Here is a 69,755-nt window from a genome sequence, read left to right as displayed (position 1 = left end):
CAAAAAAAAAAAAAAAAAAAAAAAAAAAAAAAAAAAAAAAAAATACGGGGTGCAGTTAGCCTCTTGGAGAAAATCGAGTAGATACATTTTCAGAAGAAGAAATATATCTCAAGGTAGAAACACACTACACACTACCATCACGTCACGGAGTTCACGTGAACTCATGGGGAGTCAGAAAGATGTAGTTCAAAGTTTTCCCATAATAGTGTAGGTAATTTCGTATAATAGCCACATTGCCCCCACGTCACGTGTGCTCACTTGACGTGATGGTAGAGTGTTTTTACCTTCAGTTTCATGGAAAATATTTTCTTCGGTTTCCTTCCTTTTTTTTCACTGAAAGATTTTAGTCAATTCTTTTATTTTGTTCCAATCATTTCAACTCTAGGTTCTGCTCAAAACTCCAATAGACAACTACGAACTGGTCTTCCTTAAATTCAACATTAAATGGACCTCCATGAACAACTACAGCCTGATATTTCGCCTTCAGAAGAACACTGTAGTCACCCATTTGAATTCGAGTATTCAGATTAATCATGAACACTCGCATTATACTGGATTTATCTATTTGACTTCACCTCATCATTTAAACCATTGTTTTTCTTCTACAGCTCCAACTGAAGTTTGCCGGAAATGAGATTCACTCTGAACTGGAACTAGGAGAGAATTCACTGAACTATGAAGGAAAGTGGAACAACTATACTCTAAGTGGAAGTTCTGAGTATTCCATCACTTATAAGGTAAGTACGTACGTATGTTTAAATTTATTTATTTATTTACGGGACTAACCCTTTATACAAAAATAACAATAGGAAAAAAAAAATACACTAAAACTAAACAAACACGCAAAAAAAAAAAAAAAAAAAAAAAGGCAGGTCGCATAGGTTCTACAGAACTCTGTCTTGTGCATCTCTTTTTCAGGTTCTTCCAGAGATATTATTATTATTATTATATTACACTTTATTAGGATTTTACAATATTTACAAACATGTACACAAAACAAAATAACAAAATAATAACAAGAAATTAACAAAAGAAAACGAAAATTGAAAAAAGAAAGAAAAATATTGAAAAATCCTAACTCAGGGGCGGGATTAATGCCTAGGGCATTCTCTTCCATCCAACCCCCTAAGTTTAGATTTCGGCAAAATCCTCTCTTATTGCGCAACTAGAAAAACATGCATATGTATTCCAACCAAATTTCAGCTTTCTAGGTGGGTTCTAGAGAATGAGGGATCAGTGTGTGAATGAGTCAGTGAATGGATCTCGCTATTAGTAAAGTTTTCCCTACAAGGTTGTACGGATTTACCAGTTGTACGATATTTTGATTTCAGTCTGTTTGTTTGTCTGTTTTTTTTTTTTATTTTTATTTCTTGTTTGTTTGGTCGTTTGTTTGTTTGTTTTTTTTTCAGTTATTTATTTATACAATTGAAAGAGTTTTAACTAACAGTTGTATGATATTATTTTTACAGTACGCGTACGGATTTACCAGTTGTACGATATTTTCATTTCAGGAGCTCTGGTTCGATTGTCTCATCAAAGCGAATGTCCGTAGCAACGCTTTTCGCACAGCGTACGACCTTTATATCGCCCATGATACAGACAGTGATGTTATCAATCATAATATATTTCGTACGGAATTGAGAGTGAATGATGTGCAGGCCACGCACCGATTGGAAATACAGATGGACAGCGCTCTGCATAACAAATGGGTGAACATCATAACAGGTGGATCTTAAATAGGAAGCCCCTGATTGTGACACACCATGTTAAAACAGCATTTTTTTTTTTTTTTATTATTATTATTATTCTTTGGTACATGTTTGAGCTCGCTCCCACAAACAGGGCCGGAGTTGTGGCTTAATAAAACACAAGGACTAATAAAATGAAGTTTGATCAAGGATGGGGGTTAACGCCTATGACATTCTCTACCCAATTTGGATAAGTTTCTCTTTTTTTAAGAGGTTTGACAGAGGGAACTGTAGTAACTGCTATGGTCTTATCGTCCCGAAATCGAAGAGAGAAGGAAGACAGGATATTATTATTATTATTATTATTATTATTATTATTATTATTATATTACACTTTATTAGGATTTTACAATATTTTTACAATACAATATTTACAAACAGGTACACAAAACAAAATAACAAAATAATAAGAAATTAACAAAAGAAAACGAAAATTGAATAATGAAAGAAAAAAATTGAAAAATCCTAACTCAGGGGCGAGATTAATGCCTAGGGCATTCTCTTCCATCCAACCCCTAGGAGAAAGCCAGCCGTTCCGAGAACGAACATTATCCCCATCAGGATAAAATCCGCCCCGGGCGGGAATCGAACCCGCGGCCTAGCGCTTACAAGGCAGACGCGCTACCAACTAAGCTAACTAGGCTGGCAATTTGGATAAGTATAAGTACTGATAGAAGCCAACGCTGTCAGTCTAAACAAAGGAAAAGTATTTAAAGTAATTTACTACTATGTCTTTCCCACCTCAGGTGTTCAACAACGTGCACACCGATTTCGCGTTGTCCTTCCACAACGGTTTCAACTTCAACGTGTCCCTCCAGAACACCAACCGCACCATCCAGTTCATCTGTACGAACGTTTCCAACTCAACGGTCCTCACCATATTCACCCCGTACACCGGTTTCGAAAACATCACACTCAGTTCCTTAATTACAACTCAACGGAGTCACCTACTAATCTTCAAAAACACAGCCCAATGGGTTAAACTCTCCTTCGAGAAGCGAACGGTTAAGGATATCCTATTTGTGATGGAACTGCCGAGCTACGTGTTCATAAATAAGATAGATTTGAACATCGACCTGGCCGGGAATATTAGCGTTAATATGAACGTTGTCAAGTTTGACTCGAGCCGGGAATATTTCGCCATGGAATTCACTGGTAAGTCTTGGAATATGAATAGGAATATAGTGTGAACGTTAACCGTTTCCGGGAATACTAGCGTCAATATGAACGTTGTCAAGTTTGACGGGAGCCGGGAATATTTCGCCATGGAATTCACGGGTGAGTAATAATATTCTTAGCTTGGCCGGGAATATTAAATGTCTCTTTTGTAACCAATCCCTTTTTTCATCAATCTTTTTCACTAGTAATGCCGCTACTGGTCGCTACTCGGTTCTAGTAGCTACTCAATTGTCCTCATGAGACTGAGAGCAATCTGTATTCCAAACACAGCCGAAAAAACTTTGACCATGCCGGGAATCGAACCCGGGACCTCCGGTGTGCAAGTGTGATAATAGATCAGTTGCGCTTACTTGGGTGGTATTTCAAAGTCATAGGGCAGGAAAAATGAGGACCAACGGAATTTTTCTTTTTCTTCTACGACTTCTAGATACCGAAATAAATCGATTTAAAAAATACCGGTAAATCGTGAAGTTTAACGTCACGGCATACGCTCCCGTAGGCCATGACGTCACAATTTTTTTTTTTTTTTTTTTTTATCTAAATGGTCACTAATGGCCGATCTTACCACTCAGAAGTAACACAGTGTCAAGGGCTTTCCTTGACGTCAACCATGTGATTTACACAGGCCAGTATTTCTCAAACTCTGGATTAACTGAAACCTCTGTGGTAAGATCGGACATAAAAGTAGTTCAAGATTTATAAGGGTTAACTGTGCTTTTGAACCATTTGCGGACACCTTTAGCTCATTTAAATCTCCGCCCAAGTCATGGGTGAAACCCAACCTATTTGTAGACCTTCTTAGATTTCTACTTACCTCAAAGAGATTGACTGGGACTTCATTTTTGAGAAGGTATTTCTGTACATGGGCCACGGCGTGCTTTGGATAGTCCTGCAAACATAGACAGATAAGAACATGGTATTGGGAATATTAGAATAGAATAATTAAAGCGTTTATGCTATAATTATTCTATTCTAACAATGGAGTTTTTCTTTTTCTTCTACGACTTCTAGATCCCGAGATAAATCGATTTCAAAAATACCGGTAAATCGTGAAGTTTGATGTCACGGCATACACTCCCGTAGGCGATGACGTCATAATTCAAGACTCCCGCTTCGTTTGTTTGTGCGCAAGCGTTTCTGCGCATTTTGACGTGAAATCTGACGTCACAACTCTTTGAACTTTTTCATTAGAACGGCAATTAAAAATTGAATTTTCGACCTTTTAAAGTTACTTTTTCGAAGTTTTGACCTCAGATTTGGATTTTTCACAACTTTTTACGTAGGAATCGACCTTTTATTAATAATATTTTCCCAATTGCAACTGCTCCATTGTATTCGAGAAATTAATGCATGGAAATTTTTTCAAAACTTGTGTTATTTTCTAAGATTTCTAGCCGAAGCTTTTTTACGTCAACAGAACTCACAGCATATGATTACCTCCTCTAGTGATCCCACCTTCCCATTATCTTCAAATCAAGGGAATGGAATCACTAATAGAAAGCCTCATATCTCACATCTTTGTTCTCGTCTTTTACCATTCTATACGTCTCCTACCTACATTTTACACCTCTCACCTCGTCTTCTACCTCATATTTCTATCTCTCACTTCGTCTCCTACCTCACATTTCCTACCTACCACTTCGTCTCCTACCTCATATTCCACACCTCACACTTCGTCTCCTACATCACATTTCCTACCTCTCACTTCATCTCCCACCTCACACTTCGCCTCCTACCTCTCACTTCATCTCCTGCCTCTCACTTCGCCTCCTACCTCTCACTTCACCTCCTGCCTCTCACTTCGCCTCCTACCTCACACTTCGCCTCCTACCTCACACTTCACCTCTCTCTAACTCCGTCTCACACTACCTACTCTACTTACCTGCACATCATATAGCATATATTTATTATGGCAGACACGGTGGGCTTATTACAGATTGTATTATTATAGATTATTATATTAGGTACCTATTATTATAGATTTAGTTTTAGTTTAGATTAGTACCTACGTAGCCTTAACATTGTACCACATACAATTGTATATTTGTACAAATAAATATTGATTGATTGATTGATTGAACCCATTCGGGTACGGAGTTTGCTAAATTTTCCTGTCGTTCTCATTCGCAGGTGGTGAATTCAAATGTACCATCCACCTTCCCTCACTCAACATACATCATTTCAATGCTCATGTTAAATTTAGTGTCAACAGCGCCAGGACAAACGTTAGGTAAATATTACTACATAGTACGTAATCTACATAATTACTTGGCATCATAATCTACAAATTTCTTGAGAAGGCCGCATGCCCAAATGTGGCGTTTTTTCATCCCAACGAAAAAAAAACGGGGGTGAAAAACTCTTCTTTAAAAAAAAAAAAAAAAAAAAAAAAAATCGATATAGCTGTATTGTATTGTATTGTATAGTACATAAGAGTTATGTTTTCTGGAGTAATTGTAAGAAAAATAGATGCCAGCTATGTTACGGTTGGAAGGTTGCTTGTCTGCGTTGTAAGCGCTAGGTTGTGGGTTCGATTCCCGCCCGGAGCGGACTTTATCCTGAACAGGTGAGATTTTTTTTTTTTTTTTTTTTTTTAGAACTATCTCCTTTCCTGGCTTTCTCCTATCCTGTCTTCCTTCTATTCTCGATTTCGGGACGATAAGACCTTAGCAGTTACAGTTCCCTCTGTCAAACCTATCAAACCTATTTGAAAAAAGTCTTTAGACTTTTTTTTCCTTGAAATCTTCGAATTTCATATTTTCTTTTTCTTCTTACAGGATCTTCGTGAGGATTATCAACGATGCTACGCCCATATTGTATTTGAAAATTAACTATGATGAGTCCAAGAACTTTTACCTGAACCTGTATAAACCTATGACAAATACTAGCTATGTCAGTATAGCGGGCAGTTATAGGAACAGTGAAGCCAATACGTAAGTAGTATTCAAAATTCAAATTGATTCTTAACAGAGGTAAAAGTCAGCTGGCCAGCCTAGTTAGCTTAGTTGGTAGTGCGTCTGCCTCGTAAGCGCTAGTTTTGCCCTGTTTTCCCCCCTTTCTTTCCACCCTTTGATTTTGTATATTATTTAAAATTTCATGATAACACTATTCTGTACATCAAGGGTGGGGTGGTAGAGAATGCCATAGGCATTAACCCCACCCTTGATCAAACTTTATTTTGTACTTACATATATGTACATTATGTTACCATTTGTAAATATTTATTCTGTAAATAAAGTTTGATCTAATCGTTTAATAATAATAATAATAGGCCGCGGGTTCGATTCCCGCCCGGGGCGGATTTTATCCTGATGGGATAATGTTCGTTCTCGGAACGGCTGGCTTTCTCCTATCCTGTCTTCATTCTCTCTTCGATTTCGGGACGATAAGACCATAGCAGTTACAGTTGTCTCTGTCAAACCTCATAAAAAAAAAGTCAGCTGTTCGGACAGAAAAGCCAGTACGCGATTTACCAGATGGTCACCCATCCAAACACCAACCTCGCGGAACGTTGCTGAACGAACCTACCTCGGTGATGTAGTGGTTTTCAGTTTCCTCTCTACCAATCTACTTTCTGCTCTCCCAAAATTTCTCTCTCCCAAAATTTACTTAATTCTCTTCTTTTCCTGGTAAACAGGAGGGCGTGGGTTCAATCCCAGCTGAGGTATGGAATTTTATCCTCAATATAATTTGAGAATTTGACCACAATAATAGTAGTAGCCTACTGCTGGAGTAAAGGGACTTTTCAGTCCTATGCGAGCAGTATAAATAAGCGCTATTATTATTATTATTATTATTATTTATCAAGTGGTGCTATTATTCATGACTTTAGACTCAGTCTAAAGTTTAGAGGTATCTGAAGCATGCTTTATAACCATCTCAATCGACAGTCATGTTGACCGTCAACATGCTTCAAAGATTTTGCATTGAATTGATATGATCTTGAAGCATGGTTCATGTTGCCCAAGTATAATTGCACCCTAATAAAAGACATTTTTCCCAACTTGTTTTCTCAGAGGCATTGAAGATCCTTCAGTCAGCCGAACCAAGGCATACCCTGGAAATGAGTATCAACTAGCTATCGACCTAACTCAAATAGACAGCAGATTCAAATACAACATAGTCCTGGGTAACAATACAGTCCAGATACATGATAGGAATCGTCTCCTCTATGTGATCAGCTATGCGTATAACCCGAGTGGAGTTAATTTAGAGGTAAGACATTGTAAATATTCATAGAAGGTGTAGAAACACCCAATTCAATTCAATTCAATATATTCAATATTTATTTTATTGTACAAAATTACCCGAGGGTGTTTACAATTTGACTTAAATCTACATCTAAACTACATAGAGGAGGGATATATATTTATATAAAAAATAGAGGAACATTGGGTACATGTAAATAAACATAAATGAAAGATAAGACATGTGAACAATAATCACTCACAAGGTAGGGAGCTATAAAGGACTATCTAGAGGTATATTGGAAGAATGAACATTAAAACAGGAAATGCAGGAGAGAAAAAGAAAGAGGGAATTTTCAAAGAATTTTTCCATAAAAAACGAGCAAAAACTACTCTTTGTACTGTTTTGTTAAAATATACAGCCGAAAATTCCCGGCAGGATTGAAGTTTTTTCGGCTCTGTGCTTGGAGTTCTGTATGCACTCAGCCTCATGAAGACAAGTTCAACTGATGAAGATTGAGTAGCTACTTTCAATGACTAGCGACCATTCTTCTTCTTCTTCTTATTCTTCGCCTTTTCCCGCTTATGCAAAATTTTTGTCGATGGTGGGATTCGAACCCGGGACCTTCTGCATGGCAAGCAAGCGCGTTACCACTGGACCAACCGTGCCCCCCAATTGATTATTTTTAGTATGATTTTCCCCTTCAGGTCGGAACTGAGTCTATCCTACAAGCTAAACAACAAAGAATACTCCTTCAAACTTGGCAACTCTTCCTTGGTCATTGAATCCGACATACTGAACTTAGACATATTCCTAACGCGAACCATCTCTTCGATCAATTTCGATTTTGAATCTTTCTCGATCAATTTCGACCACAATGTGGAATCATCGGAGCGGTTCGTACGGTTCAATTTGACCAATGTGAACTCACGCAACGTGTACGTTGCGGTTGAAGCGGATGGCGGATCGGCGGACGGTGGTTTGGCGGATGGTCGTGTGACGCTTGAGGTGGCGTATGCGAAACATTGGGTTCGCGTTGGGCTGAGCGATTTGATTCCAGAGGAGGTAAGACTGGGACATTTATAAAATAAAATAAATGCCGTTTCTTTGTGTTATTATATCACAACTTTGGTGCTCACTGCAGCGTTTTAGGATTTTTTTCAGCGTTTCGCGTGACCTTGGTTCGTTTTCAATAAAAAAAAAAAAAAAAAATGTTTCGGTTGAGCGTTTCACCGTTTCGGTTCTCCGGTCGCTATAAAAAAAAAAAGCCCAAGGATGTAACACAAAACGTTTAATTAAGATAGGTGCTGCGGTTGGCGGTATTTTGACCGTTTTTTGGCGGTTTTCAGCTATACCGACTATACGGTTAGAAATATTGTAAAAGTTAGGGTAGAAGAACACCCGAATGAGCATCATTCAATAGGATAAGGAAAGTCGTGTGATGTTCACACCAGATTTTTTTGTTTCTTCCCCAGGTGCAATACGAAAACGCCGACAATCATCTCTCCCTCAACCTCACGCTTCGCCCCGACACCCTAGTCGTGTTCTACAACCTCACCGAATCCCCCGAAGTCAAAGACTGGCTAACGCTGAACACACCGGTTTTACGTTTACTACCGGACGATTTTCTGATTGAATTTCACCCACGCGAAAATCTCTTCGGTGGGCGAAGCCAATCTCATAATCAAAAAGAAAGTGATGCTAGAAGACAGAACCAAGGCTACCAGAACGAATTTGGAAAAGGCCCGAATCAGGAATCGGTCAAAAGCGGTGCCGCGAAAAACTCAAACTCTGGAATCAAAAACACAAACGCTGGAACCCAAAACTCGAACGATGGAATCAAAAACACAAACGCTGGAAACCAAAACTCAAACGATGGAATCAAAAACACAAACGCTGGAACCCAAAACTCAAACGATGGAATCAAAAACACAAACGTTAGAGACCACAACGCAAGAAACGCGATTATTATCGATCTCAAAAACGCCTTCTTCAAAGCCAGCCTCAACGGATCATCGCTACAATACGCATCGCATCACCTAACGCTGGACGGTCCGTTGCTCTCCGGTCACGCCAACGTTGCCACCGCTTATCCCGTTCATCTAATCGGAAACGCGATTGGCCACACCGCGTCTTTCCATCGCGACGTTGACCTTATCACCGCTGACCTCTCAAACGCAAAGGGAACCATCTTTCGTTTACATCGCACGGCGAATGCGTTTGACTTCGCGCACACACTCGGTGACGGTACAGTCCGTTTAACTTCCCGCCCGGGAAGTGTACGGTTTGGCGTTGACGATCTCACCGGTGTGCGAGTCAACGCTTCGATTGTTTACGAGTCGAACGCTTTCGTGAATGCTACGCTTCTTGTGCCTAAGTTGGATTTGGATGCTACGGTTTGCCACCGGTTTGCCATAGTTAACGAACGAATAGACTGGACATTGGCCTTGATTCTCAATAAGGGAGCCTTGAATAAGGACTCTTTGTCTAAGGACTCCTTGAGTAAAGACTATTTGTCCAAGGCATCCCTGAACAAAGACTTTTTTAATAATAAAGCCCTAAATAATTACTTTTCGTCCAAGGACTCCTTGAATAAGGCATGCCATTAATATTTATGGGCATTAGAGTGAACTTTTGAGTTGTATGGCCGCCATACACGCCATACACACACGCTACGCCACTGCTGGTTAGGGTTAGCTGTTCTTCTCCCTGTTTAGCATAGTCGGATGCTGGTCTACTCTCTGTTTAACTTCCCCTGGCTTTGTTTTTATGCCTCTCATCAGATGGGCGAGAAGAGACACAATACTTCCCATTTAGGTGCTGGGTCAACACGAGAACACCAGAAAGTAACCCGAAAGTTTAATATGTACGTTTGTTTGAATATTAGTAAAATAAAACTATAGTGTGTCCAGATCAATGTGACAGCAAAAAAATAGACATTGTCGCCAAACAGTCTCATCTCTGCCACCTCTAATCTGTGTTCATGTGCTTTCTTCATGGGCCAAGTCTCTGATCCATACATCATCGCTGGTCTGACTACCATTGGTGGCGAAAAATGGCAATTGAGGGCAAAAGAGTCACTTAGTAATGCTGCGATAACCACAAAAACTCTGGAAAGGCTCTGCTTTACCACAAATATTTATTTCTTTTTTTTTTTTAAGATGAGTGTTTCACTGCTGTTTTTATTTCGTAGCAATGAAACAACTGCTACATTGGACGCATGTGGTCTGTGTCGTAGCATGCCCATCCCGTAGTATGCCTCTCATCAGATGGGCGAGAAGAGGCACAATACTCCCCATTTTAGGTGCTGGGGTCAACACGAGAACACCAGAAAGTAACCCGTTGAAATATTTGCAATCGAAAAACGAGTACAAATTTTTGTCGATGGTGAGATTCGAACCCGGGACCTTCTGCATGGCAAGCAAGCGCGTTACCACTGGGCTAACCGTGCCCCCGCTAATTCATTGTTTAATCTGATTTTTTTTACCATACCTCTAGGAAGAAAATCGTAATTAATGCAAGCTCGAGTACCTCCATCTACCAGACTAAAATAATAGTAACAAAAGCACATTATGGTTTTCCAGATCGTCAAGGATTCCGTGCCAGACCCGTTTTTGACGTTCGCACTACGCTTTGACCCTACCTCTTTATATGCGGTAGACATCAATGTCAATAACACGGACAACTTCTTCAAATATGCAAAACTAAGGGTGCATTACGATAATAGCACAAGTCGGGGACAGTTCCAACTTGAGTATTTAAATAAGGTGATTTTTGGCTACTTTTTTTTCAATCATTGTTGAATAAGGACTTTTTGAATAAGGATTCCCTAAATAAGGACTTTTTGTCTAAAGACTCCCTAAATAAGGACTTTTTATCGAAGGACTCCCTAAATAAGAACTCTTTGTCTAAGGACTCCTTGAAGGAAGAAGTCTACTCCATCGAATACTCCGGTAACTTATCCAACAACAAACTAATCATTACCCTCCCAGATTTCCACTTGGGCGCTACAAACGCGCTCCTAAGCGAATTCGACGCACGCGTCAATTTTAGCGCGAACGCGTTCGGACTGAAATTGAACAACGCGCGTAGCGCGACGCAAAGAATGGAGTTGTTCGCGTTCGCCAACGCGGATAGCGTTGATTTCGCGTATGAGAATAAGGAGGACGCGTTGACTGTTCGAACGGTGTTGAGCATGAATAACAGTTCTAGTGAGGTAAGAACAATATTTTGATTATTATTATTTATTTTTCTATATTAATGAAACAACTGTTACATTACCCACCTTGGTGATGTAACGCCTGGTAATCCGGAGAGCGTGGGTTCAAGCCCAACCTATGTATGGAATTTTGTCCTCAACATTATTTGAGCATTTGACACATATAATGATAGTACTTAGCCTACTGGGTTAAAGTCAGTCTAGTAATACGCAAAAATTAAAAAGAAAAAGTAGATATGAAACATCTACTGTTTTGCAGTTTATTTACAGGTCTGTGTCGTAGCATACTCGCTTAGGTCTATTCATTCCCGCCCGGGGCACATTTTATCCTAAACAGATGAGGTTCGCTCTCGGAATGGCTGGCATTTACAGTTTCCTCTTTAAAAACATAATAATGAACTGCTGTGAAAGTGGTCCTGCTTTAGCAGTTTAAATAAAGTATTTGTAATCTTATATTATAAAAACAAGATCCATTCACTCATTCATTTTAAATAATTCCATTCTATATTCTGTTCTAGGTGATCCTGAGCAGTGCAAAGTCAAAGAACATCAACTTCAAGGTCACCGGACGGAATTTGACCTTCCTCAAGGACATATCCTCGTTTGATATGACCTTGGACTGTGTCTGCTCGAACCAAGTCAACGCCAACGTTTCCATCGATTACGTTACAAAAGGCACCGCTGGAAACATCCAAATCCGTTTGATTGGCGGCGAAAACAAGATTGATTTTAACTTGAATTCAAACGCGAAAAATAACGCGGTGAAAAATATAACACTCGGATTTGAATTTGACGAAAACTCTCTCAAAGGCGAAGCTCGGTATGACGAAAGGTTCATCCTTCTAGAAGGCAAATTAAACAGTGGGCAAGCCGTTCTTAGTTTGAAATCCAGCGAATTCAACCCTCTTCAAGCGGTTGGAACCGTTGAGAAAGTCGCTGAAACGGATAAAGTCCGTACGGCCGGTTTCAAAGTTAACCTCATCGGGAATAGGTTCGTTGATTCAATCGTTGTGAAGTACAACGCGCCAACGCAGGAACGTTTGATGACGCTAAACGCAATTGGTTTTTTGCGCAAAGACCAAGTGGTTAGCGCGGACTTTACTTATGATCTGCGCGCGCACGTCAAACACAAAATTGTCTATCTCAACGTGAAATATAAGAACAAACAAGTGGTTCTTCTCGAGAACAAATTCAGTACAAACGAGTACATTCTCAACTACAAAATCGCGTCCAATGTACTTTTAAACCGGCTTCATTTGGATTACAAGTTCCTGGTGCACGCCAATATCAATGAGTTAAGAAGCGGGAGTAAGATGAAGATTGTGATTGAGCTTCCGGAGTTAGTACATTTGAACAAGACGCTATATGTCAAGTACAATCCGCAGGGCAGACAGTATGTACTTCATGGCGTAGTGGTCACTGCGCTCGCCTTGCACGCGGGAGACCCGGGTTCGATTTCCGGCGGGGTCAAGAAATTTGTATGATGCAAATGATCGATTCCGTGACTGGCTGTTGCGGGGCCCACTCAGCCTCGTGAGGAAAATGAGTAGCTATGACATATAAATGCGCATAGCGACCGGTGCCAGCGTGGTAGGTAAACATTGGATTTTAGGATTATTGAGATGATTTTGAAACTCCTACAATGCTGCAGTGAGCACCAAAGTTGTGACATAATAACACAAATAAACTGCATTTGCATTTATATTTATTGTATTCTATTTTAAGACTTCGACTATGTAAGACACCATTGTTGGTGAAATTTACAATAAATACGTTCACAATTTACAGCTGAACCGAAACATCTTCGTCATGGGAAATCTCGAGCTGGACCTGGACGAAAGAGCAGTCACGCTAAACAGCTCCTACAGTCAAGATACGCTCATACTTCTTGGTTTTAACACTACCAACAGAATCAGTGATGCCGATTTGAGCAGCTACTTGAGTGTTATTACGCCGTACGCGCCATATGATAGAGTGGTTGTTAAGCTGAATGTACCCCTTACGAAGAATATCCATACGATTTTCTATTCTCTCAACCTAGGTAAGCATAGAATAGTAAGCATAAAATAGAATAGAATTAGAGCGGTAAGCATAGAATCAGTGATGCCGATTTGAGCAGCTACTTGAGTGTTATTACGCCGTATGGGCAGACAGTATGTACTTCAGCTAGGTGATGAGATTGATATAACTGCTAATGCCAGCGAAGCTAAAGTGAAGCTCAACGTTTTCCGTTTGAACTCGATCGCTGTGTCTAGATATGGGCCGGATCACGTACATTTCGATTTAAAGAACCTCGAAAATCCCTCAATTCCAGGGTACAATGTGTCGGACTTCCAAGCGTTTTTGAACTACGCGAAAAACGCCACCGGAGTAACCGCTGAACTGAAAATCGCAGGACACTACAACGCTCCTTTCACCGTATCCGCGAGCGTTCATTTAAACGGTTCCGATTTGATCGTGTCCGGTCGCATCAACGAAGCACCGTTCGATTTAACGTTGACCAACTCACCGGGGGAGCTGGTGGTTCATCTGAACACAGAACTGTTCACGATTAATCTCGAAAACGGTTTCAATGGTGAGATTCGAGCCAACTATTCCCTGACGTTCCTCAACGAAAGACACAAGTTTGCGCTCCGTTTGACTGCCACCGAATTTGCGTACGAGTTCAACGATTTTACCATTCACACTACGCTGGTGGGCGGTTACCAACTGACGCATGCGTACAAGGAGAACAGAATCTACGCATTTGCAAACGCATCGAAGAAGGCGCTTCAGATTGTCTATTTCCGCAGTAAGGCGGAAATGTCTTTCGACGGTGATTTTAAGCTACTTCTCGCGGATAACGACGGTGGACGTCTCGACGTCGAGTACATAAGGTCGTCGGAAAACAATTTTGACGCTTATCTACTCTTAAACATCCCTCCGGAACGGCACAACTCGATAAATATCCAAATAAACAAAACGTTCACAGACTTAAAACTAGCGTTTGACCTTGTCGACGCCCATGTCGCGTCGTTTTCCCTGACCAACGGCGTCGAACGCGGGTCGCGCGAGGTGAATTTCGAGTACGCGCGTCGCCACTCGTCCGACGACTTCACGTGCGTAGCGCATTTCACGACCAACCGGACCGGCGTCGCGCTGGGAACCTTCATTCGAGCGAAAAACGTGTCGACTCGGATTCTTAACGTGAACGTAGACCGGGATATTAAGCGAGTCGATTTAAACGTGTACGATACTCTTCTTGTGAATTACGATTTCGTGTCGAACTTTACGTTTAATGGGATCGTTGCGAGTAAGGATTTGAATGCGTCGTTCAATGTGGACTTTACGAAGAATAATATTTACCTCAATGTGAATCTACTGTCATACAGCTATGAGTTTGAGTACGAGATTGTACAACATAAGGTAAGTTGTATTTGTCTTCTTTAATGCCTTCTTTAAAACCATTTCCCATTTTGGGGGAAGGTGTAGGGCTTTAACGTTCACTTTTTAAAACTTAGGTCTTCTCGGGACGGGGGTTTTACCGACCAAGTCGGCGACAAGCTACCCGCCTCCTCGATTCAACATCACCCAGCCTGAGTGGAGCCGGGAACCCAGCAGCAAGCGATTGTCCACATGGTCACCCATCCAGGTACTAATCACGCACAACGTTGCTTAACTTCAGTGATCCACGGGGAAGTGGTACATTCAACGTGCTGTCGCCGCTGGTAAAGTTCTTTTTCCACCTTTCTATTCTGCGTTTGTTGTCCCAGGTACTCCTCAAGTATCGCCGTTTCTACCAGAGTACTCTCATGCAACACATTCATCTGGACTACCATTACGTCCGGGATTTCTACAAGCTCAAACTCCTCATATACTCCCTCTTTGGCGTCAACCTAGAAATGGACGCCAATCTTTCCCTGAACGCCAAAAACGTCAACGGGGCCGTGCGATATCAGTTTAACAAGATCGATAACAGTCTGGTGTTTAAGGTGGATAAGACCGAGTTGACGAAGAACGTGGAGATTATTGCTCAGCTACCGATTTTGAAGTTGAGGAATTATAAGATCAATTTCGGTGAGTAATATTCACAGTCTGGTGTTTAAGGTGGATAAGACCGAGTTGACGAAGAACGTGGAGATTATTGCTCAGCTACCGATTTTGAAGTTGAGGAATTACAAGATCAATTTCGGTGAGTAATATTGGAAAAAGCAGTTTTCACGTTTTCGAGCTTTCAGGGTGTGATAGAGAGGGAGGAAGAAAGTGAGAAAAAAAGTTAATTTGTACCAGTTTTGTAATGTTTCTTGTTGTTGTTTTTGTTGTAGTAGCGGCTTTAGCTAAAGCCGAAAGGTGATGACAAAATAGATAAAATATCTCTTCTATCAGCCATACACCAAGGTGATGGTCTCTAGCCATGTTTAATTGGCTCGTCCTGAACCACAGTCAACCATTGTGAGGACTTGTGCTTGTTCTTTTCAAACAGAGAGAACCCTTTGAAACTGCCAGCTAGCTAGGCTGGTTAGGGTTAGCTGTTCTTCTCCCTGTTTAGCACAGTCGGATGCAGAATTAGAGCGGTAAGCATAGAATCAGTGATGCCGATTTGAGCAGCTACTTGAGCGTCATTACACCGTACGCGCCATATGATAGAGTTGTTGTTAAGCTGAATGTACCCCTTACGAAGAATATTCACACGATTTTCTATTCTCTCAACCTAGGTAAGCATAGAACAGAATGTGAATAGAATAGAAAAAATTGAGCCTCTCTGGCTGGGGGCTTTAAACAGGGAGGATACCAGGTTAAAATTTCCCTTGCTAAAGAAATAGCAAAAGTTGAGTGCGAAGGGCATCCACTCGTAAAATGTTTGTAGCCAAAACCAAATGTCAGCCCAAACCAAAACGATCACCCTAGTTGGTCCTGATAGAGAGGCTGACGCAAAATACGCCCACCCCATCTGTACACGAGGAAAGGTGAGAAAGAAGAAGAAAATAAACATATGCTCCTATATGAAATTTCAGGTTTCTAAATTCATCCCTTCAAAAATTAAGGGGGGGGACTTTATGAATGCACTGTATTCAAATAAATTTTTCCACATCTTTCCCCCCAGGGCGTGACACATACGAAATCTCCTACAACAAACTCACGCCTGACAAACGCCACTCGTACGCGATCTACGCCAACACCCTCGTATGGGATTTCCATCTGCATGACAACAACGTCGCGCTCCACCTGAACATGCTCAACAACTCCATCAACATCACCAGCGCGCACCTGCAGAACTTCAACATGAGCCTGACAAACGCGCACAAGAACCTGACCATCCTGAGTAACCTGACGATCGCGATGACCGACCTGTCAAACGACCCCTCAAATGGGCAGGCCTTCTCCAATGCCTTCTCTTTTAACGTACACTACGAAAAGGAGGCTTCCCAGCTGGATTACAACTTCAAGTTCCTCCTAGAAAACGAGCTGAACCAGAACAAAAGACTCCTCCTGAACATAATCTACCCTAACAACACGATCCTGTTCAATTTTGACTTCCAGTATTCCAGCATATACAAGAACGCGTTTACCATATATACGAATATATTCAAACCGATCAGCTTGCATATAAGGAATAACTTCACCAGTAGGAAAGATCTCAGTACGCATTGCGAAGCGAAGTATAGCAATCACCATTTGTTCGTGAATTTTGAGCATAAGCTGAACCAGAATGGATTTGATGTGAATTCGAATGTGAATATTACGATTAATAATCGAACGCTGTGTTTGGACGTGCTCAATAAGTTTGTGTCAAGGAATAATTTAGATATCAAGGTAATTTAGATATACGAATAACTTTCTGAATTGATTGAGTGCTGGAAAAACTAAAGTAAATCCGCCCCGGGCGGGAATCGAACCCGCGGCCTAGCGCTTACAAGGCAGACGCACTACCAACTAAGCTAACTAGGCTGGCATTGTTTTATTATTCTAATTATTTTCTATTCTATTTCATCCAGGTAAAAAGCTGGCTGGAGTTAACCAAACAGCCAGACGGCCTCATTCATCTCGATACCAAACTCATTCTCAACTTTGACTCCCTCATTAACGTAAAAACAAGAATCACGCTAAACAAAACGGAGATTATACCTCACGTCCTGGACTTCGATTATAACTATGTGATCCGTGACAACTATGTAGAGTTCAGTGCCAACTATGAGAAACTAAAACTGGCGAGGTAAGGTGCGCAACAGGTTGCCAAATGTTGCGAAACAAAGTGCCAATTATAAGAAACTAAAACTGGAAAGGTAAGAATAGCACGAGAAATTTATTCAAGTATAGGGCTGCTACACGGCAGAAACATTTTTGTTGCGCAACAGTTTCGATCAGTTGCGCAACTGTTGCGAAACAAACTTTGACTCCCTCATTAACGTAAAGACAAGGATCACCCTAAACAAGCTAAGGCTGCTTTTCGGATGATTTCCTACTGTCTCAATGCCAAGATCGCGATGGATATACCATGGAACATTTACAATTCCCCTTAGTACTTTGTTCTGGAATAAGACTGAAAAGTCCCTTTACCCCTGCAGTCCAAACAATTTCTTATATGTATACTTCCTGTAATCTGATTGGTTCCTTCATTTTGGGTTGATGACTCATTGCTGTCACATTGATCTGGATGAACTATACAGCTTTCGCTGTGAATAATCTGTTCAAAATGAAAATACTAAATTTCATTTGCTTTCTGTTGCAGGTATAGATCAAGAAACCCTACTGCTCGTGGTCAACGAAATCAGCAACAAACAAGGCACCTACTTCTATTTTCACGTCCTCAACAGTCGCTCCCACAAGCGTCTCAGCTTCAAAACTCCCGTACAGGTACGTTTTTTTACTTTCCTTATCCTATAGGAAGGAAAGTAGGTAAATTAATCGGGTCAAAAGATGGTCAGTTTTTAGTGTCAAAACACGTTTTGAGGTCCCTAGAGCCTAAATACAAAGTTTCAGCCATTGGTCCGTGTATGTGTCTGTCTGTCAACAAGATATCTCGAGAACGGTAAGAGTTAGAGACTTGAAATTTGGTATGCAACTGTCAAATGTGACAAGGATGCGACACGAAAGTTATGGTTAAGATCGATGCAACGCTTGGCGGCATTTTGACCGCTTTTTGGCGGTTTTCGGTGTAATTCAATAATATCTCGGAAACGGTATGAGCTAGAGAATTGAAATTTGGTATGTAGTCCACAAATGAGACAAGGATGCAATACGAAACGTTTGGTTGAGATAGGTGCTGCGGTTGGCGGTATTTTGACAGCTTTTTTGGTGGTTTTCGACCGTTTTTTGGCGGTTTTCAACGATACTGACTAAACGATCAGAGACATTGTAAAAGATACAATAGAACAACACCCAACTAAGCATCATTCTATGGGATAAGGAATGTCGTGTGATGTTCACACCAGATTTTTTTTTTGTATCCTAGTTTAATATTAGATTACATTTACTTACTGCCATGGCCACTTATACCCAAGTCGGTATTTGGCCTCGTCGCATCCCTGCCTCCATTTGATACGGTCGGTCGCGTCTGTTGTTGTCAGGTTGATCTTCTCCATGTCTTCCTTTACTACATCCCACCATCTCTTCTTCGGCCTTCCTCTTGGTCTTCTCCCATCCGGCTGATTTTTCCACACACTTTTTACATTTGACTCTTCCTCTCTTCTTATTATGTGTCCCATCCATCTCAATCTTCCTCTCTTCACTTCCGCCACTATATCTGGTTGGTTGTACAGATCTCTTATTTCTTTATTATGTTTGATTCTCCAGATTCCATTCTCTAGTGTTGGTCCATATATTTTTCTCAGGATCTTATTCTCGAATGTGATGATTTTCTTCTCCGTTGTTTTCCATTACAGGTCTAAATTATCGTATTTGCATGAACTCCTGAATATTATTGTATATGCAATGTGCGAGGAATGAAGTCAGACTAACCCGTAGGTAGGTATATACTTCTTTTTACTCTCAGTGAGCGTCAACGTTAACAGTATACAGACGGTCACCTGTCCATCTATTCACCACGCTCCTTGTTGCTTGAGTGATTTCCTATCATGAATCATGGCTCTTTCGAGGAGCTTTATCAAAAGTCAACACAACACTAACCTTAAAAAATAGACAAATAAACAACCAGTAGGTAGGTAAGTAGGTATACTAATATTTCCTTAATCCGTCAGTCTGTGTTATCACCTTATCTTTCCAAGTCAGTATCTAACATGCATCTCAAGTGTTCGCCAGTTACTTGTTAATCGGGGGCACAAGAGGGCAACTGTCCCTCTCTGAGGAAAATCAGACCTATAATAGAAAAGCTTATGATGCCCTGCTGATCGAAATTAACACCGCAAAAAGATGTGGTAGTCTATCTAGAGCAGCGGTTTTCAACCTTTTTTGGCCCGCGTATCCGGATTTAATCTCACATACCCTCGCCACCATCAAAATGAGTACCGAGTACCCATACCTAGGTTATTGTGTACCATTACTACTGAGTTTTATACGCGACCTCGAAAAACTGGAAAAGTCATGGAATCTGAAAATCGGCCAAAAAGTCATGGAAAATCGTGAAAATTGAAAGAAAACCTGGAAAAGTCATGGAATTTGTCACCCGGTCAAAAATTAAAAATGTTCAAATTAAATACATATGTATATCAAGTTTTCCCGAAAAACGGCCTGCGGCGCATTCCCCCTCATATTCCTTTACGTTCTGCATATTGCATATTTTATTGAAATGAGGGGGTAATCTTACTGTTTTTTAAGTAATAGAATAGAATTAGAGCGGTAAGCATAGAATCAGTGATGCCGATTTGAGCAGCTACTTGAGCGTCATTACACCGTACGCGCCATATGATAGAGTTGTTGTTAAGCTGAATGTACCCCTTACGAAGAATATTCACACGATTTTCTATTCTCTCAACCTAGGTAAGCATAGAACAGAATGTGAATAGAATAGAAAAAATTGAGCCTCTCTGGCTGGGGGCTTTAAACAGGGAGGATACCAGGTTAAAATTTCCCTTGCTAAAGAAATAGCAAAAGTTGAGTGCGAAGGGCATCCACTCGTAAAATGTTTGTAGCCAAAACCAAATGTCAGCCCAAACCAAAACGATCACCCTAGTTGGTCCTGATAGAGAGGCTGACGCAAAATACGCCCACCCCATCTGTACACGAGGAAAGGTGAGAAAGAAGAAGAAAATAAACATATGCTCCTATATGAAATTTCAGGTTTCTAAATTCATCCCTTCAAAAATTAAGGGGGGGGACTTTATGAATGCACTGTATTCAAATAAATTTTTCCACATCTTTCCCCCCAGGGCGTGACACATACGAAATCTCCTACAACAAACTCACGCCTGACAAACGCCACTCGTACGCGATCTACGCCAACACCCTCGTATGGGATTTCCATCTGCATGACAACAACGTCGCGCTCCACCTGAACATGCTCAACAACTCCATCAACATCACCAGCGCGCACCTGCAGAACTTCAACATGAGCCTGACAAACGCGCACAAGAACCTGACCATCCTGAGTAACCTGACGATCGCGATGACCGACCTGTCAAATGACCCTTCAAATGGACAGGCCTTCTCTAACGCCTTCTCTTTTAACGTACACTACGAAAAGGAGGCTTCCCAGCTGGATTACAACTTCAAGTTCCTCCTAGAAAACGAGCTGAACCAGAACAAAAGACTCCTCCTGAACATAATCTACCCTAACAACACGATCCTGTTCAATTTTGACTTCCAGTATTCCAGCATATACAAGAACGCGTTTACCATATATACGAATATATTCAAACCGATCAGCTTGCATATAAGGAATAACTTCACCAGTAGGAAAGATCTCAGTACGCATTGTGAAGCCAAGTATAGCAATCACCATTTGTTTGTGAATTTTGAGCATAAGCTGAACCAGAACGGATTTGATGTGAATTCCAATGTGAATATTACGATTAATAATCGAACGCTGTGTTTGGATGTGCTGAATAAGTTTGTGTCAAGGAATAATTTAGATATCAAGGTAATTCGAATAACTTTGTGAATTAATTGAGTGCTGGAAAAACTAAAGTAGGACAAGACATACATTTTTCAGGGAGCATAAAAACTTTTTTTTTTTTTTAAAGAGGTTTGACAGAGGGAACTGTAACTGCTATGGTCTTATCGTTTTTTTTTTTTTTTTTAAGAGGTTTGACAGAGGGAACTGTAACTGCTATGGTCTTATCGTCCCGAAATCGAAGAGAGAAGGAAGACAGGATAGGAGAAAGCCAGCCGTTCCGAGAATGAACATTATCCCATCAGGATAAAATCCGCCCCGGGCGGGAATCAAACCCGCGACCTAGCGCTTACAAGATAATAATACTAGCATTTTCGACATTTTCAAATTACTTTTTCGGAGTTTTGGAGTTTTCACACCTTTTCCCATAGGAATCGATCTTTTATTAATAATTTTTACCCAAATGCAACTCTTCTATTCTACAGTTGTATGTTAATTCACCGGGTATGGAGTTGATATCCAAAGGTGACTTGAAAAAGTTCATACTAGATCTATTCTTACTCTCTTTTATGTTGTATTTTTTTTTTTTTTTTTTTTTTTTTAAGCAAGGTTTTAATTTATAAAAAAATACACCTATTATGTAGGTACCAAATACATGAGACCTTGTTTATACTGCGGGAGTAAAGGGACTTTTCAGTCTCATTCTGGCAGTATAAACAGGGTATATTCTATTCTATTCTATTCTTTTTCAGGTTTCCATGGCAACTCCTCTGGAGAAACTCACCAACGCGGTCTTCTACTTCAAAATCAACACCACGGCCATGGCCTCCTCTCCAAACTACTTTGGAGGTGTCCTCCTTAACTCACGTGATATTATGAGTCTCGCCCTGTATACTAGTGAGGACAGGGCCTACTGGATATGCGTCAGTAACGACTATCTACCAGTAAAACTGACTTATTTGTATGATGTGTCTAATCTACATGATATCAGGTAGGTATTATTATTACCAGATATCATGAGTCTCGCCCTGTATACCAGTGAGGACAGGGCCTACTGGATATGCGTCAATAACGACTATCTACCAGTAAAACTGACTTATTTGTATGATGTGTCTAATCTACATGATATCAGGTAGGTATTATTATTACTAGATATTGTATTGTCCTATATACCAGTGAGGACAGGGCCTACTGGATATGCGTCAATAACGACTATCTACCAGTAAAACTGACCTATTAAAATCTTCCTGTAAGAATGCTCGTAACATCATCTAACACTTAGGGGCCACCCCTATTTTTCCCATGAAATTAGCATATTTTTTGCTGTCAATCGAATTATTTCCACACTTGGGCATCTTCTGTTTCAAATGTGATGATGCGATTCGTACATACCAACCTATATTTTATACGTACAAGGAAGACGATCTTGAATAATTCTCATTTTCTCACGCCTTCAGCAAAAAGAGAAGAAAATCATCCAGCCTCATAAAATTGAAGACGGTGTGAAGAAGAAGAATGGGGAAAAACATGAAATTGATTCTGGTTTGGACTTTTTTGCCCTCGAAATTTGAGGTTATTACCTATCACATTTGAAGTAATTCGAGTCCAAAGAAAAACACAAAATATCTAGAATATCTAAAATTTAAAATTGTCGATTTTACTACTAGTAGGTAAAGATAGAGGAATCTAAAAAATCTGTGTTTTGCCTCAAAACCGGACAAATTATTGGCCAACCATCTTGTTTTTTGCTGGGCATGGTTATTTTGCAATAGGTTGATCACTAGAATAACCTCTTGAAAAAAAATTCTGGCTCCAAAAGAAGATGTACCGTACCTAAAATTCTCGCCCTGTATACCAGTGAGGACAGGGCCTACTGGATATGCGTCAATAACGACTATCTACCAGTAAAACTGACTTATTTGTATGATTTGTCTAATCTACATGATATCAGGTAGGTATTATTATTACCAGATATCATGAGTCTCGCCCTGTATACCAGTGAGGACAGGGCCTACTGGATATGCGTCAATAATGACTATCTACCAGTAAAACTGACTTATTTGTACGATGTGTCTAATCTACATGATATCAGGTAGGTATTATTATTACGAGATATCATGAGTCTCGCCCTATACAGGGTGGTTCGTGATTTGCGAACCACGCTTATATCTCAGAAACGGCTGGGAATTAAGGAATGAAATAAACGGCATCATGTAGATGAAATTTTGATGATTAAAATGGCATTTTTTAAATTTGCAATTTTTTTGCAAAGCGGCCCATTTTTGCCAAATATAGGTCACTTTTATGGGAACCCCCATTTTTTATTTAATTTTTGGAATCAGCATAAAATTTTAATTGAAAAAATGTATTCACTCGAAAAAATTTGCTCTACAAAAATTCTGTACACTGTGAGAAAGAAAAACAATTTCTTAATTATTTCTTTAGTTTTTGTATTATTCACTTAACTATTTCAACAACAATCAACAACAACAAACAAATTTATAAAAGCTGTTCAAAATGAGATCCATCTGTTTGTACACAGTAAGGCATTCTTCGCTCTAACTCAGGACCAACTGCGTTGTTCATCAAATCTGGGGTCACTGACGCACACAAAATCGCGATTTGTGCAAATTTTTGCAGAGCAAATTTTTTCGAGTGAATACATTTTTTTAATTAAAATTTTATGCTGATTCCAAAAAAATCGGTCGTCCAAAACCGGTGTGTGTGCAACGGGCCTAAGAATTTAGAGTTCAGAATTTTAGATGATAGTTTCGCCAACATAACATTGTACCGTTGTAGACCCCGACTCACCAAGTGCTACGCCAGGCGAGGAAAACGGGGTGAAAAAAGCTGAAGATCCCAGCTCAAGTCCAGGTAAAATAATGGCCACGCTCTTGTCTTCTGGGTGTTCAAGTTATACTAACCCTTACGTATTCTTGAGAGTTCATTGCAACGGTCGTTACATTAATTAGACTTACTTTATCATGGACACTCGTTGCTTTAAGTTGAAAGTCCAGAAGAGGTTAGGTAGTAGTAGTAATAATAATAGTGCTTATTTATACTGCTCGCATAGGACTGAAAAGTCCCTTTACTCCAGCAGTAGGCTACTACTATTATTGTGGTCAAATTCTCAAATTATATTGAGGATAAAATTTCATACCTCGGCTGGGATTGAACCCACGCCTTCCTCTTTACCAGGCGAGCGCCTTGACCACTACACCACCGAGGCAGGTTTAAAGAAGTTTTACAGAGGGAACTGTAACAGCTAAGGTCTTATCGTCTCGAAATCGAAGAGAGAAGGAGATCAGGATAGAAGAAAGCCAGCCGTTCCGAGAACGAACCTTATCTATTTACGATAATATCTGCCCCGGGCGGGAATCAAACCTGCGACCTAGTGCTACCTCCTAAGTTAGCTATGTAGTTTTTTTTCTGACTCTCTGAAAAGTGCTGGAACAGTGTATTTTACAGTTTGACACTTCACATTTGTTAGGGTTTTTCTCATCATTTTACATGGGATTCGATATTAAATAACCCGAATCCTGAATCCATATAAGGTATGTTGTCAGCTCCCATGGCGTAGTGGTCACTGCGCTCGCCTTGTACGCGGGAGACCTGGGTTCGATTCCCTGCCTCGTTTCAGTCAGCTCCCATGGCGTAGTGGTCACTGCGCTCGCCTTGCACGCGGGAGACCCGGGTTCGAATCCCGGCAGGGTCAAGAAATTTGTATCATGCAAATGATTGATCCCGTGACTGGCTGTTGCGGGGCCCACTCAGCCTCGTGAGGAAAGGTCAAGAAATTTGTATCATGCAAATGATTGATACCGTGACTGGCTGTTGCGGGGCCCACTCAGCCTCGTGAGGAAAAGCTATGTAATATAATGCGCATAGCGACAGGTGCCAGCATGGTAGGTAAACATTGGATTTTAGGATTATTGAGATATTGGGAAAAATCCTACAATGCTGCAGTGAGCACCAAAGTTGTGACATAATAACACAAAGAAACTGCATTTACATTTAAGGTATGTTCAATTGAAAATTACATGTAAAAATTTACTTTTCTATTTTCCCATCATTATTTTCAGTCTATTCGCCTACATCACATGGAATCAGATTCAGCAGTACGGTTTCAAGTTCGCTCTGCACAATGAGTTCTCTGATGACCGCTTTCTAACCGTGGAACTGTTTGTACCAATGCATAAGGTTGAGTTGAATCTGAAAGCAAACCGACGTAGTAAATTGTACTATGTAGTACTTGTGAAGGTAAGAATAAAATATACCTTGTTTATTTAAGGTATGTTCAATTGAAAATTACATGTAAAAATTTACTTTTCTATTTTCCCATCATTATTTTCAGTCTATTCGCCTACATCACTTGGAATCAGATTCAGCAGTACGGTTTCAAGTTCGCTCTACACAATGAGTTCTCTGATGACCGCTTTCTAACCGTGGAACTGTTTGTACCAATGCATAAGGTTGAGTTAAACCTGAAGGCAAATCGACGTAGTAAACTGTACTATGTAGTACTTGTGAAGGTAAGAATAGAAAATACCTTGTTTATACTGCCAGAATGAGACTGTCCCTTTACTTTCGCAGTCTAAACAAGGTCTTAAGTATATATTTCAGTCTAATCAAGGTCTTTTGTACGTTACATTAACGGATAATAATAATAGTGCTTATTTAGGAAGACAGGATAATAATAATAGTGCTTATTTATACTGCTCGCATAGGACTGAAAAGACCCTTTACTCTGCAGTAGGCTACTACTATTATTGTGGTCGTTATATTGAGGATAAAATTCCATACCTCGGCTGGGATTGAGCCCACGCCCTCCTGTTTACCAGGCGAGCGCCTTGACCTCTACACCACCGAGGCAGGAAAAATCTGAGTAAAATCTGAAAGTTTCTTTTCACACAAGATCTACGGCTAGCAAATGATCCGGCGATTTAAGTTGCAGAGTATTGAAAAAGAAGTATCTGACACGGTCTCGTTGAAATATTTGCCATCAAAACACTTGTGCATTTTTTTGTATTCCATACCTCGGCTGGGATTGAACCCACGCCCTCCTGTTTACCAGGCGAGCGCCTTGACCACTACACCACCGAGGTAAGAATAGAATATACCTTGTTTATCCTGCCAGAATGAGACTGTCCCTTTACTCCCGCAGTCTAATCAAGGTCTTTTGTACGTTACATTACCCATGAAAAATCGAAGAGAGAAGGAAAATCTGGCTGACTTTAAACAGGGAGTAGACCAGCTTAGTCTGGCTGGGGGACTTTAAACAGGGAGTAGACCAGCTTAGTCTGGTTGGTTGACTTTAAACAGGGAGTAGACCAGCTTAGTCTGGCTGGGGGGCTTTAAACAGGGAGTAAACCAACTTAGTCTGGCTGAGGGACTTTAAACAGGGAGTAGGCCAGCTTAGTCTGGCTGGGGAACTTAAAAAAAAAAAAAATAAAAAAAAAAATAAAATTGCCCCCCCAAAAAAAAAAAAAAAAAAAAAAACAACAAATAAAAAATCTTATTCGAAATATTTGAAAAAAATATTTGTAAATAAATCGAATAAACTGAAGAAAATAAAAAAAAATATTTGTTTAAAAAATGGAAATTATTTGTTTTATTCGTTTTATTAGAAAAAAAAAAAAAAAATACGCCTCTGGACTCCGCTCCAAGGACTTTCCTTAGAGAAGTCCCCCATGTCAATGTAATGTACCTCTGTGCTAATAAGGCATACTACGGGATGGGCATGCTACGACACAGACCACATGCGTCCAATGTAGCAGTTGTTTCATTGCTACGAAATAAAAACGGCGGCGAAACACTCATCTTTAAAAAAAAAAGGAAGACAGGACAGGAGAAAGTCAGACGTTCCGAGAACGAATCTTATCAGTTTGGGGTTATGTTCGCCCCGAAACCCATGTAAGGTCACAGGGTTTTATTTCAACATTTTATTTATTTTATTATTATTATTATTATTATTTTCGTCCCGAAACCCATGTATTAAAACATATCCCTTAACAGGAGGGACAGATTCTTCAATTCTTGGAATTTCTTCACCAAAAAAATAGCAAAATTTCACTCAGAGGCCCTCTTTCAGCTGACCTTTAAAAATTAATAAGCGGGTCGTGGCAGCAAGTGTGGTCGCGCTATTACGTCAAAAGAGGAAAAATCATGTAATCTTACCTCTGTCCAGGGGTGCAATAGTCCTATATACTGAGCTGTATTTTTTTTAAACAAATAAAATTAATAAGCGGGTCGTGGCAGCAAGTGTGGTCGCGCTATTACGTCAAAAGAGGAAAAATCATGTAATCTTACCTCTGTCCAGGGTGCAATAGTCCTACATACTGGACTCCGCTCACAAGATTTTCCTTACAAAAGTCCCCCATGTCAATGTAATGTACCTCTGTGCTAATAATAATATACATTCTATTTTTTTCATCTTTCTTCCAGGTTGGTGATCTCAACTACGGCTTCGACATTCTGGTGCAATCCGACACTCAACTCAACATCTACCTGAACTACAACATCATCAAACTTACCCTGGTCAACTCCTATGATAAACTGGATGTCAACACCTACATCAAACATGGACTTCTGATACACATAGTCAACAATCTTCTAGGTAAATTGAATCAATTTATTTTGTATTTAGTCTGACTAAATGTCTATCTCAACTACAACATCATCAAACTCACCCTGGTCAACTCCTATGATAAACTGGATGTTAACACCTACATCAAACATGGACTTCTGATACACATAGTCAACAATCTTCTAGGTAAATTGAATCAATTTATTTTGTATTTAGTCTGACAAATGTCTATCTCAACTACAACATCATCAAACTAACCCTAGTCAACTCCTATGATAAACTGGATGTTAACACCTACATCAAACATGGACTTCTGATACACATAGTCAACAATCTTCTAGGTAAATTGAATCAATTTATTTTGTATTTAGTCTGACAAATGTCTATCTCAACTACAACATCATCAAACTAACCCTAGTCAACTCCTATGATAAACTGGATGTTAACACCTACATCAAACATGGACTTCTGATACACATAGTCAACAATCTTCTAGGTAAATTGAATCAATTTATTTTGTATTTAGTCTGACAAATGTCTATCTCAACTACAACATCATCAAACTAACCCTAGTCAACTCCTATGATAAACTGGATGTTAACACCTACATCCCGTTTTTATTTCGTAGCAATGAAACAACTGCTACATTAGACGCATGTGGTCTGTGTCGTAGCATGCCCATCCCGTAGCATCCCTCTCATCAGATGGGTCAGAAGAGACACAATACTTCCCATTTATGTGCTGGGTCATCACGAGAACATCAGAAAGTAACACGTTGAACTATTTGCAGCCGAAAAAGGAGTACAAATTTTAGTCGATGATGGGCATCGAACCCGGGATCTTCTGCATAGCAAGCAAGCGCATTACCACTAGGCTAAACAGCTTCATTCTCGGAACAAGCGGCTTTCTCGTCTCTCTTCGATTTCGGGACGATAAGACCTCATAGTTGTTACAGTTCACTCTATCAAACCTCTTCAAAAAAGGCTACTTCTTTTTCTTCCAGGTATGACAACGCCAGCATCTGGCTCCGCCTCAACGAAAAACCCCCGATCCAATTCACCTACCACGGCCTATCACACCTGCAACTATCCTACGGTGCCCTAGCCTACACCGCCCTCTCTCACCTCAGCGCTCGCGAACTCACCGTCTCCATCAGCGAATCCCTCAACGGTGTCGCGTTCGTTGACTTCTCAACCGTGTTGAAACTGAACCACACGAAACTCCTTTATGGGAAACTCCTCTACTCCGGGCGTATACTAGAGAATCTTCAGCGGCACTATATACATCAGTACAACGATGTTAACGTCGCGTCGACGCGGGTTTTAGACGCGTTTTACGACCTGACGCAGACGGACGCGGTTTCGACGCTGTACGCGGTGTATGGGAGCGTTGTTGGGCGAGCGGATGAGGTTGTTAACGCAACGTTTGAAGTGATGAAGCAGATTGTCGGGGATTGTGCGAGCCAGAATGACCTGGTGTTTAAACTTAGGTGAGTGTAAAATTAATTGAAGAAGGAGGAGAAGAAGAAATAAGAAATGTCAGCAAATAATTTGGGCCTCTTTAAAACTGTTTAGGTGACTTTTTAATCTTAGCTTACGGTAACCTTGTGACGGTCCATTCTCGATGGTCCCGTCTGGTCCCGGGTTCGATTCCCGGCGTGGTCGAAGTTTTTTCGGCTCTGTGCTTGGATTTCGGGGTGCACTCTGTCTCATGAGGATAATTGAGTAGCTACTTTAATCAAGTTACGACCAGTGGTGGCATTACCAGAGTAAAAAGAGAAAAAAATATAGATATGTCAGAAATATACCTTACCTAAATATGTGCCCTGAATTTCAAAAGTTTATCTTTAGAGGAATCCGATCTATGAAGGTGAGAAAAACCTGCCGAATAGGTTCGTGTAAAGATACACAGGCGTGCTTACTGGAACTTGGCCTGGCGCACTGCCGTGCGCTCAGTGAGAAAAACCTGCCGAATAGGTTCGTGTAAAGATACACAGGCGTGCTTACTGGAACTTGGCCTGGCGCACTGCCGTGCGCTCAGCAGAATTAAAATGAATTGTATATGTAGTTCTGATGAATGCAGAATGCACCTTTACAGAGTTAGTCAACCTCAATCAATCAATCAATCCATAATCGTTCCATCATGGGACGGGTCGATGTACGAAGCCTCTCCACCAATTTCGATCATTGTATCTCTGCTCCCTCTCGATGTCGTTCCAATTTCCTTGTTTTCTTTGAATATCAGCTCTGATGACATCACTATATCGGTATCTCGGTCTTCCTCTTGGTCTCATACCTTCCATTCTCATCTCATACATTTTCTTTGGTAGTCTCTCACTGTTCATTCTTTTCATATGTCCATACCACCTAAGTCTTCCTTTTCTCATTCTCTCCTCTAAACTCTCCATCTGTAGCATTCTTCTTATATCATCATTCCTTACTCTGTCTCTTCTTGTTTTTCCTGCTATGCTTCTCAAAAACTTCATTTCAGCTGCTTATATTCTATTTAGTACATAGATTTTATCAAATTGAAATCTGTTTCTGGTTTCTTTCAGTCTGCCCAGTTGGAATGACCAGCAAACCTCCATCCTGGTGGACACCTACCAAACCCTGTCCGCCATTTTGAATCAATACCTACGCAACATATTCCGAGTGTTTATGTTTGATATATCTAGCGTCATGACTTTTACTGATGACTTGAAAGTAAGAAGTAGCTTTATGGTGGATTTCACCAATGACATAATGAGAGATTTCACCAGTGGGAGAATTTTTAATGATCCAAAAAGGAGTTTTTAATAATTAATAAAAACTCCTTTCTGAAATTTCTCATTTAAGTCATTGGTGAAATCTGACATTTAATTTTAAATTATTATTACCTTTATTTATTTAGCCATATTATCTATTATTTCATAGAGTAGGGACCTACCAGACCCTGTCCGCCATTTTGAATCAACACCTACGTAACATATTCCGAGTGTTTATGTTTGATATATCCAGTGTCATGACTTTTACCGATGACTTGAAAGTAAGTAGTTCACGAAAGCTGGACTTTTGATTTTTCTAGCCCATGGTTTTTGTTGTAGAAAAAAGTACTAATATTTTCAAAAAGAGCATCTTTCTAGCTTTAACATAAGAGCCAGCCTAGTTAGCTTGGTTGGTAGCGTGTCTGCCTTACAACAGCTAGGCCGCGGGTTCGATTCCCGCCCGGGGCGAGCATAATGCTAAACAGATATTGTTCATTCTTGAAACGGTAGGCTTTCTCTTAATTTATCTTCCTTCTATTTTCGCTTTTGGGACGATAAGACCTAACCTCTTTCAAAAGTGAATAGTCTGTATTCTTTTATTGGTTTGAATTTTCACGTAACTAAGCTTCCTTTGAGCGAGAGGTCTTAGCCCGTCTACAGACAGAACTACTGAAAGGAACACAATAAAATACAGCCTTATTGCAATACAATATAGTCCTGTTCGTTGTTAATGAGGAGAGCTCAAGATCGAGAGGATTGGCAACAATACGACCTGCAACACTGGAGACCCAACTCCAGTATTAATACCACAGATCCATAAAGTTAAAGTCCGATAGTAAAATAAAGCTTATTCTCTTTCGTTATTTCAGAACCAGCTCCCATGGCGTAGTGGTCACTGCACTCGCCTTGCACGCGGGAGACCCGGGTTCGATTCCCGGCGGGGTCAAGAAATTTGTATCATGCAAATGATTGATTCCGTGACTGGCTATTGCGGGGCCCACTCAGCCTCGTGAGGAAAATGAGTGGCTATGACATATAAATGCGCATAGCGACCGGTGCCAGCATGGTAGGTAAACATTGGATGATGGGATTATTGAGATATTGGGAAAAAATCCTACAATGCTGCAGTGAGCACCAAAGTTGTGAGATAATAACACAAAGAAATTGCATTTACATTTTATTTCAGAACCTGATCGAGATATCCAAACACAACATCCACTCCCTCTACTCTCACGTAGACTCCCTCAAAACTCGCATTAAGCACAACACTCGGTCCATATTGACTTCAATCCGACTCAAGCTATTGGAACTACAAGATCTGACCATACAGTGGTTGCGAGAAGGAGAAGAACAGGTAGGTCGCGGGTTCGATTCCCGCCTGGGGCAGACTTTTTTTCCTTAATTCCAGAACTTTATCGAGATATCTAAACACACCCGTCCCCCTGAACGGATATGGTTCGTTTTTTGCTTTTTCTCTTCGATTACGGGACGATGAGACCTAGTTACAGTTCCCTCTAAGAAAAGAGAACAGAAAGAAGACTTTACGTCGCGTCGTTTGATGGGGACCAAAAATTTTATCAGAAAGTTTTATTCGTGTGCTGAATAATGAATAATTATACCAAATTTTGTCAAAAGCGGCCAACTACTACTATTATTGTGTGTTCTCCCACAATGTTGAAGATAAAATTATAATAGAATTCGGCTAAGATTGAACCCACACCCTCCTGATTACCAGGCGAGGCTCCACTACACCGCCAAGGCAAGTGGTAATCAGACTGAAAAGTAATTAATGTAATCTAATCACTATCCTCAACATCGTTTGAGAATTCATCACACAATAATAGTAGTACCTACTTGACAAAATTTTAAAAGGAATGAGAATAAAGCAGGAAGCGAAGAATGGAAGGTACATATTATATCTTCTTTTGCAGGCATTATTGGCAGCCCAAAGTCTTCTAGCCACTGTTCAAAGTAAAGCTATAACCCTCATGCAGTACATATATGATGTCAAAGACACGGTACAAACCTTTGCTATGAGTGTATATGGTAAGTAAAAAATTCCATCAAAATAATAATTAAAAGTAAAAAAAAGTTTGTATCCAAAAACACATGTCACCCCAGGGCTGCTTGAGAGGCTGACGAAAAACGCCGACCCCGTCTGAACACGGGAAAATGCGAGGAAATAAAGGACTCAACCCTGCTTAAGCTCCTCTTGGGTAGTGGGTACTCCTAGTGTTCTAGCCACTGTTCAGAGCAAAGCTATAACTCTGATGCAGTACATATATGATGTCAAAGACACGGTGCAAACCTATGCAATGAGTGTATATGGTAAGTAAATTTCATAATCAAAAGTGTTCGGACCAATAGCTAGCGAACAAAAACTTACCTTGTAACACAGAATTTGGAAGTCTTAGCGGCCAAACCGGGAGCTTTATCCCGCTACAGTCTACAGCCGTTTCAAAAATTTAAAAAGAGCCATAAAATTTCAGAGCCATTTTTCATTGCTACGAAATAAAAACGGCGGTAAAACACTTATCTTAAAAAAAAAGAGACTAATGAACTAACTTGACTGGAAGGGTGCAATAGTCCTACAACCTGGACTCCGCACACAGGAATTTCGTCAGAAAAGACCCCCATTTCAATGTAATGTAAATGTAACTTGACTTACTTGACTGGAATATTACTGGTCTGAATTATTTTCTATCAATCTTTGTTCCTTAAACTCCCCTATGATCTCTTCTCATCTTAACTCCTGCCCCACCTTAGAAAACAGCAATGACATTGCAGAGAAACACTAAGATGCAAGGGGAAAATGGTCAAAAATTCCGACATTTCTAACACTAACTATTAATCTCTGTTCCACTGTTTCAGATTTGGCCACGGATTTCGTCTCCATGTTCGTGGAAATAGAAGAGGTGAAGTTTCTCATGGGTTACATTGTCGACACGTATCGCGAATATTTCAACTTTCAGAAACTTCATGACTTTATTTCCGCGTAAGTACATAGAAATAATAAGTTATTTTATTTATTTATACGCTAAGGAAATAATCTAGTATATAAAAATGAGGAGTAACAAATTAAATGAAATTAAAACTAATGCCATTTCTTTGTGGTATATCACAACTTTGATGCTCATTGTAGCCTAGTAGGACGGATTTTCCAAATATCGCCATAATCCAGCGTTTATTGTTTACCTACCATGCTGGCACCGGTCGTTATGCGTATTTATATTACATAGCTACTCATTTTCCTCACAAAGCTGATTTGGCCCCGCAACAGCCAGTCACGGAATCAATCATTTGGATGATGCAAATTTTTTGACCCCGCCGGGAATCGAACCCGGGTCTCCCGCCTTTGGGAGCTGATTTACTCTGTTCATATTCTATTCTATTTGCTTCTCAGATTGTGTCAACTCGTAGGGGATGACATTCAAAGGAATTTCAGTGAGCTGAGCGCCTACATTCTGTCCCTATGCGAAAACAAATATGTCCACAGCATTCGAAACTTCTTTGCCATTGTATATCATAAGGTAAGTCTTTGTATGACTAAAGTTGAGCAACGTTCTGCTTGGTTTTATTCTATTCTCTTCCTATCCTCACAAATCATATTTTTTTTTTTTTGTAATTTTATTTGGCTGTGTGATTTTTTTTTTTCCTTTAAAGCGAAAAAAGAAAATTCACATATTTCGGGATTTTTTTTATATGTATATAAATTGTCTCCTGCTGAGAAACACATTTCTCTCCAAAGAAATGTTCTTTTGAGGACTGAAATATCTCTCAAATAGTTGCATCACGCCTTCCAATGTCCTGTTCCCAGTCACATTGAAGCTCTGATAAATTTGAACTACTTCCACACCAAGTAGGTGCAGCAGGATAGCACATTTCCTCTCCTCTGGCAATTCATCCTGTTTGGTTGCCAATAGGTAGTTCTCGAACTGAAACTTGAAGATTTTCCAAGCTTCATACTGCTGTGCTCCTGTCTGACCTTTCAACTTCAGGCTCATGGATGCTGGCAATGGAACATGTCCCTGCCCAGTTCCTGCCTCTGCCTTGACTCCTGTCTGTGGCATTCTGACAAATTGACACTAGATACTCAGCACCTTCCTCTTACAACACCTGACACCATGTTTATAGCCACTCCTTGGCTATCTAAAGTAGTATAATTAAGAAAAGGAAAGCACAAGACATTTTGTAAGTCGTCTGGAAAAATGGAAAATGTGAACTGATTTTTATTATTCAAAAGTGAGGTTATGTTGTTTAGATTCTATAGATACATAACATCATACAGTAACACAATACATAACCACAATAGGTACATACTATTACGTAAGCTATATCAACAATTTGTAATTTCTTTTTTTCACTTGCAGATATGCTGGGGTTGGTCCTACTTCCACGTAACTTCCCGGCTGGAAACCGAGCTCTACAACCGTCTCGAATCTTACATCTACCTCCTGATCTTTTCTACCCCGGAGCGGTCCATATCTCAGTACGGGTTCAGTTTGGAGGACCGCTATATAGAGTTTGCCCAGTCCTTACCGGTGGAATGGGATGGGTTTAATAGACTGCCTCATTATGAACAACTGCTGGGCAAACTGGAGAAACTGGCCAATTCAGATGGCACAGGTAAGGATAGAATAGCCAGCCTAGTTAGCTTGGTCGGTAGCGGGTCCGCCTTGTTAGTGCCAGGCCCCGTTCAATTCTGCCCGGGGCGAATGAACGGATAAGGTTCGTTCTCGGAACGGCTGGCTTTCTCCTCTCCTGTCTTCCTTCTCTTTTCGCTTTCGGGACGATAAGACTTTAGGAGTTACAGTTCCCTCTATCAAACCTCTTTTCAAATAATAATAATCGCCTTTGGGATTAGAGTCTTCGCCTTTTCCCATGTTCAGACAGGGTCAGCGTTTTTCGTCAGCCTCTCAATCAGCCCTAACTAGGGTTATCACTTTTTGGCTGACATTTGGTTTTGGTTACAAAATTTTACGAATGGATGCCCTTCGCACTCAACCTTTGCTATTTCTTCAACAAGGGAAATTCAAGCTGGTCTACTCCCTGTTTACAGTCCTCCAGCCAGATCAAGCTGGTCTACTCTTTGTTTAAAGTTTCCCAGCCAGACAAAGTTCAATAATTCTTCCATTATACCAACAAAACTGTTGGTACAATGGAACAACTTGTTCTAAGCTGACAGTCTAAATAAAGCACTTTTTTTACTTGGAATTTGTGTCTCACCCTGTATTCCAGGTCTCATGACAGAGGTGGAAAACTTCAAGTACACCCTGTATGAACAGTTCAATACAGGGGGTCTAAAAAATGTACTATTTTTTTTTTTAATTTCTTTTCGAATTAAACTTTGCTTCTACTTCCTCGCCTTTTCCCTGTTCAGACGGGGTCGGCGTTTTTCGTCAGCCTCTCAATCAGCCCTGGGGGTGATCAAGTTTTGGTAGACATTTGGTTTTGGCTACAAAATTTTTATGAGTGTAAGCCCTGCGCACTCAACCTTTCCTATTTCTTTAACAAGGGAAATTCAAGCTGGTATCCTTCCTGTTTAAAGTCCCTCAGCCAGATTAAGCTGGTCTACTCTTTGTTTAAAGTTTCCCAGCCCGACAAATTTCAATAATTTGTGTCTCACCCTGTATTCCAGGTCTCATGACAGAGGTGGAGAACTTCAAGTACACCCTGTATGAACAGTTCAATACAGGGGGTCTAGTGGAAGACAAAACACTCGCTTTGATAGTGCTGGACCAGGTTATAACATATGATGGGCTGCTCAGTCCACTACCGAACGCACCGGGACTGTATGTGTTGTCGTATGAAATGCGAGATGAGAAATTTGTGCTTTTGCTCGAATATATCCAAAAGGTACGTACTGATATTCTAATTTTAAATAACGAAATATAGTCAACAATCTTCTAGGTAAATTGAATCAATTTATTTTGTATTTAGTCTGACAAATGTCTATCTCAACTACAACATCATCAAACTTACCCTGGTCAACTCCTATGATAAACTGGATGTTAACACCTACATCAAACATGGACTTCTGATACACATAGTCAACAATCTTCTAGGTAAATGAAATCAATTTATTTTGTATTTAGCCTGACTAAATGTCTATCACAACTACAACATCATCAAACTAACCCTAGTCAACTCCTATGATAAACTGGATGTTAACACATACATCAAACATTGACTTCTGATACACATAGTCAACAATCTTCTAGGTAAAATTTCTTGTTCAAAAAAATTAGGAAACCTTTAGAATACTCCTTACTCCCTAAAAAACGTAGAAAAAGATATAATATTTTTTGAAAATAAGAAAAAACAAGAAGTTATACTAAATTATATATCAAACTCACCCTAGTCAATTCCTATGACAAACTAGATGTCAACACCCACATCAAACATGGACTTCTGATACACATAGTCAACAATCTTCTAGTAAAATTAAATCTGGCTGGATAAAGTCCCCCACCAACTGGTCCTGCGCCTTCCTCTGCTTCTCTTCCCACAGATTTTTCCTTCCAAGATACGATGTAGCACTCCGTACTTTTCTCCCCTGACTAGGTGACCAAATCTAATCAAAAATTAGAATTTGTGGAGAAGCATCATTAATATCATTATACTCTTTTAGTGTCTTCTTTAGGCCAGCCACTGATTATTAGATAGACCTGACAGGCGGACCTTTTCAGCCGTACCAGTCAGGTCTACCTGATAGTGAGTGTCTGGCCTTAGTGGTATTCTTGACTTTAGGGGTTTTACATCGTTCTTAACAATTGACAAATCAACTTGTCCAGCACTTTCCCATTTTCCAGCGTGACCCACTCAGCCTCGTGAGGAAAATGAGTGGCTATGACATATAAATGCGCATAGCGACCGGTGCCAGCATGGTAGGTAAACATTGGATGATGGGATTATTGAGATATTGGGAAAAAATCCTACAATGCTGCAGTGAGCACCAAAGTTGTGAGATAATAACACAAAGAAATTGCATTTACATTTTATTTCAGAACCTGATCGAGATATCCAAACACAACATCCACTCCCTCTACTCTCACGTAGACTCCCTCAAAACTCGCATTAAGCACAACACTCGGTCCATATTGACTTCAATCCGACTCAAGCTATTGGAACTACAAGATCTGAGTAAACCAGCTTAGTCTGGCTGGGGGACTTTAAACAGGGAGTAAACCAACTTAGTCTGGCTGGGGGACTTTAAACAGGGAGTAAACCAACTTAGTCTGGCTGGGGAACTTTGCGAGGAAGAAGAAGAAGGAGAAGAAAAAGAAGACGAAAAAGAATACGAACAACAAAAACGCTACACTGTTAAAAGTTGTCGAACTTCGTATCTTCGATAACATATGTCAAACTCTCTTTCTTTCTTACAGGGTCCGACAAACATATTCATCTCCTAGTTCACAACCACTACAATGATGCCATGTCCAAACTAACCATCACGCTAGACCACTTTAAGCTGCCTGAGTAGACCAGCTTAGTCTGGCTGGGGGACTTTAAACAGGGAGTAAACCAGCTTAGTCTGGCTGGGGGACTTTAAACAAGGAGTAAACCAACAGCTACTCTAGCGATTACGCTGAGAAATTCACCGTTGAGGTAAATGACATTTTGAGTTACAAGTGTATAATTCGGCCACCACCTCCCGACTGGAATTCAGCTACTCTAGCGATTACGCTGAGAAATTCACCGTTGAGGTAAATGACATTTTGAGTTACAAGTGTATAATTCGGCCACCACCTCCCGACTGGAATTCAGCTACTCTAGCGATTACGCTGAGAAATTCACCGTTGAGGTAAATGACATTTTGAGTTACAAGTGTATAATTCGGCCACCACCTCCCGACTGGAATTCAGCTACTCTAGCGATTACGCTGAGAAATTCACCGTTGAGGTAAATGACATTTTGAGTTACAAGTGTATAATTCGGCCACCACCTCCCGACTGGAATTCAGCTACTCTAGCGATTACGCTGAGAAATTCACCGTTGAGGTAAATGACATTTTGAGTTACAAGTGTATAATTCGGCCACCACCTCCCGACTGGAATTCAGCTACTCTAGCGATTACGCTGAGAAATTCACCGTTGAGGTAAATGACATTTTGAGTTACAAGTGTATAATTCGGCCACCACCTCCCGACTGGAATTCAGCTACTCTAGCGATTACGCTGAGAAATTCACCGTTGAGGTAAATGACATTTTGACCGTTTTTTGGTGGTTTTCAGCTATACCGATAAAACGGTTAGAGATATTGTAAAAATTAGGGTTAAAGAACACTCAAATAAGCATCATTCAATAGGATAAGGAAAGTCGTGTGATCTTCACACCAGTTTTTTTTTTCTTCCATGTTTCAGATATATTCAGAGCTCATCGGGTCCAAACTGGTCAGCAAATACCTCCTCCAACACAAGCCCAGCCACCTTCTCTACATTTTCAACTCAGAACTGAACGAATACGATCTCAATTCTAACTTCAATCTACAGTACAGAAACACTCACAATGTTCTCAACAATATCGGAGTGGCGTTCAATTTTGACTCGAAAGAGAAGGAAATTTCCGTGCATGGGAATAAGAATTCCCTTAATTTAGGGTAAGACAACTCTCTCTTTTATTGGGGGAAAAAATCCCACTCCAATTTGTAGTTTGTGTTTCCGTATATGCAACCATGGGAAGAAATATCCGTTCACGAGATTGAATACATTCTATTTTTTTCATCTTTCTTCCAGGTTGGTGATCTCAACTACGGCTTCGACATTCTGGTGCAATCCGACACTCAACTCAACGTCTACCTGAACTACAACATCATCAAACTCTATGTCAGAAATAGTAAAGGAGGCTCTTAGTAATGCTGTGATGTACACAAAAATTTTGAAGCAGCTCTCAGCTTCACCACAAATAAATCATGATTTTGTAGATCTTTTCCAGAAGTTTGGCCATGCCTCGGGATGAACTAGCGGGATTCCGGAGCGAAGCGACGGAATTCAGCTAGTATATATATAAAAATCCCTTTTTTCCAGCGTGATATATAAAAAAATCCCTTTTTTCCAGGGAGAAAAGCTGATTCACTTCTGGACCGGTGGGGACAAGCTGGTTCTCAACATGGCCAGCGGCGACATTCTCCTGAACGACCAGCACGTGGAATTACCGTACGAGCTATCCTTCAACGCGTATATCGTACGGATAGACTCGAGTCGGGTGAAAATATCCTACGAAGATCACCTCAGTGTACTCTGTCATATGCGGCGGGACATTTGTGTCATTGAGATCAGTCCGTGGCTGCACGGAAAAACACAAGGACTGTTGGGTGAGTGAACAATTCTGTGGGAAAATTGAAACAAGGGGTGGAAATATTGTACGAAGATCACCTCAGTGTACTCTGTCATATGCGGCGGGACATTTGTGTCATTGACATCAGTCCGTGGCTGCACGGAAAAACACAAGGACTGTTGGGTGAGTGAACAATTCTGTGGGAAAATTGGATTTTGAATATTTGACACATCTTTGAACTCTTTCATTAGAACGGAAAATGAAAATTGAATTTTCGACCTTTTACAGTTATTTTTTCGGAGTTTTGACCTCAGATTTGGATTTTTCACTATAAAAATTGAATTTTCGACCTTTTACAGTTATTTTTTCGGAGTTTTGACCTCAGATTTGGATTTTTCCCAACTTTTTCCATAGGAATCGACCATTTATTTATAATGTTTACCCATTTGCAACTGCTCCATTGTTTGGTCCATTATTATGTTAAGACGGTCTCTTCCTGATCCGTGCCGCGTCCATTGGCCCATTCTTAAGGCCCGTATTTCATTATCTCTGTCCACAGGCAATTTCGATCACGAATCCTACAACGACCAGGCGTTCCCAAACTCCACCCTCACAACCAATTCTCAGTCCTTCCAGCAATCCTGGACCATAGCCAGCCCCCACCAGAGTCGAAAGTCGTCTATGGAAGACCAAGAGGAAGACCACAAATTGAAAAACCCATCCGGAAAAGCTTCTTTGGGCGACCAAAAAGCACCCAAAGGCTCTCAAGTCCATACGCAAACCTCCTTCGAATTGGACTGGACCGATGAAAATGACCCAACGGTCCAAGACAGCCTGTTGAAATCCAACGGCTCTCTCACGCTTCAATCTCTCTTGGCCAAGTTCAAAACCGAAGGAGAAATTTTATCCGGTCTCGGAGGACCAACGTTCTCGAAATCCGGCGTACAAGGACCAACTTTCTCGAAATCCGGGTCCGAAGGACCAACTTTCTCGAAATCCGGCTCCGAAGGGCCAACTTTCGGAGAAAAATCAAGTTCGATGAGCTACGATAAGGTGGACCAGTGTGAAGCGTATTTCCTGCGTTCGCGCGCGCCCAGTCTGTGTTGGCATAGGCTGGATAGTCGCGTCTTCTACGCGCTCTGCGTCCGGTCTGGGGATCCGTGTCGCGCTATCGACGCGTTTATAGCGATGTGCCGCGAAATCGACGCCGAGGTGAAACTGGAGCCGCCTTCACACTGTGGTAAGTGTAGGATTATTTTTTTTATTCATTTAAATATTAGCCTTTTTCCTTTCGGAAATTTGCCAGCCTAGTTAGCTTAGTTGGTAGTGCGTCTGCCTTGTGAGCGCTAGGCCGCGGGTTCGATTCCCGCCCGGGGCGGATTTTATCCTGATGGGATAATGTTCGTTCTCGGAACGGCTGGCTTTCTCCTATCCTGTCTTCCTTCTCTCTCCGATTTCGGGACGATAAGACCCTAGAGTTACAGTTCCCTCTGTCAAACCTCTTAAAAAAAAAAAAAAAAAAAAAAAATAGAGAAGTGGTCAATGTAATCAAATTAAAATGTTCCTTCTGATATTATGTTGTTTCATAGGTACCACCTCCCTCCCAAATAAATGAGGAGGTTCAACAGACCTATTTTTTTAAAAAAAAAAAAAAAAAAAAAAAATCCTTTCGGAAACTCCTTTAGCAGTGCTTCTAAAAGTTATCGCCAACGCGGCACACTTTTCAAGACTCCAATCTTTCCGTGGCACTCCCTTTTCTACCACATAAATGCTTCATAAGAGTGAATAATTGAATATAAAATACTCTTAATAGCGCCGCAAGCCTTTTTTACTTTCCCTATCCTATAGGAAGGAAAGTAATGTGATCGGGTCAAATTTTCGATGGTAAATTTTTAGTGCCAAAACACTTTTTGAGGTCCCCACAGCCTAAACACAAAGTTTCAGCCATTGGTTTGTGTGTCTGTCTATCTGTAAGCAAAATATCATATCCCAAGAACAGGTAAGAGGTAGAGACTTGAAATTTGGAATGAAACTAAACTATGACAAGGACAGAACCGAAACTTTGGTTAAAACCGGTGCAACAGTTGGCGGTATTTTGACCGCTTTTTGGCCACAACCAACAAGAACAACAACAAAAATACCTCTAAGTTATAAGACACGTTTCGTCTTCCTGTTTTCAGTCCAATGTTCAATCAACAACCACCGTCTCTCTCAAGGCAAAAGCGTCACTTTGCATCACTCGGGTAACTCAACTCAGCATGATATAGTATTCCTGGTAAATTCCTATGATGATCTATGTTTGAGTCAGATCAATATGGGAGATATTCTAAATCAATTGTAAGTACCTATATAAATTGGAAACTTTTTTTTTCTAAGCAGTAAACCCGTGTTCACATTTACCTATATAAGTGGGAATAGGAAAATGGCAACCTCTCTAAGTGGGACACTTTTTAACTGGGAAACCTGGATAAGTGGGAAAAAATTGTCTGTCCCTTGGATTCCCACTTTGACAGGTTCGACTGTATAGCCCCTGAATATTAATTGAACTGCCAAAAATGAAGATCTGAAATTTGGGTTTGTGTTCTACATTTTGCAATCCCATTTTTTGAAGTAGTCGCCAAATTTCGGTCAGAGCCAGGGTCGGCCCCAGGGGGGGGGGTCAACTTTAAAACCTTATTTGGAAACCCCCAAATTGTTATACATCATATCAAAGGTCTTAAAAAACATAGTACTTTGACAAAAGTTTTAGCTGGATCTGTCAACCAGGGCTGGAGTTGTGGCCTATTAATTTTTTCATACTTGAATGTTTTTCTGCTTTCTTCAAAAATGTTGTGTCTGTGCGTCTCTGGGCACAAAATTTGGACAATCTCTACCACTTAACCCTGATATAAACCATATTTTTAATGGCAGTCTAACTTTTTCTTTTAAGAGGGAACTGTAACTGCTATGGTCTTATCGTCCCGAAATCAAAGAGAGAAGGAAGACAGGATAGGAGAAAGCCAGCCGTTCCGATAACGAACATTATCCCATCAGGATAAAATCCGCCCCGGGCGGGAATCGTACTCGCGGCCTAGCGCTACAAAGCAGACGCACTACCAACTAAGCTAACCAGGCTGGCGGCAGTCTAACTTTAAAACCTGATATAAACCCTATTTTTAATGGCAGTCTAACTTTAAACCCTGATATAAACCATATTTTTAATGGCAGTCTAACTTTTTCTTTTAAAGAGGTTTGACAGAGGGAACTGTAACTGCTATGGTCTTATCGTCCCGAAATCAAAGAGAGAAGGAAGACAGGATAGGAGAAAGCCAGCCGTTCCGATAACGAACATTATCCCATCAGGATAAAATCCGCCCTGGACGGGAATCGAACCCGCGGCCTAGCGCTACAAGGCAGACGCACTACCAACTAAGCTAACCAGGCTGGCGGCAGTCTAACTTTAAAACCTGATATAAACCACATTTTTTAATGGCAGTCTAACTTTAAAACCTGATATAAACCATATTTTTAATGGCAGACTAACTTTAAACTTTAAACCCTGATATAAACCATATTTTCTGTCCAGATACGAATACAAACATCCCAACCAGTCTCAAGGCAAACATACACCTTAATGGCAGTCTAACTTTAAACCCTGATATAAACCATATTTTTAATGGCAGTCTAACTTTAAACCCTGATATAAACCCTGTTTTCTGTCCAGATACGAACACAAACATCCCAACCAGTCTCAAGGCCAACATACACCCCCGGACTTGAGATTCGGCTTCGTTCTGTTCAACAATAACAAGTACAATTCGGACATACAAATGTACACCTCTGATCAGAATATATGGCACACTGGGGTACAGCAGGGTGCAGACACTTTACAAAGGTAATTTGTAATGATACTTTATTTATTTGTAATAACAATTTTTCAATACATGTTAAATAATCCACAGTTTGATAATAATTAATATATGACTAAGAATATACCTAATATGAAACATCTTAAGGATGGATTACCTATCTTCAAATTAAAGTTAGATTACCCATACTAAAGGTCATAATGTTGTATGACCTTTGTATTATGGGTAGCATTCCTTTTCTTTTGTTTGTTTTAAGGGAAGTTCTTAAGTAGAAGCCCCGACCCTAGCCTAGCCTAAACTCAAGAGAAAACAAAACATGCTAATGAATAGAAGCGTCCTCAACGAATCCTTGACCATAGCTCCGATCCTTGCAGAAAATGAAGAAATTGAGCTGAGTTTTTTTTTCTGCTAAAGTCAATGGTTTTGGTCTGGCTAGGGCAGAGGTTCTCAAACTGGGGGGCGTGGAGACAAATCAGGGGGGGCGCGAGCTTTTCCTATAAAAAAAATCAAATTTATACCAAAATTACCTACCAGGTACTTATCGATTTCTCGTGAAAAGTTACATAGGAAAGACTCCTTGGTCATCTTAAATACTCTAATGGAAACTCTTGTTGAAAAATAATATGTTGAAATATTTGGAGATATCACAGAGAGGAGAGAGGGAGCAGAGAGACCTTCCAGTCTGAAAGCAGAAGAGAGAATGAGCTCTGACAAAAAATCTAGGTCTGAAGAAACCTCCCCTTGACCCCCTACTACCAAAAACCATGTAGGGGGTCAGGGGAAATGTAGGGGGTTGAGGGGAGGATTCTCCTACATTTTGACCATAGGTTTGAAGTTTTAATTTGATATATAGGTCGACCAGGTTTGGATAAGTCCTTCTATGGAATCTATGGGGACAGACTAACCGACAGACAGACGACACCGAAGCGAATACAATAGTCCGTCCCTTATACCTTTTATTATTACTATTGTAATATAATAAAGGAAGGACGGACTAAAAACTAAAAAGCACGCATTTTATAATATGTATTGAACGTGTTTTCCGTTTCAGGTCTGGACTCAACAGGGTTGTCCTATGTACACAAGAATGGCCAAACCTATACCGAGCTTAACAAAGAGGTATTTAAAACTCAGCCTAGAGTAGTTATCTAAGTTAGTATTAGTAGCGCTAGGCCGCGTGTTCGATTCCCGCCCGGGGCGGATTAACGGACAAGGTTCGTTCTCGGAACGGCCAGTTTTCTTTTATCCTGTCTTCGATTTCGGGACGATAAAACCTTGGCAGTTACAGTTCCCTCTGTCAAAACTCTTGGAAAAAATCAGGTCTGAAAGGGTTTAAAATTTAAATTTTAAAATCAATGGGTTGAAAGTTGAAACTCGTATTTCACTCCCTTCGTTCACTTTGCTTCCCCAGCTCCCTGCCTCGTCTCGTCTTCACAAGGACTTCTGCTCATCACTCGCTCTCAAATCTCACGGCTCCCTATTCTCCCTCTCTTCTCCCTCGCGCGAGACAGTGTGGCCCCTGCTTATTCTTAAGGCCGCGCACACACGAGTGTGTGAAGTGTGTGATTGTGTGGCGGGGGACGATTTGATGGGGAGACTGCAGTGTGACCCGTGTGCCACGGGGGTGGACTATGTGGACGAATATGAAGAGGTAAGGACTAGGTCGCGGGTTCGATTCGCGCCCGGGACGAACTTTATCCGAACGTGTTTCGCACTGGGTCATGGAGGTTCAGGGTGTGGCGGGGGACGATTTGATGGGGAGACTGCAGTGTGACCCGTGTGCCACGGGGGTGGACTATGTGGACGAATATGAAGAGGTAAGCACTAGGTCGCGGGTTCGATTCGCGCCCGGGACGAACTTTATCCGAATGTGTTTCCCACTGGGCCATAGAGGTTCAGATTTCTTCGAAATAATACTATAAAACCTGGACAAATATATTTGTATATTTGGCAGGGACTTGCTTTATGAAAATCGCGAAACTAAAACCTCTTATGAACTATATTTAGTACCTATTTATATCCTTTCTTTTTCTCTTTATCAGAACTAACATTGTCTATATTTTATATTATTATTTGTTATTTTTTCATATAGGATGACTAAGTATTTATGCGATTGTAAACTATTCGTCAAAAATATACTGTAAATATTCATTCATCATTCATCACCTCTAAGAATATGGGACAAAAATTTTTAATACCTAACATACAAGCATTACAATAATGATTACAAGCATTTTATTTAATTAGAGATATGCTTGTAGTTCAGTGTTCTTTTTTACCAATTAATTGGTCCATCTTCGAATCCCAAAAAACTCTCTCCATTCTTCCAAATAATAAGTTACATTCTCTTTCCAAAACATTCTTTGTAAGCTTCATTATTTGCACTAGTTTATTTTAATTTTGGCAGGCAGAGGGCAGAATTTGAAGGCAGAATAGAGGGCAAAAAAGCAAGAGGACGACCGAGAAGGAACTACTTCCAAGACATCCTAGTAACCATGGACTGCAAATCTTATGGTGAAATGAAGAATTTGGCAATGCATCGTGAACAGTGGCTACACCGACAAGGCAATGCCTTTAGTCAATGATGATGATGATGATGATGATTTTAATTTTCTCTTTTTTTTTCAGGACTTGGGAAAAGTACCAATGGATTACTTGGATCCCAATGAACCTCTGGACTTAATAATGTAGAATAGAACAGAATAATACCTCAAACTGCAATAGAATTGAATAAATTACGAGCAGAAATGAACAATATCCCTGAACAAAAAAAATGAGATCCCTCGAAAAAAACATGATTGTAAAAAGGAAATGCCAAGTCTCGCTTCAAAATTGCGTGCTTTTATCCGATAATACTTGTGTGTTTTTATCCAGTTTTTTTAGACCAATAGAGTTTTCGACCTTTTAAAGACATATTTTTAGATGACTTCTGACTTAGATTCTTCACAACTTTTTACGTAGGAATCGACCAATTTATTCACATTTTTTTACCTAATTGCATATCTTCTATTACTCTATCCATGACTCTTCAAGTTACCTACTGATTTATGTTACCAGTGAAATGTACCTAATGTATGTGTTCAGGATTGTTATAATATTATAGATTTTATTTTTAAGTTATACCTACATTTATATTTTTGGGGTCGGCGTTTTTCGTCAGCCTCTCAATCAGCCCTAACTAGGGTGACTGCTTTGGGCTGACATTTGGTTTTGGCTACAAATTTTACAAGTGGATGCCTTTACACTCAACCTTTGCTATTTCTTTAGCAAAGGAATTTGTATCAAATGAAGATTAAAAGCTCTATATTTTTGTCGATGATGGGATTCAAACCCGGGACTTTCTGCTTGGCAAGCGCATTACTACTAGGTTAACAGTGACCTTAATTATTATTTTAATTTTAATCTATTTATCTTTTTATTTGTTTGTTCACAGGTTATTCAGATACTTTGGCAATGTTACTCGAATACAATCTACAGCTTCACATCCTCTCTCCACATGCTATACAGTCAATGCCCTCTCCTATTATAGGTAAGTTAAAATATCTACTGGTGAGTTTCTCAAGTGAATTACCTAGGTACCGTAAACTGGGGCAACATTGTCCCAAAATTTACTATTTTTTTCATAAAAGTCAAAATTCTATGACTCTAACTTCCTTGGATTGGGTAATTGAAAATTTCACTATTGAAAAAAAAAGCCAAAAAGGTTATATGATTTAAAAAAAAAAATTTTTTTTTTTTTTTTTTTTTTTTTTGAAAAATTAAAACTTGAGAGCTCAAATTTTAAAGTTCAATTTCTTGCTCTAGAATCAGTCTCAGTAATGCAGTTGCTAAGGAGAAGACTATAGTTCAAATCCCAGAAACCGCTTAAAAAATTAAGCATCTTCATTATCATGATCGAAAAAATGTGTTTCAAATTGCATACTCCAACACATATACCAGGCGTTATTTAACCGTTTAATTTGCCCTCCAAGTGTCATCTTCTTGACTTTCCCAGCTAAAATTAAGCTGGCTTAAAAAAGATTAAAAAAAAAAAACAAAGAGGTTTGATAGAGGGAACTGTAACTGCTAAGGTCTTATCGTCTCGAAATCGAAGAGGGAAGGAAGGCAGGATAGGAGAAAGCCAGCCGTTCCGAGAACGAACATTATCCGTTGGGGATAGATTCCGCCCCGGGCGGGAATCAAACCCGCGACCTAGCGCTTACTAGGCAGACGCGCTACCAAACTAGCCAACTAGGCTGGCTTAAAAATAATAAAAGAAACAACATCTGTTGATATCAAAAAAAGTGTTGTACATACCTACACGTACAATTAAGATGAATTCAACATTCGAAGATATACGTGTTTTGTTTCAAGATGATAAGGGATTAAAAATAAGATCATTTTGTTAAATCTTCCTGTATAAAATCTTCCTGAACCTTTTGGTGTTATAAGAAGAATAATTTTGTTCTACACTCTGATTTTCGAGAGAAATCAATTTGGGTTTTGAATAGAATTAAAAAAAGAAGTGTGGTTCACCGGCGTTTTTATTTCGTAGCAATGAAACAACTGCTACATTAGACGCATCTGGTCTATCTCTTAGCATGCCCATCCCGTAGTATGCCCCTCATCAATTCTTTCTATGTATGTATTAATTTATCCTCCTCGGAAAAGTCTCTTTACTTCCGCAGTCTAAACAAGGTCTAAAGATGTGTCCACACGTAGTCGATCGGCCGTCGATGTCGAATTTATGTTATCGGAGGCAGTGTGGACGGTTCAGTCGACATCGATCGACGGCCGGTCGACTATGTGTGGACACACCTTTAAAGTTCGCCCGCTATCTAGCGCTCACAAGACAGGGTAGACATTATAGATTATATCTAATTTGATACCAGCCCATTTTTCCCAACCTACTTCTTTAGTAAATTGAACTATACATCCTAATCATTTTTTAACGAGGGTTTCTGTTCTCATCTTAAGATAAAGGATTTAAAAATAGGAAACACATGATAGATTTCTTTCCAGACAGCTAGAGAGAGGTAAATACAATGTATGTACCTGTGGTATTAAAAATTGGATCTTCCATTCTTCCTAGCTCAAATTCACTTCGTTCGAAAATGCAAAAATCATGTTGAAATATTTGGAGATATCACAGAGAGGAGAGAGGGAGCAGAGAGAACCTTCCAGTCTGAAAGCAGAAGAGAGAATGAGCTCTGACAAAAATCTAGGTCTGAAGAAACCTCCCCTTGACCCCCTACTACCAAAAACCATGTACGGGGTCAGGGGAAATGTAGGGGATTGAGGGGAGGATTCTCCTACATCTTGACCATAGGTTTGAAGTTTGGACTTAATTTACTCATTTCTCCTTCATTTTCATAAGTGGAAGGTCCTCATCGATTCTTCTGTGATAAGTCACCTATTCGCGGTTTGCTCTTGGTATTCGTGGTATCCGCGGTTTGTTCGCGGTATCCGCGGTTTGTTCGCGGTATCCGCGGTTTGTTCGCGGTATCCGCGGTTCTTTCGCGGTATCCGCGGTTTGTTCGCGGTATCCGCGGTTTGTTCGCAGTATTCGCGGTTTGTTCGCGGTATTCGCGGATTGTTCGCTGTATCCACGATTTGTTCGCGCTATCCGCGGTTTGTTCGCGGTATCCGCGGTTCGTTCGCGGTATCCGCGGTTTGTTCGCGGTATTCGCTGTTTGTTCGCAGTATCCGCGGTTTGTTCGCGGTATCCGCGGTTTGTTCGCGGTATTCGCGGTTTGTTCGCGGTATTCGCGGTTTGTTCGCGGTATTCGCGAATTGTTCGCTGTATCCACTATCCCGTCTTCCTTCTCTCTTCGATTTTCGGGACGATAAGACCATAGCAGTTACAGTTCCCTCTGTCAAACCTCTTAAAAAAATAAAATAAAATGCATCTAAGGATTTTCGGCCAGTCTAATCAGCTTGGAAGGTAGCGCCTCTGCCTTGTAAACGCTATATCGTTCGATTTCCGTCCGAGGTGGCTTTTATCCTAAACAGATAAGTTCATTTAATTAATTAATGTTGAGTGACAATTGAAATTCCATGTGTTAGGTAAACAAGTAAATATAGTGAAATAGGCATTAGCCAAATTTCATCAAAACTGAACAAACCATTCAAGAAATATGCTGTAACAAACAAACTATAATTCTAGAACCATGGTAAACCTTCCTTTCGTTGAAAAAATGCATCTCTTTAATCTTCTATCTTCTCTTAAAATGCATCTTTTTAATCTTCTATCTTCTCTTAAAATGCATCTCTTTAATCTTCTATCTTCTCTTAAAGTGCATCTCTTTAATCTTCTCTTACATCAAGTCATCAAGATCTTCGCCAGACAAAGCATGGTCTTGCATCCTTGGAATCTTTCTTTCACTCTCTCCTCTCTTCATTCAAATCTTGGTCTCCAGTCTCCTGCTCTTCAATGCATCTCATAATCTCCTAGGTATATCCTGTACCTTCATTCTTTCTTCAATTCTTTCAATGCTTGAATTCTTCATTTTCAATTCTCCATTTAGTTCCAGTTTAGTTTAGACTTTAGACTCTTTAGTTCACTATTAGAGCTTATGCTTAGTTGTTTAGAGTCCACCTTCACTCTTCACTTCACTTCTTCACTATTGTTGAGTATACCTGTGAGATAGGATCACGCTAGAATTTTTCTATCCGGAATAAAAAAAAAAAAAATAGTTTTTGAAAAATTCGCGATGTTTTTATTTTCTAAATAGAAACTCAATTTCGCTATAATTTTCTAACTCAGGGAATATTAAGTTTCATATTTTCACTTTAATTTTCGAAATAAGTAATCGGTATTTCGACTTCGAATTTTCCGTTTCTAAATAAGAATTCGAAATGTCCATTTATTTTTTCTAAATAAGAAATTTACTATTTTCACTTCAATTTTTATTTGTGATTTTCTGATTTTTCCGTGCTGATTTTTTCCATTTATTTTTACCTATTTTTTGAGTGATTTATATTGTGTTGTTTGTTTTTCGAATTTTTCGTCCACAATGAAGAGTGAAAAGAATTGGCATCTATCTTCTAGTGCCGTCTAAACGTGTTCCCAGTGTTTGACGTTTCGTTGACCGACATCTGTCATCATCAGGACCACATTATCACCGGAGTTAAAGAAGTTTTGCTCGAGTTTCAAGTGGATTTTCTCTCCGAAAAGAGTTTCAATTTAAATTTTGATGAAAAGTGAATAAATTTGAAGGAATTTTGATAATTTTTATTGTTTTTGAAGTTTTTCAGTATATTTTTTACGAGATTTTTTTTAAAAAGTTACCATTAGCAAATCGTTATCCTGATTAAATTTAACTGTTCTAAATTTTCTCTGTGATTTTTTTCTCTTTTACTTTGGCGAAGCTTAAAATCTTTTCGAAATAAAGTTATACCTACCTGTTGGAGTATTTAAAGTTGAATACCTATTTGGAATTGTGGATAACCAATCATTCCAATCTGGCTCCAGAGTTTCTACGGAATTCTCTTCAAAGGTAAAACAATGTTCATATTGTTCATGCTCTTCTTTTATAGAAATAAATCTCCAAAGAATTTGAAGTGATTTTGTCGCATGCTGAATTGCTGATATTGGTGGATGTGACAAAATCACATTTTTAAGCAAAATGTGAGATCTTTTAAAGGTATACGTAAACACACTACTATCACGCCACGTGAGGACGTGAGCTCATGGGAGTGAGAGAGATGTTGTTCGAAGTTTTCCCATAATATTGTATATTTAATTTCGTTCATGATAGCCACACTGCCCTCACGTCACGTTACGTGATAGTACTGTGTTTCTACCTTAACCTTTTTCCAACGTTTCTCCGCTAAGTACCTAGGTGTACATTGAAATCCCCATGGTACAAGACAGTTAACCCTCTTGGATTAAGATTAACGTATCATTACCCACCCCTGATTAAACCCCTATCTTTCCCATAGACCTCTCCTTCCTGATTCTACCACTACCATATGTCACAGAGAGGAAAAAGAGAGGAAAAAAAATATGTAACGTAAAAAAAAGTATAATAATAATAATAATAATAATAATAATAATAATAATAATAAATGATAATGATAATGTAAATTAATTTTATGTTAATGATAAAAATGTATTTCTCTTGCATGACTCAGGTACGTATTGTACCCACATCGATAGCATTTTTTATGTAGATTACTTAGGTACGCACATTACAGTTTGAAATAATAATATAGGTACTTACTTACCTACCTACGTAATTATGTATTCTAGGTAGGTAGGTAATGTTTGTAGGCATAGGACGTATAGCTATAGTTCATCCAGATCAATGTGACAGCAATGAGTCATCAACCCAAAATGAAGGAACCAATCAGATTGCAGGAAATCCTTACATTGTTGCAATTCAGGTAGTTTTTTTTTTTTTTTTTTTTTTTTTTTTTTTTTTTTTTAGGGGTTTAACGTCACTGTAGGTAAGTAGGTATAACTGTTGACGTTTAGGTTTTAGGGACTCTAGGGGACGGGCATTGAATATAGTGATCTGATTGGTTGACTTTAAATTTTGGCGTAAAATTTAACCAAATAAAAGAATTAATATTTTTAATATATACAATTATTGTTGTTGGTGTTCATAGGCGGGACTAGAATTACATTTTTGTTTTTGTTTTTGTTTTTTTTTTTTAGGGGTTTAACGTCACTGTAGGTATAACTGTTGACGTTTAGGTTTTAGGGACTCTAGGGGACGGGCATTGAATATGGTGATCTAATTGGTTGACTTTAAATTTTGGCGTAAAATTTAACCAACTAAAAGAATTAATATTTTTTTTATAATTATTGTTGTTGGTTTTTTTTAATCCCCAGATAGTGTATATTCTGAACCACCCAGAATAGAGATTTTCCACCGAGTCTCACGGTCTCACCCACCCACTTTTGATAAATTTATGATCCACTTAACACGTTATTACCCTATAGACAAGACAGATGGACTATTTAACATATTCAGCTTCAGCACGCAAATTTTTTTTTTTTTTTTTTTCGATATCCCCAGATAGTGTATATTCTGAACCACCCAGAATAGAGATTTTCCACCGAGTCTCACGGTCTCACCCACCCAGTTTTGATAAATTTATGATCCACTTAACACGTTATTACCCTATAGATATAGACAGATGGGCTATTTAACATATTCAGCTTCAGCACGCAAATTAAGAAGGGCGATTATAACATTAACCAGGGGATACGAATTTACATTTTGGCACATGGTTCAAAATGAGCACTCCAAAAATTAGTATACTGGGAGGGTTCTACCTACAAAAAATAGCACAATACGGGTGGTATAGATAATTTCACTCAAAGAATTTTGCAAAATTTCGTTCGTGGAATCAAGTCAAATTCGACGATTTGAACATTAACCAGGGGATACGAATTTACATTTTGGCACATGGTTCAAAATGAGCACTCCAAAAATTAGTATACTGGGAGGGTTCTACCTAATGTGCAAGAAATAGCACAATACGGGTGGTATGGATAATTTCACTCAAAGGATTTTGCAAAATTTCGTTCGTGGAATCAAGTCAAATTCGACGATTTTTCTTCCGGTCTGTCTGTTTGATAGACCGTAACCCTCGAACAGTTTAAGTTCGTACAAGAGTGTCCTCTCAGCACAAGAAGGGCTGGAAGGAGTAGGTATTCTATTTTCTATCAGTTTAAGTTCGTACAAGAGTGTCCTCTCAGCACAAGAAGGGCTGGAAGGAGTAGGTATTCTATTTTCTATTTGTAGAATAGAATAGAATAGAATAGAATAGAATATACCTTGTTTATCCTGCTCGAATGAGACTAAAAAGTCCCTTTACCCCAGCAGTCTAAACAAGGTCTCGTGTATTTTATGGGTTTAATATTTTACAATGCATAATTATTACAATAGACCTTGCTTAATTTAAAAAAAAAAAAAAAAAAATATTTTTGTTTTATATGGCATGTTGTAATGTTTTATATGGCAAAAAGTCATTAGAAACATTGGTATTGAAGAGGTTGCAATTTTTTGGCAACTCCAACCCGGCAATTCAAGTCCGACCACAACAAGAAATCCATGGCAAGCCGTATTGAATCATCGGAAATCATAACAAATAGGCAAGTGCTACTTGTAATAAATTAAACACAAGAGCATATTGACAGCTACGATGGGCCTGTGGTATGTCAGTCAACAATACGATTCATAGACGATACCCACTCGGTGTTTCATTTCAAACCAGAAGACCTAGGTTTAGTCTGTTCAGGAATTGAACGACAAAAGTGTAAGTAGGTAAATGGTTAAAATTGCTGGAAGACAAAATTCTAAATGGTTTACTTAAATCTTTTTCTGAACAAAAGAATTGTAAATGGTTAAAATTGCTGAGCGAAAAAATGCGTGATCTGCTCAATCTTTTGCTGAGCGACAAAAGTGTAAATTGTTAAAATTCCTGGACAAAAAAGGTCTAAAATCCTAAATGGCTCAATTTTTCGCTGAACGTCAGAAATTGAACCACTCTGTTTTGACCGAATTTCATCAAAATCTGACAAACCGTTCGGAAATTATGACGAAACAAAAACAAACAAATCGAAAAAATCGTCTAGTTCTGACGTAAAATCAGAAGCAAAAAGCGAGTGAAATCTGATCTCACTTCCTACGTTCAATAAAGGCTTCATAGTGTCGCATCTTACCTTCGCTTTATCTCTACCTCCGGCACTGCCTCCCTCTATTTTCTCCTCACCCTCTGTCTGCGATCCGCCACTAATTTCGCCGCCAATTATCGTTTCCGCCTCGGCGCACTTGTCGTACGACACTGATTTCCGACAACAGCAGCAAATGAACATTTCGCGACCGCCACTGGCCGCCGTTCAGAGAGGTTGGGGGGAAGAGAACGCCTCAGGCATTAACTTCGCCGCGTTGTGCCATTGGGCGAACTTTGTCCGATTTTATTTATTTTTATTTAAAAAAGAAAACTGTGTAACATTTAAATTATGGTCCACTTAAGTACCTCTTACTGCACAATCACCATTGTTAAAAATAAGCTGGTTTATTCAACGGAATCACTTGACAATATTTAGGATCGCAAAAGGAATTTACTTTCGTAGATTCGTATAAGCTTAACCCATCCTTTAGAACGGTTGCTCTTACACCTAAACCTCAGAGTGAGCTTTTTATGTAGGTATGGGTACAAATTGCATAATTGACTTGGATCTAATAGAAGGAATGCCCTAGCTAGTGGAAAATGTAAAAATTCAAAGACGAAACTAATAATAAACAACTCATTTTCCTTTTAGAATTTTCATCGTGGGAGTAGGGGAAAATAGGGAAATGGAACATTGCCTGGCGTTGTACCATTTACCCACTTCCCACAGTTACCACCTGAAAATTGTGAAAGAAAAATATACAAGTAAATATAGGAAAATACATCACTTATGGCTGGATTACACAAGGCCAGTATTTAGTTCAGCCACTGGTCTCCACTTATCCAATAACATTCTCTCCACCCAGAGATCTGAAAGCCTCTGGGTTCTCATGTATGTTCAAAACGTTCTGATTATGTGCACTTACAGGGTGAACGGGGACGCTGGTTTATATAATAGTAGTAGCCTACTGCTGGAGTAAAGGGACTTTTCAGTCCTATGCGAGCAGTATAAATAAGCACTATTATTATTATTATCCAATAACATTCCAGTCCAGTTGAACAAAATACACACACACTTCTGTACAGCTACCAGTTGAAACTGACTACCTGGCTGGACTGGAATGTTAAGAGACCCTCAGTAGTGTTTAAAAGAGTCCAGTAGCTGGACTGTGCCTCGTTAAAACCAACTATTACGGTGTGTCCACACTTGGTCGACCGGCCGAAAATACACACACACTTCTGTACAGCTACCAGTTGAAACTGACTACCTGGCTGGACTGGAATGTTAAGAGACCCTCAGTAGTGTTTAAGAGTCCAGTAGCTGGACTGTGCCTCGTTAAAACCAACTAGTACGGTGTGTCCACACTTGGTCGACCGGCCTCGATTGACGAGGTGAATCTAAAATCTATGTTGTCGAGGCAGCGTACAGTTTCAGTTGACTATGTGTGCACACAGCTTTAGAGCCAAGAATACTTGGATACTTTCTTCTATTTCTACAGAAAATCGGACTGGCTCACTGGAATATTGAGCCACCCTGTATACGTACTGTTAGCAATGTTTCATACCGCTATTGACTCACGAGGATGCTTGTCAATATGTTTTCTATACCGAGTGGGCCAACAAAAAGGAAACACTCCCTTCCTCCCCACCCCCCAGTTCCTCTTACCAAAAGATAAGGACGATACAGTGTGACAAATGACAATCATCAAAATGCATGAAGGGCAGATGCAAAAATCCAGCCCTAGAATACTACATTCACAGAGGAGGTAGGTACCTGCTATCCTAGTTTTTACCTGTTACTTTGAGTGACCGTAATTGTGACGAGGCTTTTGAACATCTTGATCTGTCCGTATTCGAAAACCACATGCAGGTCTAAGGCATTCAAGAGATCTGAATCAGATGGGTTTACCTGTACATTCATTACCTATACATATACATATTCATACATTCTTACCTACTTGCTCTCAATTCCAGGCCCTCTTCTTCATAAGTCACACCTTCAAAATTTCCAAAGTGTTGTTGACTTATTATTATACCTTATCCATTTGAATATGGCAGCAAGGAGTCATCGACCCAAAATGAAAGAACCAATCAAGAATGCGAGAACTCCTTGCATTGTTGCAATTAAGGTAAAGGTCTATTTTTATAAACTCTCTCTTTTAAAAAGCAGAGGTAGCTTCGATCCAGGTGACCTACTAGTCCCCATCAGGCGGTCTGAGTTGGCCCTGGTCATATCAAGACACGTGCCTCTGTTGATTGCGATTGAGGACTTTCCAATAAAATTGCAAATCAAGTTCTTCTGCTGCTACAATTTCTTCTTCTTCTTCTCTTTCTTCTTCGTCGTCGCTTTGGTCTTGTTTTTTCTAATTCTTCGTCTTTATCTTCTTCTTCTTCTTCCACGTCTTTTCTGTGTCTATGTCAGACTTGAAGTCCGTGTCACAGCATGTCCCATGTCCATCCCCTCAGATGGGTGAGAATTCGCTGAAATTCTGCACATGGGTTTCTCTTGGGCTCTAAATTCAAAGTGTGAATTGTGAATGGAGAGCGGATCTAAAAATGAACTTTTTTTTTGCCGAAATCAGACAATGTTCCTGGAATTCGGAATTCAGCAGCAAGCAGTCAATTTCGCTGAAATTTCACACAAGGGTTCTCTTGGCTCAAAGTCTACCGATCAAAAGTATGAACCGAAATCTCGGCTTCAAAAGCTGGAAGAGACAAGAGGTAAAGCAATAGCTCTACTGCTCAAGAGGCACGAAGATACTTCTGTCGGGGTTTACCAACTCATCAGAATTGAGATTAATCGAGGAAATCCTTATACTTAATGCCCAGGTCAATCTCAGATTGAATTCAATCCCAAGATTCTTAAGATAATCCGCAGTGGTAAACGTCGCGTCGACCTTAGAGGTAGGTACCTGAATAACACAAGGCCAGTTGGCAGTGTAGTTACTTTCAGTCCGGTTAGATGGCCAGAGTCAATCCCTAACATCGTTGAACGAATGTTTCGATTATAGTTCCCTCTATCAAACCTTTTCAGCACCTCCGGCAATGACTGACTCCCTCTTCTGCTACTTGAAAGCCATCAAACCGTACAATATGATCTAGTGACTAGTGACTAATCCACCAGTTAAAAGACCTATGTACCAGCTAGCCTTAATGCGCCTCACAGGGTAAAAAACTAAAAATCCATTTAATATCCAGTGAAATACCGAGGCCATCGTATAATTCAGCCATTACACGCGCGACATATATACATAGAAAGTACGAAATGGACCCGACGACCTACAGATGAGTTTGAAGTCACTTTGGCCGATTTCATAAAAAGTTGACGATTTGACACTTCGACCGTGGGAATTTGGGCCTTCACAACTTCACATTTCATAGACTCCATAGATAGATCCAACATAGATAGTGACAGGTCAAAATTCATCTTGGGATATTAGACCGAATGTCAAATAAAATAAACAACTCTAACTAGCAAAAATATCACAATATAGCTATTAACTTTCATTTAGCGAAAATAAGACCTTCAGTAACATCCGAAATCATCCTTTATCTCACCTAAAAGAGACCAAAGACGTCTCGATCGAGTATAACATCTCACCTAAAAAGAGACTAAAGACCTCTAGATCCTTCACGACCTCCAATTCACCTCAAAAGAGGCTAAAAATCCTCTATAGAATCTACAATATCTACATAGATAGCTAGAATCTAGCTGCTAGATATAGGTACTGACACGCGCAAAAAACTTGGAATCTGGGTTGATTTAAATTTTTTGGATTTTTTCCTCCTCGAGATTTTGCGTTGAAGGTGTCGCGATTTTACGGTTTCAAAATTTGTGTCTCTAAGTTATGAAATAAAACGAAAATGATGGACAAACTTAAATTATACAGACGGAATTCTATCCCTACTACTCGTATATGTAAATGTTAGTTAATCAAATACAGACAAGCTACTCAAGTTAGCTTATAAGGCCTGCCTTGTAAGCGCTAGGCTGCGGTTTCAGTTCCCGCCCGGCGCGAACTTTAACCTGAACAGATAAGATTCGTTCTCGGAACGGCTGACTTTCTCCTCTCCTGGTCTCCTTCTCTCTGGCTTCCTCCTATCCTAATTTTGGAACGATAAGACCTTAGCAGTTACAGTTCCGTCTATCCTCTTTAAAAGAAGTCTCACTTTCGTCACCTGTTAACTTGTTATTTCACCTTAAACATCCGGTCTCTATTAAACCTCGTATCACGCAACAGAAACTCTCCAAGTAGATATTGTGTAGATAACAATCAAGTATTCATCACAGACCTAATTAATTGGTGTTTTTCCTAATAGACCTCTAATTTGCTAGTCTAGGGGAAAATCCTCACCTATACCTACAATTAATCTAATCCGAGCCATAATGAGTGGCTCGTTAGAGTTAAGGCTCTCTACTTTAGGTATACTCATGAGAAAAAATTACCCAACTTGTGAACAACGAGGAATATTGCCTTGGCTTAATCCTGTATTTATCCTGTCTTCGAACCCGCGACCTAGTGCTTACAGGGTAGACGCGCTACCCTCCAAGCTAACTAGACTGGCAATCGTATTTTATTTTCCCTTTGGAAACGGAGACGATTTCCCATGGTAATTATGCAGAAGTCACGTCCGTGGAAAAGAAAAGCTCCTTTTTGTATTTAACGGACCTAACCCTATAATAACACTAATCACTGCTCTAATTGTGAAAACTCCTTCTTGCGTTTAACCTAACCCTATAATAACCAGGGTCACTGCTCGTTTGTGCCAGTTCCTTTGGTAGCAATATTCCACGGACGTGACTTCTGCACAAGTACCCCTTCCTAAGCTCATTTGCTCTCTTCTGGCATTAGTAGCACCTGTACTGCTTTTAAAGAATAAGCACAAGTCCTCACGATGGTTGACTGCGGTTCAGGACGAGCCTATTAAACACGGCTAGAGACCATCACCCAGGTGTATGGCAGATACAAAAAGATATCCTCTCTTTAATCTGCCATCACCATTAGGCGAAAGCTAAAGCCGCTACAACAAGAACAACATTAGAAATCCAAAGAGGGGAAATCGAACCCACGGCCTAGCGCATACAAGGCAGACGCACTACCAACCTAACTAGGCTGGCTAGTCAAGAAAGTTTGACTGCTCACTTTTACTAATTTACTATTACACAGTGCATTCTTTTGATTGAGAAATGGCCCTGCTTTTCGAAACGAGACAGTCCCGTAATTCCGTCCCATGTTTGAGAACGTCCCGGCCGGTCCCAGGCCCCCCTAGTAGGCAACCACCTGTGAGGTCTCACCACATAATAAGCCCATTAGTAAGAGGATCAGGTCATGCTATATAGCACGTCTGTCGTAAAATGAAGCCGCACCATACGATAGGACGTGCTAGAATGTGTTAGCTAGCTCCTAAGAATAGACTGATGAACTGCTACGACAAACTATGTGGTAGTGTTTTGTGTCATTTATACGAGGAAAGCATGCTTAAGAAAGTTACCGAGAACTTATTCAATTGAAATTTAAACAACACCATGTAGAAAGGATGGAGTACCAATTGGCTGATGCTACTAGCTCCTCTCATCTATAAGTAAAGTACTGAGGGGTGAAAAAAGAAGTACGAAAACTTCACGTTTTAAACTGTACCTAAAAGTAAGAAAAATTTACGTAACTACATCGTTTGAACTTCTACTGTCAACTGTCCGAAAAAATCTAAAGTAGATAGTTTGAACTTCTACTGTCAACTGTCCAAAAAAATCTAAAAGAGAAAACCCTTGAAAAAAAAAAAAAAAAAAAAAAAAAAAACTTAAAAAACTTACTGAGGTTTCAGCACAATATAAGAATTTGCTGATTAAAAAAATAAAACAAAAGGGTATCAAGTTTATGGACGTCAGCAATTTCATTTTCATTGTACCTAATTCATTTTTTTTTTGTCTTGTCTAAAGTTACATGCTGGACTTATTTCATGCAAAACTTGTCAACTGGTTAATGTATGAGCTGCTTCCCCAATCACAAAGTAGTAAAATACTAGTAGCTTTGTGCTGGCAACTGTAGTCATATTTTGTGAAGAGGTTTGATAGAGAGAACTGTAACTGCTAAGGTTTTGTCGTCCGTCGTCCCGCAAGCGAAGAGAAATGGAAGTGAAGATAGGAGAAAGCTAGCCGTTCCCGGAGCGAACCTTATCTGTTTGGGATTAAAGGATGAACTTCATCCGAAACAGACAAGGCTCGTTCGCGGAACGGCTGATGGGGCATTCTCCTTCTGTCTCGGATTTCGGGACGATAATACCTCCCTTGTGAGGGAACTCCTCTATCAATCTTCTTCACAAAAAAGGTGGATGTGCCTAAGTTCATTTCAACACGAGTTACACGAGACAATTAAATCTGGGAATTAAAGTGGACAGATCAGACGCAAAATAAACAAAATAAAAAATCAGTTTATCCCTGAGACACCCCGTATTAGTTTGACGTCAATCCTCTCCAGAGATCTGAAAGCCTCTGGGTTCTCATGTATGTTCAAAACGTTCTGATTATGTGCACTTACAGGAACAGAGAAACGATGCGAAACAAATTTCGAACCCCATGAACCAAATTTCGGTGGGGATCAGCTTCGGAGTTGTGGTTTTGTAAGAATCTAAACAAATGATGGCGCTATTAGACGGAGGCAACTTAGTCTAGCCTACTGAAGATCGCCCGAATCTTCGAGCTTAGTTAAGGAATCAGCATAACTCCATACACAAAAAGCCCCCTCTGAGGCTCAGGTGTTGGGGCAACTTCACCAAGGACACTTACAGGGTGAACGGGGACGCTGGTTTAGTCAACGGAATCACTTGACAATATTTAGGATCGCAAAAGGAATTTACTTTCGTAGATAAACTTAACCCATCTTTTAGAACTGTTGCTCTTACACCTAAACCTCAGAGTGGGCTTTTTATGTAGGTATGGGTACAAATTGCATAATTGACTTAGATCTAATAGAAGGAATGCCTTAGCTAGTGGAAAATGTAAAAATTCAAAGACGAAACTAATAAACAACTTATTTTCCTTTTAGAATTTTCATCGTGAGAGTAGGGATATGGAACATTGCCTGACATTGTACCATTTACCCACTTCCCACAGTTACCACCTGAAAATTGTGAAAGAAAAATATACAAGTAAATATATAGGAAAATATATCACTTATGGCTGGATTGCACAAGGCCAGTATTTAGTTCAGCTACTGGCCTCCACTTATCCCTACCTCGGAATTATTGAGATATTTGGAAAATCCTACAATGCTGCAGTGAGCACCAAAGTTGTGACATAATAACACAAAGAAACTGCATTTACATTTATATCAGGAAAGTGGTGGTGCAAATTTTGTCCAGAAAACCAAAAAGCCAAAAAACTGATTTTTGGGGGATTATTGAGATATTGGGAAAATCCTACAATGCTGCAGTGAGCACCAAAGTTGTGACATAATAACACAAAGAAACTGCATTTATTTATTTAACTCTAGCTGGTAGGCCGTTCGCGCCGACTACTCAATTACTCATGAGTACACTTGCAGGTGGACTAGAATGATCTAGTAACCATTTCCCAGCGATGGCGATAGGCCAACCCTACTCCCAATGATGAGCCAACCCTACGATTTCCCAACCATCGATGTTGTTAAGGGATTGACTCTTTCCAACCAACTGGACTGAAAGTAGCTAGACTGATGCCAACTGGCCTTGCGTTATTTAGGCATAAGGTGTACGTTTAGCACTGAGGATCATCTTAGATCTTAAGAATCTTGGTATTGAATTCAATCTGAGATTGACCTGGGCATTAAATATAGGGATTTCCTCGATTAATCTCAATGCTGATGAGTTGGTAAACCCCGACAAAAGTATCTTTGTGCCTCTTGAGCAGTAGAGCTATTGCTTTACCTCTTGTCTATTCCAGCTTTGGAAGCCGATTATTCGGTTCATACTTTTGATCGGTAGACTTTGAGCCAAGAGAACCCTTGTGTGAAATTTCAGCGAAATTGACTGCTTGCTGCTGAATTCCAGGAACATTGTCTGATTTCAGCAAAAAAAGTTCAGTTTTAGATCCGCTCTCCATACACACTTTTTCGGTTCATACTTTTGATCGGTAGACTTTGAGCCAAGAGAACCCTTGTGTGAAATTTCAGCGAAATTGACTGCTTGCTGCTGAATTCCGAATTCCAGGAACATTGTCTGATTTCGGCAAAAAAAAAGTTCATTTTTAGATCCGCTCTCCATTCACAATTCACACTTTGAATTTAGAGCCCAAGAGAAACCCATGTGCAGAATTTCAGCGAATTCTCACCCATCTGAGGGGATGGACATGGGACATGCTGTGACACGGACTTCAAGTCTGACATAGACACAGAAAAGACGTGGAAGAAGAAGAAGAAGATAAAGACGAAGAATTAGAAAAAACAAGACCAAAGCGACGACGAAGAAGAAAGAGAAGAAGAAGAAGAAATTGTAGCAGCAGAAGAACTTGATTTGCAATTTTATTGGAAAGTCCTCAATCGCAATCAACAGAGGCACGTGTCTTGATATGACCAGGGCCAACTCAGACCGCCTGATGGGGACTAGTAGGTCACCTGACAAATCAATGAACTTGTAGGTCCTGAACCAGCCAAAAGTTGAAATCGGTTGATTGATGGGCTGACGAAAAAGGCCGACTGAACACGGAAAAAGGCGAAGAACTAAGACCTAACACAAGGACTTGGAATGTCTGAGAATTTTGAGATACAAGATAAAGTTGATAGGTTAGAGACACTGGGACCACAAGATTAACCACTTTCAGATGACGAAATTACCCCCTCCTTCTCATCCTTGTAAGGGGGTTTCCCCGATCACCCATGAAGACGAAAATCCCCATTACGCCCGAGGGGAATGCCCCCTTTTAATGGCGGTAATTTTAATCCTAAATTCCTATCCATTAAGTCTAGTCTCTTAGGAGAAATTATTGCGAACATTTACTTGAGATTACACAGATATTAATTAGGTACTGAATAATACTGCACATATTAAGTTTATCAAAATTCCAAGCCAACTTCAGTGATGTACCCAGTAAGGTAGACTTTGGATCTGGAGGTTGGTGGTTCGAATCCAAGTTGGGTCATAAAACATGGCCATAAATTCCAAGATTTACAAATCAAGTCAAAATTTACAAAGGTGTTTTAAGTGGAGAACATTTGAGACACTCCTAAAGACTAGAATTGACCAAATTAGTTGACCATAGATTGATTTGTTGGGTACAGTACGTTTCCAAAGTTTAGAAACTGTTCGCAAAAACTATTCGCGTTTAGTATTGCGTCTCAGCATTTAAAACCACCCTGTACTTGTCATCGCCAGAGTGTCTTTGATGAAGTGACTTCTCTATGTAAGGTATTGCAAGTGTACCCCTTCAGCGCAATGGTACAACGTATGGCCATTTCCTATAGCTCCCTGCCCTATTTTACCGTACAAAACCGATACGAACTACTCAAACGAATATTGCGAGGAAAAATAAAGGTTATAAAGGGTGGAAGCTAAAATAATGTAGGAGAAGGAGTGGTGGTAGTGCAGAGTTCATTAATTCAGCAAAACCTTGCTTGCGTGAACGACAACAGTTTCTTTCATCCATACTTTGGTTGAGGAAAAATAAGAACTTTGTTAGAGGGTAGGGTGTAAAAGGGAAAAAGAAAAAATAAGAACGTCCTGAACGTTGTTAAACACCTAAAATACACGAGACCTTGATTAGACCACGGTAAAGGGACTTTTCGTATCATTCGAGCAGGATACACAAGGTATATTCTATTCTATTTTAACCCCAGATGGCAAATTCCAAAAGGCTTCTAAATACGAAACCTAAACTTGGTACATCCATCCACTTTTTGCATCCTCGAATGGAGAAACGTAGAAAGTTGAAATGGTAGAAAGCAAAAAACCTAGCAAACGAAACTTAGAAAGCAATTAATTTTGTGGTTGGTGATAGTTGTGATTAAATACTAAGATGGATTTGCTATTTTGCGGTGAAGTACGAACAAAACTTAACGGGAACAGACGGGCTATGTGTACAGACTATACAGGGTGTTCAGATCAACCTAAATGATTCAAAAAGCTCGCAAAGGTCTGTGTCCAGGACACACTGAATAGGCAGAACTACACGGCATCTTACCATACCTGATTCTGAATACATAAACCATATGTATACATACAGGGTGTGTGTACAGTTGTATACAGCTCGCATATAGGGTGACCTATTCGGACCTGGGCCCCAAAGGGGCTTCCTCTTAATTTAAGATTGATGTCATAATGTGAAAAGGAAGAGTAAAAACCTAATTGATTGCAGATCAATACATTTTTTTCCAGTAAAAAAAAAAAAAAAAAAAAAAAAAAAAAAAAAACATATTTTTTGAAAAAAAAAAAATTTTTTTAAAAAAAAAAAAAAAAAAAAAAAAAAAAAAAAAGAAAAAAATCTCCGGTTTCGATACAAAGTCCGGTCACATAGGATACAGGGATTTTAGGGAGGGGGAGGATTGTTTTGTTTTTATTTATTATTATTTTATTTATTTATTTTTGCAGGGGATTTTTAAAGATAGAAGAATTTTGCTATTTTTTTTTAGTCCACCATTTTTCTCTAAAGAGTCCAACGACCTCTTCTTCTTTAGGCCCCCAAACACTTTCCAAAGGGCCCCCTTAATCCAATCCATTTCGACAATCCACTCTGTACACGTCGGCTATCTACTATACCTATTCACTGTATACATGGCTCTATTTACTTTGTACGCCTATGTACAACATACTGTATGTACCTTGTCGGAATGACGTCAATGGGGACCTTGGGATCGGAAATCGAAGTATCAATAGCACTAGAGCCGAGGTAGAGAGAAGTACACTCAACTGACTGTTGTAGTCATACGGGCAGTAGTGCAGAGGTCAGACACCTGAGCTGCCGCGCCGCGCCGCCGGAAATGCCCGAAAAAAAAACCGAAATGTGGCCCGGGCGAAAAATTTGGTCCGGATTCCAGAACCAATATGGCAAAAAAATATAGCCGGGGTAAAAAAACACATTGATCAAATAATAAAGCCCGCACCAGTGCTTGGTCTGGGCCTATGATAAATTAATTCTACCTAGCGATAGCATATAGCACACATGTTCCTTTTTACTTCCCTCTTTTCAGATAGCCCAGGTAACACAGGTGAATTGGACAGAACGAAGGAAGTGAACTCCCAGTTTTTTTTTTATTCATTTACTTAATTAGTTTCAAGAGGTTTGTTAAGAGAACCGTGACACTGGAGAATGGAGGTCTTATCGTCCCGAAATTGAAGACAGGATAGGAGAAAGCCAGCTGTTCTGAGAATGAACCTCTCTTGCGCTGACAAGGCAGAAGCGCTACCTTCCAAGCTAACGAGTGCTCTTTAGAATTTTAGGGCCCTTAGGGCTCTTTTATGAAAAGAAATTTGGTCATCACATGTTAGGCCTATCGCGTCTACGGGACCGTAAGAGCCATTTTTCTGAGTGAGTTATTTCTTCCACAGTCCCATTCCTTGGTTAGGAATGGGACTTGGGAATAAACTTACTACAAAATACCCTTGTTAAACCCTTATTAGGCAGGTATAGGAGCATATTAATGTCAGGTATTACATAACTTTTTTTGCTCGTACACTTTTGTACATGATTGTGGTCAGATTCAAAGGTTCTTATTTTAGGAAGGACGGACATGATAGCAGGGTCGTATTTATAGAATATGAGGAGGAGGAGAAGAAGAAGAAGAGGAAGGAGAAAAATAAAGAGGCAGAGAAGCGGATGGAGACAGACTAGGAGGAGAAATAGACGGAGAAGAAGAGATGGTAGAGAAAACACTATATAGTTCATCCAGATCAATGTGACAGCAATGAGTCATCAACCCAAAATGAAGGAACCAATCAGATTGCAGGAAATCCTTACATTGTTGCAATTGAAGGAAAGGTCTATTTTTGATAAACTCTCTCTTTTAAAATGCAGAGGTAGCTCGAAGTTCAGAGGTTGGATTCCAGAACAGGTAAGGTGGATATCGTCTTACTTGACTTTGTTTCACTGTCGGAGGAAGCACTGTGCAATATACCATAGCTCCCCTTTTAAGAGATCTCTACCATTGCACATGTGACATGTTTGGCAACAATGCCTATTTTTTTTGCTGTCACATTGATCTGGACACACTATAAGTAGATACTGGATTCTGAAATAATTAGATTAGCCAGTAGGATAATGTAGGAACTTGAGTTATTTTTCAAGTAATGCAATTTTGTGTATGCTTTTCTCCTCCTCCTTCTTCTCCTCCTCCTCCTCCTCCTCCTCCTCCTCATTTTTTTCATTACACATTCGAAAGGTACCTCCTAGCCTCCTGCTCTAATTTTCAAATAGAAGCCAAGATTAGCTCATCTAGTGGTATTAGCTTTAACAAGAAAGTACAGCCTATTAGAATCGGGTCGAAATTTCAGAATCGAAATGTGTGTCCTGTTATCCTGTACAGACAGAGCCACAGTCGACTCATCAAAATACCACGCGAAACATTAAAATGACTTCCCCAGTAGCGCCAATCACTCCAAATACCCAAGTATATGAGCGCAAATGATTTAGCGCAAATCTATCCATTCTACAATGAGCGCAGGACCGCAAATGATCCATTTCTCAGAGCTAGCCGACACACTTGGCAACACAGCAATAATAGCAATGAGAGGGAGAGAGACAACGAGCGAAATTATGAATCTACCGTCTCGCTCACTCTAATGTCTTAAGGAAAGGTTTCATGAACTATTAAAGCCCCAACCCAAACAATTTGCGTACAGAGTGTTTCGGAAAAGATTTTCTACAACCGAGAAGGCTTCTCATAATTTGTTGTTCTAGCCCGCCCTTCTTCTTTCTGTGTAGAATTTTGGTACATTAAGGAGCGCGGTAGCGCTCCGCCCCGCCAAGTCAAGAAAGTTTGACCGTTATATTGAGCTTGATGGCCAGTAGTGATAGAACGTTAAATGCATCAGTTCTCAATGGATCACTGAAGTTCAACAACGTTGCGCGTGGTTAGTATCCGGATGGGTGACCAGCTGGGCAATCACGTAAATTCCAGAATCTCCCAAATCTTCTAAAACTCTACACATGTCAGCATTGTTAGCCATCTGTTGCCAAAAGAGATGATTTGCCAAGATTCCTTAGCAAAGTGATAAAAAAGTTATGTATCCCCTTAATGATCACCTTTACCAGCCTAGCTAGTTATCTTGGTTGGTAACACGTCTTCTTCCCCTTTTAGAGATTCTCTACCATTGCACATGTGACATGTTTGGCAACAATGCCCATTTTTTTGCTGTCACATTGATCTGGACACACCATAGGTACCGTGTAGGTATTTTAAAATATACGTATGTAAACTAGATATAATGCATGACATATGGTGTTTTTATGAGATGAGGGTGCCTTACCAAATGTTCTTTTTTAGCCTGGTTTTTTAACATTGGTTCATTGTTTTTATCCTATATCATTATTTTTTCTACTCTTCTTATTAATATTGGCTTTTTCATAGAGGTTTCATAGACTGAACTGTAACATGCGAAGTCCTATCGTTCCTACATCGAAGACAGAAGGAAGAGGGATAGAAAGCCAGCCGTTCCGAGAACGAACCTTATCTGTTTAGGATAAAATCCGCCCCGGGCGGGAATCTGGGACCTAGCGCTTACAAGGCAGACGCGCTACCGTCCAAGCTAACTAGGCTGGCGCTTTTATTTCTTAATTTCCTCAAAGGAAATCGCCAGACTAGTTAGCTTGAAGGGTAGCGCGTCTGCCTTGTAAGCGCTAGGTCCCAGATTCCCGCCCGGGGCGGATTTTATCCTAAACAGATAAAGTTCGTTCCCCGGAACGGCTGGCTTTCTCCTATCCTGTCTTCCTTCTCTCTTGACTCTTGACTTTCAGGACGATAAGACCTTAGGATTTACAGTTCCCTCTGTCAAACCTCAGGAAATCAAAATGCCAGACCCTCTGTCGCGACTTAACATCGACGCGACAATAAGTCTAGACCCTGAAATTTTTAATTTCATCCCCCTTTTTTTTCTGTCGCACAAAAAGAAAAACTAGATCCCTTCGAAAAGTAATTCCAAAGTCGTTTCTGGGATAGAAATCTTCACAACAAAAGAAAAAAGGCAAACAATAAAAGAAAGAAAAAAGAAAAATCTGGTGTGAACATCACACGACTTTCCTTATCCTATTGAATGGTGCTTATTCGGGTGTTCTTGTTCTTATAGCCTGAAATTTTAGAATATCTCTCACCGTTTAGTCGGTATAGCTGAAAACCGCTAAAAAACGGTCGAAAACCCCCAAAAAGCTGTCAAAATACCCGCCAGCCAAATCTAAAAACATGATGTAAACAAGATGGCGCCAACATGGGTTGCGTTATGGGGATCAGGATTCGATGCGAAATCTCCCTATTTTCAATATTAATTTGCCGACAAGAAGGATTGAAATCAGTAATACTTAAACTGTCAAATCTGTCAATGAAACATTTAATTTAATTCAGAAAGAACTTCTTCGCACTTTACTACTACACATTTCACAATAATTGACAAGACAGTATTACTAATGCTGGGTTCTACACAACTCGCAATCCCGGATTGGCTAAGTTCCAAAAGGACTCGTCGAACCCTGAGCGCTAGTGTCGGGGTTTCGCTCGCCAATCCCGAGTTCGCTCCACTACTTCCTCATTTTGAAGGTACAACCTACGAGGGAAAAAAAAATGAAAAAATACCGTACATACATATTTTGGTATGCATATTTCCATGGAAGTTGAGCTCCTTGTATAAATGTTGTGTGTTGCATCCTTGTCACATTTGTGAACTACATACCAAATTTCAAGTCTCTAGCTCATACCGTTCCCGAAATATTGTTAAATTACACCAAAAACCGCCAAAAAGCGGTAGAATGCCGCCAAACGTTGCACCGATCTTAACCAGAAGTTTCGTGTCGTATCCTTGTCACATTTGACAGCTGTATGCCATATTTCAAGTCTCTAGCTATTACCGTTCTCGAGATATTTTGTTTACAGACAGACAGACAGACATGCAGTCTAAACAAGGTCTCGTGTATTTTATGGGTTTAATATTTTACAATGCATAATTATTACAATAGACCTTGCTTAATTAAAAAAAAATGTTTTTGTTTTATGTTTGTTTTATATGGCATGTTGTAATGTTTTAGATGGCAAAAAGTCATTAGAAACATTGGTATTGAAGAGGTTGCAATTTTTTTGGCAACTCCAACCCGGCAATTCAAGTCCGACCACAACAAGAAATCCATGGCAAGTAGTATTGAATCATCGGAAATCATAACAAATAGGCAAGTGCTACTTGTAATAAATTAAACACAAGAGCATAT

At 39.8% G+C, this 69,755-nt stretch overlaps 1 protein-coding gene and 1 long non-coding RNA gene across 2 annotated transcripts; both read left to right on the top strand.

Moving 5' to 3' along the window:
• The first annotated feature begins 17,809 nt into the window (after positions 1 to 17,809).
• On the top strand, positions 17,810 to 47,303 carry LOC103508365. Its single transcript, XM_026822985.1, has 25 exons — positions 17,810 to 17,840; positions 18,044 to 18,168; positions 19,108 to 19,126; positions 20,640 to 21,349; positions 22,075 to 22,313; positions 25,405 to 25,560; positions 25,677 to 25,854; positions 27,767 to 27,938; positions 28,327 to 28,426; positions 28,912 to 29,397; positions 30,463 to 30,610; positions 31,838 to 32,005; positions 32,583 to 32,697; positions 33,523 to 33,646; positions 34,055 to 34,181; positions 35,022 to 35,277; positions 36,290 to 36,507; positions 39,708 to 39,963; positions 40,486 to 41,166; positions 42,107 to 42,263; positions 43,630 to 43,800; positions 44,826 to 44,841; positions 45,186 to 45,425; positions 45,508 to 45,591; positions 47,208 to 47,303. Exons 1-25 carry the CDS (start codon positions 17,810 to 17,812, stop codon positions 47,301 to 47,303), a joined length of 5,073 nt encoding a protein of 1,690 aa, XP_026678786.1.
• LOC113467059 lies at positions 38,662 to 39,077 on the top strand. Its single transcript, XR_003391266.1, has 2 exons — positions 38,662 to 38,847; positions 39,014 to 39,077. It is a non-coding gene; the product is annotated as an uncharacterized LOC113467059 (long non-coding RNA).
• Positions 47,304 to 69,755: the final 22,452 nt, after the last annotated feature.

This window comes from Diaphorina citri, unplaced genomic scaffold (assembly GCF_000475195.1).
Source record: "Diaphorina citri unplaced genomic scaffold, Diaci psyllid genome assembly version 1.1 scaffold391, whole genome shotgun sequence".
Taxonomy (NCBI): domain Eukaryota; kingdom Metazoa; phylum Arthropoda; class Insecta; order Hemiptera; family Psyllidae; genus Diaphorina; species Diaphorina citri.
The sequence above is the reverse complement of the archived record's forward strand: the minus strand, read 5'-3'. Positions and strand labels throughout refer to the sequence as shown.

What these genes read in the sequence shown, in the direction of transcription:
- LOC103508365 (XM_026822985.1), top strand. Translation starts at nt 17,810, where the DNA reads ATGGAACATTTACAATTCCCCTTAGTACTTT. An exon ending in GGCCAATTCAGATGGCACAG is followed by an intron (nt 35,278 to 36,289) that starts GTAAGGATAGAA and finishes CCTGTATTCCAG; the next exon opens with GTCTCATGACAGAGGTGGAG. An exon ending in GGAGATATTCTAAATCAATT is followed by an intron (nt 42,264 to 43,629) that starts GTAAGTACCTAT and finishes TTTTCTGTCCAG; the next exon opens with ATACGAACACAAACATCCCA.